Source organism: Quercus suber, unplaced genomic scaffold (genome assembly GCF_002906115.3).
Source record: "Quercus suber isolate HL8 unplaced genomic scaffold, Cork oak 2.0 scaffold_1056, whole genome shotgun sequence".
Taxonomy (NCBI): domain Eukaryota; kingdom Viridiplantae; phylum Streptophyta; class Magnoliopsida; order Fagales; family Fagaceae; genus Quercus; species Quercus suber.
In genome coordinates, this window is record NW_027070464.1 from 55,090 (window position 1) to 127,178 (window position 72,089).

General features: G+C 33.4%; 5 protein-coding genes and 1 long non-coding RNA gene across 6 annotated transcripts; 5 read left to right on the forward strand and 1 right to left on the reverse strand.

The window, feature by feature from the left end:
- Positions 1-8,305: 8,305 nt before the first annotated feature.
- LOC112041008 (probable serine/threonine-protein kinase PIX13) lies at positions 8,306-9,537 on the forward strand (the record flags this gene model as incomplete). The annotated part of the gene is given in 2 exon segments (XM_065769111.1): positions 8,306-9,142; positions 9,421-9,537. Coding segments are annotated over 2 exon segments (930 nt in total), but the record flags the coding sequence as incomplete, so codon positions are not given.
- A 133-nt stretch (positions 9,538-9,670) lies between these two features.
- Positions 9,671-10,150, forward strand: LOC136061032 (probable serine/threonine-protein kinase PIX13). The gene has a single exon (XM_065769112.1). It carries the CDS (start codon positions 9,671-9,673, stop codon positions 10,148-10,150), a length of 480 nt encoding a protein of 159 aa, XP_065625184.1.
- A 500-nt stretch (positions 10,151-10,650) lies between these two features.
- On the forward strand, positions 10,651-35,687 carry LOC112000232 (leucine-rich repeat receptor-like serine/threonine-protein kinase RGI4). Its single transcript, XM_065769113.1, has 2 exons — positions 10,651-10,910; positions 35,183-35,687. The coding sequence occupies exons 1-2, from the start codon at positions 10,651-10,653 to the stop codon at positions 35,685-35,687; spliced, it is 765 nt and encodes a 254-aa protein (XP_065625185.1).
- A 1,483-nt stretch (positions 35,688-37,170) lies between these two features.
- LOC136065628 (uncharacterized) lies at positions 37,171-37,877 on the forward strand. The gene is made up of 2 exons (XR_010627251.1): positions 37,171-37,349; positions 37,698-37,877. It is a non-coding gene; the product is annotated as an uncharacterized LOC136065628 (long non-coding RNA).
- Positions 37,878-54,172: 16,295 nt separating this feature from the next.
- Positions 54,173-57,987, forward strand: LOC136065627 (leucine-rich repeat receptor-like serine/threonine-protein kinase RGI4). The gene is made up of 2 exons (XM_065769114.1): positions 54,173-56,454; positions 57,266-57,987. The coding sequence occupies exons 1-2, from the start codon at positions 54,267-54,269 to the stop codon at positions 57,385-57,387; spliced, it is 2,310 nt and encodes a 769-aa protein (XP_065625186.1). The 5' UTR covers positions 54,173-54,266; the 3' UTR covers positions 57,388-57,987.
- Positions 57,988-60,950: 2,963 nt separating this feature from the next.
- LOC111991480 (cell division cycle protein 48 homolog) lies at positions 60,951-66,393 on the reverse strand. The gene is made up of 9 exons (XM_024023248.2): positions 66,224-66,393; positions 64,767-64,932; positions 64,446-64,674; positions 63,567-64,333; positions 63,247-63,468; positions 63,060-63,131; positions 62,655-62,936; positions 62,151-62,510; positions 60,951-61,411 (listed from the first exon to the last, which is right to left on the reverse strand). Exons 1-9 carry the CDS (start codon positions 66,283-66,285, stop codon positions 61,115-61,117), a joined length of 2,457 nt encoding a protein of 818 aa, XP_023879016.2. The 5' UTR covers positions 66,286-66,393; the 3' UTR covers positions 60,951-61,114.
- Between the last annotated feature and the right edge of the window lie 5,696 nt (positions 66,394-72,089).

The window sequence follows — 72,089 nt, forward strand, 5'->3', positions numbered from 1 at the left end:
ATTATTTATAAATAAAAAAAAAAAAAAAAAAAAAAAAACTATTTAAACTGAGAAGATAGCTGGGTTAATTTATTATAATGATGAGCCTCTAGTTTATATCCACTACTAACATGCTTTACTTCCATTACTAAAAGAAAATATAATATATATATTTTTTAAAGGAAGAGAAGAATATACTACCTTATGCCTCTGAAAATTTAAATAATAGAAGTGCAAAAACTTCCATCCCAAACAATGCTACCATATAGGCTGGTCCATCTATATGAAGATGATTAAGGTTACAGAGAAGATAATGTTAATACTGATTCTGATCCTCATGAAAACAACATGAAAAATATACCACATTAGTTCTCGCCCAAGGCCCAAAGCTCTGTCCGAATGTAGTTTAAATTCTTGATGTAAAAGAAAATTCAAGGAACAAGTGCTCTCTAGTTTCAATTGTGCACCTGTAGTAAACATAAAAAAGTCTTTTATTTGTCCAATTTAAAGTGAGATAATTGAAACATAAACTTTTAAGTTGAAAGGATTTTGGCTTTTGATTACTAAACTGCAATCTTTTCTATCTGGCTACAACTGTAGACAATTTGGCCAACCCAACATCCCTTCCATAACCTCATATGCTTTTAGGCTTTTGAACTTTTATGTTGGAAGCCAATAGTAAATCCAAGTATCGGATTCAAGTTAGGAGATTGGAATACAAGAAGTTAAAAATAAAATTTTAAATAAACATTCATTTAATTCAACAAACATACAAAGTGTCAAACAAACAAACACTATTATATATTTTGTACAAACCCTACTCTCTCTCTCTCTCTTTGAATTAGGTTTGTAATCGGCTAATCAATCAATCAATTAATACATATACATAAAAGCTTAGACCTCATGCGGGAAAGTATAAGATTCTACCATATGGCGGTCCTTTTAAAGAGTTTACTTCCTCCACATTTCTCTTCTTTCCATGCCTTTTAGCATACCCGAATAGCTTCCTTAGAGTAGTTCTCCTTTCCATTTGACCTTCCACCTCACCTATATTTTTAATAATTGCCATGTGGTCATTTCTTTCTCTCTCATTTAAAAGGGTGAATATCCTTATCTTAAAAGGAATTACAATGCTTTTCATTTACCCGGCCTTGGTACGTATTGGATTTAGGCTTTTCATCTCCACCCTCACATGTGACTTCTTCTATAAGTACTAGAACTAGAATACAAATGCAAAAGCATTAATGTGAAGAAGGCAAGGTTAAAAGTATATTGAACCTTGTGGGTTGTGCTCACATTGGGAACCACCATTTGTATTTCTATCCTCAATTTGCTAGATGACACTTCCTCTGGTACTCTCTCTCTAGATGTTGACAAGCAATACTACTACTCATTTTGACAAAAAAAAAAGTTGTTTTCCTTCTTTCTATGACACTAATGAATCTCAACAATCGAGGATTTGAAACTTGCATATTGAAGAAGAAAGTGAATGTCATGGATGGAATATCATATGGGTCATGGTGATATCATATGGTAATTTTTTCTATTTCGGGTTAATTGTGGAGTACATGAATTGGCAGCCTATAGTGTTATTTCTATATCCCTTGAAATTTTTGTTTGTGTTAAGATCAATTTACTACAATATGCTCATTGTACAATAAAAAACACATCAAGGATTAATATAAGATGGAGAATTGATATTAGCCAGATAAATCTAACATGACCTGTATTTGCAAATATTATTTAAGCAAAAATGATTTCATATCTACAAAGACAAATTGACCTTTGGTGCTTGGCTGCTTGGTAATGCCAATTTAAGGGAGAATATGGTGTTGGTTGTTGGTGGTGACCTAACACATGTACCTAATGGGACCCCATTTGGCCTTGCGTAAATTTAGATCTCTTTCAAAGATACAATATTGAGTCACCTGGCCTTAAATATATACAACTTTATTTAAATGGAATTATGGTTATAACCATATGGTTTTAGAAATTCATATGATTTTTTTTTTTTTTTTTTATTTGGAATTTGTGACAATTCACTCTTCGCCCTATGTATATCAAATGTGCAATATATTATAATTCATTTTGTTATCTTCTATAAAGTTCCATCTCACCATATTTGGTCATTTAGTGTTCTTCCATTGTTAAGCTACTTGTAATAATGATTCTATTGTAAAGGAAATGTGCAGCCATAAAAATAATTTCATATATATTATTTTGAAACATGAAGTCCTGTTATGTTACACTTTATTGGAGCAATTTTGCATTTTACCTTCAATCTCATCTTTGCAAAACTTTGAATAATTGGCCTTTAGCCCCTAAAGAACGTAACTTTGAGGTATCCAATTGAGAAAGAACTTGAAAATTATTACAACCAAAATTGAATTTTGTGTTGTTTTGTTTGCTTATGAAAATGCACCCCATACTCATTGAAGTGTATTTCCAAAATTAAGAGGCTTCATATCAATTTAGCACCAAAGAAAAAAAAGTAATGGATATGTTCGTGCAACTTAAAAGTCTTGCTTTTTATGACAAACTATTTGCTTCAACTAATTTCTAATTTTTATAACAATTATGCTATAGTCTAAATTCTTTATCACCTGAATTTTTACAATTTTAATTCAACCAAAACCTTTATGTTATTGCAACAATAATATGTGCTATTACTCTATTATATGTTCAACATTTTCCATAAGTTTCTTACGAAACTTACAACATTATCCGTGCATCGCACATGCAACTGCTAATTGATTATAATTTTAGTTAAGTGTGGGCTTAGGGCTGGGCTGGGTTTAGCTGGGCATGGCATATACATACTATTTTTTTTGGCGGGGGGGAATGGGGGGGGGGGGGTGTGGTCGGGGTCTGGGCCCCTTTAGGGCCTTCCCTAGCCCATTGTTCTTGTCGGATTTTTTGACAATGGGAGATGACGTTGTAGGAGTTATTTTCTTTTGTATTTTTATTTTTTTCATTAGTACGCTTGTAAGTTATAAGGCCATATTACTGGCCAAATACACCATATTACATAGGTTACACGGGTTCTCTGCCAACCAAAAAGAGAAAAATGGTCTTTCTCAAAACAAAAAGAAAAAAAAAAAGAGAAAAATGGTAGAAAGTCAAATGACTCAAGCACCAGACCAAATGGTAAGTGTTCAAGTATAATATTTTTGAACTAAGATGGAGCCCCCCATGAAAATTTTGTTGGTTCGGATTTCATTCAATAACCCATAGGCCTATGGATGAATCGTGAACACCATGTGTGAGTTTGGCATGACTTAATTTTGCCAGCTTATTTTACTATTTAGCTTATTTTTGCTACTATTTATAGGTCTCACTCCACTTTTTGGTATTATTCATGGGTCCCACTGTACTATTTCAGCTAACTTTTACCTTTATTTACAGTTCTTTCAGTAAAAAGTTTTTAGTTTCTGCAAAATAAATGCATTCCAAACAGACCCCATGAATTGAAGCTATTTGTCTAACTTAGTTTATATGTGAAACGGTAGGAATTATACTTAAAAAGTAATAATTTAAGAGAAACAAATATAATACATCTATCAATTAACAATTATATCATGTGCATATGTAATAAAAATTAACAATAAAATGTGAGAAATTTACATACTAAATTATATTATTCAAAGACCTCACAAGCAATTAGGATGCTCTCCCCAACTGGTCAGGATTAATAAGAGTTTTCTTTTCTCTTCTCACACCTTTGCAAGTGTGGCGCTTTGACAATATTTATAATATTCATTAACATATCATTACTTTTGTAACTCCATACTAACGAATTGATTCATCTATCATTCATATCCAAAATCACTATAATGACAACACCTCTTATAGGAGGCAAGTTACTGGTAATGACACAATAGATTTATTAAGGTCAATGCTCAACGTGCATGAATCTCATTATGGAAAGACTGCCAAGATTTTTATGCACTAACCATTGAAAGACCAGCCCTTACTGTCTTTCATAGTTTGAGCAATTTTAATTTACACCTCCTTTTCAATAATATACCTATAGGAATAGGCTACATCATGATGGATATGGTCAAGTCAAGGACTATAATGAAATGATTCATAATCCTAGTTGACAAAATCAAGTAGGCATATATCAATATACCAATATTTTACATAATAAAAATATGGAAAAATTTCACAAGACATTTTGAATAATAAATTATTGATAATAAAGACATCATAAAATATCATGTTGGACCACATTATTCTAACACAAAATACCCCCAAAATGCCAGAAATGACCCAAATACTACTAAACCTCAAAAATGAATAAGTTAAAAAGGTGAAATATTCACTCACACACACATCACCCTAGTGTCACACATTTCAAACACATACCACATATTTCACCAATAAAACTTCCAAGGGTTCGAGTAAGTGGGTCTCAAATGCCAAGGGTTTGGTAGAAACTCACAACCTGTAACAATAACCATAACAATAACATTTTTACTTTTTTTATGCTGGCATTAAAACCAAGGCGAAAATACATTTTTTGAAAATACATTTCAAAAAGCGTTCTAGTTTTGGTCCTTATCGTTATCTCACAAATGGAAATAATCTATGTGGTAGACAAAGTGCACCATTAACACACTAAATGCTGACGTGGCCATTAAAGTAATAATAAAAAAATTTATTCGGCATTTAAAAAATACCATGTCAAACCATAGTTAGTATTTTTGTTTTATCTTGAAGGAAATAAAATAAGAAAATTGTTTTAGATAAATAACATTCACAAATCAAAAACAATAATTGTAACAAAAAAACTGATGCTATTATATATAATAATTACTATGCAAATTCAATGCTATTATACTAGCAATGCTAAATGGTTCTAAAACCAGCTGCACTTTGAACTACAAAATGTGTCCAATGAAATCCCTAACGATTTCATTTTGTTCCAAATTAGACAAAGTGCACCATTAACACACTAAATGCTGACGTGGCCATTAAAGTAATAATAAAAAAATTTATTCGGCATTTAAAAAATACCATGTCAAACCATAGTTAGTATTTTTGTTTTATCTTGAAGGAAATAAAATAAGAAAATTGTTTTAGATAAATAACATTCACAAATCAAAAACAATAATTGTAACAAAAAAACTGATGCTATTATATATAATAATTACTATGCAAATTCAATGCTATTATACTAGCAATGCTAAATGGTTCTAAAACCAGCTGCACTTTGAACTACAAAATGTGTCCAATGAAATCCCTAACGATTTCATTTTGTTCCAAATGTTAAGAGGTCATTAAATTGGACAATTGAAAATTGGTGGACAAAATGTTTATATCCCCAAACCACAGTGGGTATTTTGTAATTTGCCTTATAAAGATGCAAGTGAAATGACATTGCTCACCCACTAAATAACATTGCTCATTCTCTAAAATGTCACTATCTAAAATGCTAAAAATGACCCAAATATTGCTGAAACCTCAAAAAATAGTAAGTAAAAAGAGTAAAAGACTCTCACACACACATCACCCTAGTGTCATTCATTTCAAATACATACCACATATTTCTCCAAGAAAGCTTCCAAGGTTTCTAGTAAGTGAGACCCAAACGCCAAAAGAACCGGTATCAAAACCGATAGAAACTCACAACTTGTAAAAATAACCATAACCATAACATTTTATATTTTATATATTTTTAGTGTTAACACTAAAGCCAAATCTCCGCCTAACAATGTATTGACGTGCTTTATACAACCCTTATAACATATCCAATGAATTTTTAGACATAGGCATATAGTTTTAACAGCATCTAAAGTTTGTAGTAAATATTTCTGGAAATCATAGTTGCTTCAAATACTCGTAAACTAGTTGATACACCTAAAGTAGGGACTACTTTGAGAGTTAAAAGTATTTCTAAGGTCTTAAAACTGTCATCAAGACCATAGCCACGGTCATCAGCGATCCCCACTGATGTTCAACCCATTGGCCTTCCAACTTCGAGAAAAGGAAGAAGGAATTTAGAAAGGAAAACAATTTGGTAGCTATTGATAAAATTTCCCCTTCTCTCACTCCTTTACTACCTAATTCTAGCTCTTGATTAGAAGGCCCCATCATGTTTCCTTCTCTAAAAATTAGTGAAGGGGAGGCCATTTGTTTATAATTCAGGTCAGGACAGGTCCACACAAAATTTGTGGGTGAAAATAAACAAGAGAAATTAGGGTATTTGAGAGGGAATATCGAACTAATTTTGTTTAATTTTGCGTAATCTTGCTTTCTTTAGGCTTGGGATAATATGGTTTGTTATTAGTTTCTTTTCCAGTTGGTTATTCAGTTGTAACACTAAGAGTCTGGCAGTTTTCAAGAGGTTATTGCCATGATTTGCTAGTGATCCAAAAGAAGATAGTGAAGTATGAGCAACATGTTGCAGTCCCTCCTTGTGGGTGTATAGTTTGTACGAAACTTAATAGAAACAAACTCATAATCAATTAACCAGTAGCAGCTGATAATATATAAAGAATTGTAAACTTGTAGTACTTAAACACTTCTTTCTCTCTTATGGTTATTTTTATTTTTATTGTTATTACTTTCCCAAATTAAATAGTTTGAAATTCATTCACTTCGTATTTGCATGTCATTAAAGTATTTTAATTCTTCTTTTTTCACATCCACTTTTGTTGTTGTCTTTTTGGAGTGCCAGACTAGTATGTGAGTTTTGTTCACCGACAGTACTTCCTAATTATCATGTTTTTAGGTTAAATCCACACCAATAATTTTTGCTCTGTTGTTCCCAAAAAATAAAAAGGGTCAACATCAATGCCATAGGTAGGTTCAACTCACACTAAAAAAAGCAATGAAAAATCCGAATCTATTTTATGAAGTTGTTAGTAGCAAATTTTCGGACAACAAATTCAGCCCAAAGCCCATCACTTCGACCCACTAACCGTGAGATAAAATACCAGAAATTGTTTTGTCCAGCCAACCAAATTTATCCCCAAGGCCCATTATTGTTGCTATTTAAAAGAATCCAATTTTGACCCATACATATTTGACCCAAGCTTATTACACCCACTTGTGAGTAATGGTTCAAGAAAACCAGCCCATGGAAAGGCACTAACATTGTCACGTGTTAGTTGAAGGCCACTAGAAAGTGAGAGGTAAAATTAAATCCCATGGACCTAGCTAGCAGAGCCTATGAATTTGGGCTGATTCAGTACATGGGAAAAGTCGAGGATAAGCCCCACGAAACCTGAGTGCCAAAGTCAATCCAAATGAGCATTAGGACCACAAGACCAATTGTTGAGATAGATTTGCTAAGACCCACAAAGAACTCAGAACAACCCAAATGATGTAAGGCCCTATTGTATAGCAATTAAGCCATAGCAAGATATGAATGCTCTCGGGAAGTAAATAAGTCGAAGACTCATAGTCACATTTTTTACTCACAAATAGAGTACCAAACGCACTTTGTTCGCTACTGAAAAACTGTTCAGCGCCGAAAGGAACATGAGAGTATCTTCGCTGAAACTTCCAAATTCTTATAAATTATGAACACCAACACAACACACCATTTTTTATAAGCAATTCTTTCGTTCTCAATATCCCAAAATTTTTCTGTCCAATATCAGTATGAGAGGAAGCATCAAGTTGATTTAGGTAAGTTTCAAAGAATTTTGAGTCAGACAAGAAAATTTTAGCGACTGAATACTACCATATAATTTCAACTTTAAACATTTCTATATTTCGTAATTTTTGGTTGCAGAATTTGTTGCCAACAACTCGGACCGTGGTAGTACAGTAATGACATGTTTGGATGTTAAAAAAAGGAGGGGGAGTAGAGTAGAGGGGGGGAGAGTAATGCAATTACCTTGTTTAGAAGTTTTTTAAAGAATGAGAGGGAGAGGTTTGGAGGAGTTTGGAGGGGTTTGGACTCCTTCTAACCCCCCAATTTTAATTCCCCCAAATTGGAGAGATTTGGAAGGGGAGTAGAGTACATAAACTATTGACCAAGTAAATTACCTAATTTACTCTTATTATACTAACAAAATTACACAAAGGGAATGGCTAATTACTCTCTTCCCCCTTACTAATTTTAAAAACATCCAAATAAGGTGGAGGTAAATCATTCTCCTCTACTCTCCTCTCCACTACTCCCCTTCCCTCTACTCCCCTCTACTCTCCTCTCTCTCTCTCTCTCTAAACTTCCAAACAAGCCATAAGGGAAGAAAGAAGTGAATCACTAGTAGAGTATTCTGTTTTCCCATCAGCCAACTCAGAGTCTGGCAGTTTTAGTTTGATAAGGAATGGAACAAATCCAGACTCCCCTATTTCCATTCCATAAATCTTCCCAGCCATTAACACAGATAGTGAAAATGATGGTAATTCAAAATCCAATAAAACATCTTCAAGATTCTCTCATAATTCCAATTCCATAGTGTCATTATTCCCACCAGCCAGGTTTGCTACAGACAGTCCTGAAAATTATGAGATAATAATTACAAATCCTTCCATTACCATAACAACAAGTTTTTCCATTCCATTAATATTCCCAACCACCATTTCTGAGACTAAGACCAACGATAGTTGTTCAGAGTCTAACCAATTACCTCGTGCACAATTCTCTTGTTCGTCACTATTCCCACCAGCCGAGTCTGAAACAGACAGTAGTAGCTCCAAAAATGATGAAATAGTACTTGGTCAGATCTTGCCCACTTCAAACTTGAGGATCTTCAGCCTTACAGAATTAAAGGTTGCAACCAAGAATTTTAGTCCTGATACAGTACTTGGTGCGGGAGGATTTGGGAAGATTTTTAAGGGTTGGCTCAAGGATAAGGGGCAATCCAAGAGTGGAAATAGGATGGTAATTGCTGTCAAAAAATTGAACTCCGAGAGCTTGCAGGGATTTCAGGAGTGGCAGGTAATTCTACCCAACTTGCTAGGGAAGAATATATAGTTGTGAAGTTCATGTGTTTTGAATTCTTTTTGTCCTTTCAGTTGTAAATATAAAAGTTCACCATACACATCTTTTATTTATGCAGGGGGGTCAGCTATTCAGCCACTTCCATGGGATATATGGCTTAAGATTGCAATTGGAGCAGCTCAGGGCCTGGCATTTTTGCACACATCTGATAAGCAAGTTGTTTATAGAGATTTTAAGGCCTCCAATATACTGCTGGATGGGGTAAATTTCTATTGAAAAATGAATAACTATCAAACTACAAGAGATACACTAAGGAATGATATATTGCTACTGTCCCTAGCCCATTGATTATTATATCATCTTTTCATCTTGTTCACATTTCCAACCTTTATGCACACCCATTTTTCCCTTTGTGAACCCACCTCTCACAATTGATCCACCACATCTTGGAATTAGAAAGTTTAAAAATTCCTTGGTCACAATAAAAAAATGCCTCATAAATAAAATTTGAACTTGTCTAACTTTTGGTTTTATTGCAGTCCTATACTGCCAAGATATCAGACTTTGGTTTGGTGAAGTTGGGTCCATCAGCTGGTCAATCACATGTGACAACACGAGTAATAGGCACGTAAAGTTATGCAGCTCCAGAGTATGTTGCCACAAGTATTCTTTCTGCCAAAACTTTTGGACTTTTGGTGCTCTTAAGGCCAAATAAGGGTGAGGCTTTAGCTTGACCTAAATTTTGTCAAACTTCAGCTACTTAACCCTGAATGTTTTAAAAGTTGTGCCATGACAATATGTTATGCTGATTATACAGGGCATCTGTACATCAAGAGTGATGTGTATGGTTTTGGTATTGTTTTAGTTGAGATACTAACAGGTTTACGGGCACTTGATACAAATCGTCCAAGTGGGAAACAATATTTGGTGGATTGGATCAAACCATATCTATCAGAAATAAGAAAGTTGAAACAAATCATGGACCCCCGATTGGAGGGAATATATCCATCCAAGGCCGCATTCCATATATCTCAGCTTGCTCAAAAGTGCCTTGCAGCTGAACCTAAGCTCCGACCATCAATGAAAGAAGTTTTAGAAAAATTGGAACGGTTTGAGGCTGCCAATGAAAGACCAAGGGAGCCTAGAAATCATGCTAGTCATCCTATGGTTCATCGACAAGGCCAGCAGCCTTTGCACCATCGTTCTCCACTTCATCCTAGACTGGATGGAAATCCAGCCTACCAAAATTCCTCCCGAGTGAGCCAGTAAGATGACTTTGATACATCTGCTACATGCAAGCATAATTCTTCACTTGTATGCTAATTGTTACTCATGAAAAACAACAATTCCCACTTTATTTTTTAATATTGATTAATGTGATCTTTTGTAAGTTACAATGAGTATTGTTATTTTACTAGTGACTTGTATGTAATGAATGAGTATATAGCAGCTGCTACTGAAATGAACTAATAAAATGATTCATAATCTTAGTCTACAATATCAAGTAGACATATTTTAATATTCCAATATTTTACATGATAAAAATATTGCAAAATTTCACAAAAAAATTTGAATAATTATGTAACCAATGCTTTTCATAATTGTCCCCAGCTACAACTCATCAAGTTTATGTTGGAGTCTGGCTCCAAATCCTTGATTTTTAAATATATTTTCCCCATAAAAACTCAATTGGTACATGCTGCTCTTCACAAAAACACTAACTAGCTAGAACTTGCCCCCTAACTCTCAACTCTCTGCTTCTTTCAGCTATGGCTTTTTATGAGCATATCTCCGCCTTCTCTTTGGTTTTAGCATTGTCATTGTCAAGCACCAATACAAGCCTAGCAGCTCGCCACCTTTTGGACACAGGTGCAGTCTCAAGTTCAACCCTAGCACTGATACAATCTACAATCCCACCTCTGATCCAACTGAAGTTTCCCAATGTTGGATTGCCTGTGTTTCAGACTCTACCAAAGCCCAAGATGCCAGCAACATTGCCAAGCACCCAAATACCCTCTCCACCAACACGGTCAGTAACGACAGTGTCACATATGCATACCACAGTACCACACCGTTCCCATCATTGTCAGTACACTTATCTTGTATACTACCTAAAGGACCACTCTTACCAAGCATCCATAATATTCCCATTTGAGCCAACATTGCCACGGTTGCCAAACACCCACCACATACCAAAACCACACAGCTTCCAATAACTCAACCCAAAGCTAGAAAAGCCACTCATACCAAGCATCCCATAAGTCCCATCTAAGCCAATAGGCCCAACAGTACTGCCAACCCAATAAACATTGCTTTCACTCTTAAGCAGCCGTGTTATGCTTATACATTTACTTCTACAATAAATAAATAAGCCTTAAATCGATATATGATAGAGTCTTACGACCTTAGGGGTGTTTTGATCCTATTTTGTTGCTAGTTGCTACTTACATATCTGTATGAGTTGTCTTTTGTTAGTCAGTCTATGTATTACTTGCTAGAGATTGTGAAGAGTTTGTTTCTGTCTTCCTCTCCTAGCTGAAATAAATAGCAAAATAAAAGAAGTCATTTTTCATGCGTTGTTCCTCTTCTTCTTCTTTTTTATTTTTTATTTCCCTCGCCATTTTTCCTTTTTCTTGCAAGTATATGTAGGGTGATTGTTCATTGCTTTCTCCCTCTAACCACCATTTTTCTTGGGAATTCTTTATACAACCAAACTCTAAAATATTATAATTTCATTGATTTGATTGCAGGTTGCATCGATGGCACCTTTAACTTTATGATTTAACTTTGTTTCTAAAAGGGTATGAGTTATTTGTGCCTCCATGGAGAGGACTGTAATTCTTTACAATTGATGGTAAGTACGTCAAGTTCTTTATGTTGATTATGGAGATAAAAATTAACCAAATAACAACTAAATCGATGAAAAGAATATTCTAATTATGCTATGATGCGAATAATAAAACAAGTTTATTTAAGTTACGAAATGATGAAATTTAAAACCAGCAATGCCATTGTCTGAACCAAAAAAAGGTAAAGATAGCAACTAAAGATCAAATTAAGAAACCAGAACTTACAAAGCTACTTACTTGCATTAACACCTTCATAAGACAACACAGAATTATACTTGTCCACTTTGTTTTCTCTCGATTTCTCACCATCGTAAATTGGCTTCTGTGAGATTAAGTCTTCGGCTTATTTACTTCTCGAGAGCATTCATATCTTGCTATGGCTTAATTGCTATACAATAGGGCCTTACATCATTTGGGTTGTTCTGAGTTCTTTGTGGGTCTTAGCCACTCTATCTCAACAATTGGTCTTGTGGTCCTAATGCTCATTTGGATTGACTTAGGCTCTTAGCTTTCGTGGGGCTTATCTTATCCTCGACTTTTCCCATGTACTGAATCAACCCAAGTTCATAGGCTCTGCTAGCTAGGTCCATGAGATTTAATTTTACCTCTCACTTTCTAGTAGCCTTCAACTAACACGTGACAATGTTAGTGCCTTTCCATGGGCTGGTTTTCTTGAACCATTTTACTCACAAGTGGGTGTAATAAGCTTGGGTCAAATATGTATGGGTCAAAATTGGATTCTTTTAAATAGAAAAATTAATGGGCCTTGGGGATAAATTTGGTGGGCTGGACAAAACAATTGCAGGTATTTTATCTCACAGTTAGTGGGCCGGAGTGATGGGCTTTGGGCTGAATTTGTTGTCTGAAAATTTGCTACTAAAAACTTCATAAAACATATTGGGATTTTCCATTGCTTTTTTTAGAGTGTGAGTTGAACCTACCTATGGCATTGATGTTGACCCTTTTTATTTTTTGGGAACAACAAAGCAAAAATTATTGGTGTGGATTTAACATAAAAACATGATAATTAGGAAGCACTGTCGGTGAACAAAACTCACGTACTAGACTACGTAGAATTTGTTTTATTGGCACTCAAAAAAGACAACAACAAAATTGGATGTGAAAAAAGAAGAATTAAGATACTTTAATGACGTGCAAATACGAAGTGAATGAATTTCAAACTATTTAATTTGGGAAAGTAATAACAACAAAAATAACAATGACAATAACAATAACAATAACAATAACCATAAGAGAGAAAGAAGTGTTTAAGTACTACAAGTTTACAATTATTTATATACTATCAGCTGCTACTGGTTAATTGATTATGAGTTTGTTTCTATTAAGTTTCGTACAAACTATACGCCCACAAGGAGGGACTACAACATGTTGCTCATACTTCACCATCTTCTTTTGGATCACTTGCAAATCATGCCCATAACCACTTGAAAACTGCCAGACTCTTAGTGTTACAAGTGAATAACCAACTGGAAAAGAAACTAATAACAAACCATATTATCCCAAGCCTAAAGAAAGCAAGATTATGCAAAATTAAACAAATTATTTTGATATTCCCTCTCAAATACCCTAATTTCTCTCGTTTATTTTCACCCACGAATTTTGTGTGGACCTGTCCTGACCTGAATTATAAAAGATGGCCTCCCTTCACTAATTTTTAGAGAAGGAAACATGATGGGGCCTTTTGATCAAGAGCTAGAATTAGATAGTGAAGGCGTGCGAGAAAGGGAAACTTTATCAATAGCTACCAAATTGTTTTCCCTTCTAAATTCCTTCTTCCTTTTCTTGAAGTTGGAAGGCCAATAGATTGAACATCAGCGGGGATCGTTGATGACCATGGCGACAATCGTGATGACAGTTTCGGGACCTTAGGAACACTATTAACTCTCAAAGTAGTCCCTACTTTGGGCGTATCAACTAGTTTACAAGTATTTCAAGCAATTATGATTTCCAAAAATATTTACTACAAACTTTAGATGCTGTTAAAACTATACGCCTATGTCTAAAAATTCATTGGATATGTTATAAGGGTTGTATAAAGCACGTCAATACATTGTTAGGCGGAGATTTGGCTTTAGTGTTAACATTAAAAAATATATAAAATATAAAATGTTATGGTTATGGTTATTTTTACAAGTTGTGAGTTTCTATCAGTTTTGTGGATACCAGTTCTTTTGGCATTTGGGTCTCACTTAATAGAAACCTTGGAAGCTTTCTTGGAGAAATATGTGGTATGTATTTGAAATGAATGACACTAGGGTGATGTGTGTTACTTACTCTTTTTTGAAGCTTCAGCAGTATTTGGGTCATTTTTAGCATTTTAGATAGTGACATTTTAGAGAATGAGCAACGTTATTTAGAGGGTGAGCAATGTCATTTCACTTGCATCTTTATAAGGCAAATTACAAAATACCCAATGTGGTTTGGGGATATAAACATTTTGTCCACCAATTTTCAATTGTCCAATTTAATGACCTCTTAACATTTGGAACAAAATGAAATTGTTAGGGATTTCATTGGACACATTTTGTAATTCAAAGTGCAGATGGTTGTAGAACCCCTTAGCATTGCTAGTATAAAAGAACTCAAGCTTCCGCATATTGCGGGAGCAATATTATATGGCATCTTCAAAAAATATGAAAAGGTATTAACCATTTTTCCTTTATATTTTTATAAGTTTTAGAATAGTATGTAGTAGCATTGAATTTGCATAGTAATTATTATATATAATAGCATCAGTTTTTTTTGTTACAATTATTGTTTTTGATTTGTGAATGTTATTTATCTAAAACAATTTTCTTATTTTATTTCGTTCAAGATAAAACAAAAATACTAATTATGGTCTGACATGGTATTTTTTAAATGCCAAATAAATTTTTTTATTATTACTTTAATGGCCACGTTAGCATTTAGTGTGTTAATGGTGCACTTTGTCTGCCACATAGATTATTTCCTTTTGTGAGATAACGGTAAGGACCAAAACTAGAATGCTTTTTGAAATGTATTTTCAAAAAATGTATTTTCGCCTTGGTTTTAATGTTAGCATAAAAAAAGTAAAAATGTTATTGTTATGTTTATTGTTACAGGTTGTGAGTTTCTACCAAACCCTTGGCATTTGAGACCCACTTACTCGAACCCTTGGAAGTTTTATTGGCGAAATATGTGGTATGTTTTTGAAATGTGTGACACTAGGGTGATGTGTGTGTGTGAGTGAATATTTCACCTTTTTAACTTATTCATTTTTGAGGTTTTAGTAGCATTTGGGTCATTTCCAGCATTTTGGGGGTATTTTGTGTTAGAATAATGTGGTCCAACATGATATTTTATGATGTCTCTATTATCAATAAGGGATAATTACAGTAAACCCACCTATGGTATGGTCCATTTTCACTTTACCTATCCGTGGTTCAATCATTTACACTTTGCCCACCTGAGGTTAGTTCCATTAGCCTCCGTAACCCACCTCTCTGTTTGCCTTTAGAAAAACACATTTTTAGGCAAAAACAAATATAACAAGAATAAAAAAGCTAGGGTTTTTCATTGCTCATGAACTTCAATGAGAACAAAGTGGAGGAACAACACGCCAATCAAATGGCTCAATGAAATTATTTTTAATCTATAACAATATCAACAATTTCACAACAACTCAAAATTTTGAACCAAATTTTACAAGAAGACCAACATCTCAAAACAACCAACAACGTTATCAACAAAGAGATAGTGAGATAGAGATAAGCCAACAACTGAAGTGTGAGGTATAGAAAAATCCAACCGTGGATTTGGATCATGGTAGATTAGCCATGGGTTTGGTGTCGTGGTGGTGGCTTCTAGGTGCTAGATCAAAATGTAAGACAGGGAGAAAAATCCAATAAACCCTCTAGACCAACCTTTCAATCAAACCCCTTTATCAAACCAAAACTTAATTCACAATCCAACACAAAGAAAACCCTCTGGAAAATTCACCCAAACCTACCATTAACAAACCCCCAAAACCTAGGTTAGGCAAAGACGCAAAGAGTAAAGGAACCACCGTGGAGTGGTGGTGGTTGATGATTGGAGATGGGTGACCTTGGAAGTTCGAGGGAGGCTCGACCTGAGAGGGTTTCAGAAATTAGAGAGAGAGATAATTGACGACCAAGAAAATAATAATGTATAAGTCATGACCAAGTGAAGAACATTTGAGATGTTATATAGCATTACTGCAATCAAGGGAGAGAAAGAGACCCTTTAGACAAAATAGTTTCTACTTTAATGGCCTGTTTGGACGGAGGGGTGAAGGAGAGGGAGTGTAGGGGAGTAGAGTAGTATTGGCTAAAAATAAGCTAATTTTGTGCTAAATCTACTCTACTATACTCTACTCCCCCTTTCTCCTCCTCAATCCAAATGGATCATAAGAAGAAAAAGTCCATGAAAAAATGAAGTTCTCATTTCTCAGAAAGTAGATATGTAGGTAAGCAATACCTGCTAATGCAAGAAAAATGCTTTGAAAAGTAGCTAGAACAACTCATACCAGAATATCATTCTCAACTTATAAGTAATAAAATTTATTCAAAATGAAATCAGCAAGTACACAAGAAGTATACTGTTTGAAGGTAAGAGATTCATGTGTCATGTAGGATATCCTACAATCAAATTCAAGTAAATAAATTCCACTTTCTCCTGTGGTAGATAATATAAAAGGTATATTCACCATTATAATGATCACCAATTGTTGGCTTTAAATTCACATCTCTAAATAACTTGAGAAAAGTAGATTTTCATATGTAAGAATCATGTGCCTATTAGTGTATCAGTGTTTTTTATTCTCAAATTCAGAAAATGGATACAAAAAATGGAAATGAAAAAAAGAGTTTTTTTTTTTTTTTGAAGGAATTAAATAGTTTTCGTGGTTTTCATTTACATTTTTGGTGCACTTGGCACGTCCAAAAATATCGAAGTGCTTTTTCAAATTGAGTCAATGCCTTACTATCACGAAAATGCACTGAGCAATCATCTATGAACGTGTCCTATAAATTGCGTTTTGTAATTGGCATTTCAATATCCATTTAATTATTCATTAATTTTTGTCGGGATTCAGTAACCCTTGTTAATTCTGAAGCTACCTTAGTTATATTAACTTTGTAACACAATAGGAGCATATTATGGTTTTATTGTGTTATTTATTTATTTATTTTTGATGAATGTTTTATGGTGTTATATAATTCAAAAGAAAACGAGGAGAAAAATATACATTAATCGTCCATATACAACATAAGGAAATGGATCTTGTAACTTAAATTCCCATGTCATTGAAATACCAATACTAGCACACGACTAGGCCACATCTGTATTATAGAACTTCAAAAGCCCATCACTATGCATTACAAATTATAACCCATGTTGAAGGGGAGTCATGGATCATAGAACCACTTGAATAATCTTGAATCAATTTGTTGCTTTGGGCCATTGTATCACGACTCACGAGGGAAGGAAGAGTTCTACTTTCAAGTAATTCTACTCTACTCTACTCCCCCTCTTTCTCCACTCCATCCAAACGGGCCCTAAGGATCTACATTCACTCCACTGGATCTAAAAGGACATGACTCTTGGGTCTATTTGTGGTTTAAAGCCAATGAACTTTTAAAGACTACAAGAGAAACAGGGGACAACATTAGTTGCATTTGATTTACGATTAGCCTATTAAATCCACTAAAGTCATACCATATGTGCTCTTCAAAACAAAGAATCGATATGATTCTATTCTCAAAAAGTTGTATTATTTGTATTCTTCTCTTACTAAAAACTTTTTATTTATATGTGTCAAAATTGTCAGTATAACCCAACTCAGTATTTACTCATTAGGTTGTGTTTGGGAAGCAAGTTTAAAGTCAGCTTATTTTATTATTTAATTTATTTTTACTAATAATGGGTCTCACCAATTAATGTATGTTGAGACCTATTATTATGTGAGAAAAACAGAGCATGTACTATTTTGTTTTGGGAACAATGAATAATTTCACGAAGGATGGAGGTGGGGTGTTATTGAATGTGAGTCTTTGTTTGTATTTGTTTTAAATTTAAATTATATTTATTTAAATTAGTTATAATGTCAACATTTTCCATTCCATTAACTAAATTGGTAGGTGGGATTCAGGCCCTAATATTAGTGGTCTTTTACTTTTTACTGCGAGTATGAATAACAACCTACTATTTATATTAAGAAAATGTATAATTTTAAATTGGCCAAAGTTGGAAATTAACACCGTTTGTCAAACAATATAATTAGTAGGCACAATTTTCAAACTATATTTTTTACTAACATCTCGAGTTTAAAAGACTCGATTTAGAACCTATAAATCGAGTCTCAAATACTTGATTTCCATGATCTGATCACGTTTGATGTGGCATTTTTTCCATGTGATGACCACCTGGAAATCGAGTCTTTGAGACTCGATTTATAAGCCTACCCTATATGTTCAGCCTCCTTACCCCACCCCACCCCACCCCACCCCACCCCACTAGGTGAGGTGAGCTCTCTCTCCTTGGATTCTTTCTCTCTCTGATCTGATGGGTTTTGGAGTTTTTATTTTTTTCATTTGGATTTTAGGTGGTTGTTAGGGGTGGATTTGGTTGAATTTTTGCTAAGTTGTTGGATTAATGCTCTGATTTGTGGGTTGTATTTGATAGTGGTTTGTCTGTGCTTATATTTGATGGTGGCTGATTTGTGTTTGTGTTTTGTACTCCAACACTTGCAAAAATTTCATCTTTTCAGTTTGAACGTTTTATAGAACAAATCGAGTATTTAAGCATCGATATATAAATCGAGTTTCTAAAACTCGATTTCCAAGTGGACGAAGTGCCAACTCAAACCTGATCAGAACATGAAAACCGACCCTCAAAGACTCGATTTATACTTTTAAAACCGTGCCTACTAACTATATAGTTGGGAAAATGGGTTTATTCCCAATTTTGGCACTTTTAAATTGTAAGCCATTATCCAAAAAAAAAAAAAATTAATTAATTATAAGCCCCACAACAACTCACCTATGAGTTGAAGCTACGCTTAGTTTGAGTGTGGGTGGTGCAACGCAATGTAATGTCTCTGCCCATTCTTTTCGGCACGTGTCAATTTGTCAAACCTTATAGAAATCTATTAATTTTTAATGGTACAGAAACGGATTGTATTGTATTTTTGTTGCATTGGCTGTGTTCACCTATTTAGCTTGTTTTCTATGGTTTATTTTAATATACCCATTTAATTTTTTTAAAAGAATTTATGTTAATAATCTTTAATATAAAAAATACATTTTTTTATAAAAAAAATTCATAATTTAAACAAATCACAACTCGTCAAATATGACTTCTCACTATCAAAATAATTATTTCATCAATGATTAAAACGCACATAATTTCTATATTTGTCTTTGATTTGAAAAGTGATACAACATTAAAATATATTATTATTATTATCATTCAAATCCGTGTTGCCAAGATAGAGCTAGAGACTTTGAGTTGGTACATGTGTCAAGCCTCAAGGCAAACTCAAATCACATATATACTTTAACTAAATCTTATTTCTTTAAAGTGCTTATAAAAAATTCTTATATAATAATGTAAGTTATACCATAGAATGTGGTGTATAAAATTCTCAAGGCGAAAAGCACATTTTAGTCCCTACATTTTTAGGCGATTTCCATTTTAGTTCATAAATTTTATTTTTACTGCTTTTAGTCCCTATCCTGAAAAACGCTTCCGTTTTGGTCCCTGCCGTTATATCAGAGACGGAAAATGCACACGTGGCAAACGGTAGAATTAAAAAATATTTAAAATATTTTATTTTATTTTAAAATAAAATAAAATTTTAATTATCAATGATTTTAAAATAAAAATTTTAAAAATTTTAATTAAAAATATTTGTTCTTCATATTCATGTTCTTCCTCAGAAACATGATTGCCCAGAAATTCAAGATTTTCTTCTCTTTCATTTCATTTTCTTAGCATCCAAATAAGCAAAAGCATATTAAAAACCATCATCAAACCCAAATACTCTAAGACCATCATCAAACCATCATCAAACCCAAATCATCAAACCCAAATACTCTAACAAAACCCAAAACACTTAAGCAGTCCCACCTATTACTATCGATCCAGAGTTAGCGAAACGAGGACATCGGTGAAGACGTTGAGACAGACATCGGTGAAGATAGGTGAGGTGAGCTCTCTCTCCTTGGATTCTTTCTCTCTCTGATCTGATGGGTTTTGGAGTTTTTATTTTTTTCATTTGGATTTTAGGTGGTTGTTAGGGGTGGATTTGGTTGAATTTTTGCTAAGTTGTTGGATTAATGCTCTGATTTGTGGGTTGTATTTGATAGTGGTTTGTCTGTGCTTATATTTGATGGTGGCTGATTTGTGTTTGTGTTTTGTACTCCAACACTTGCAAAAATTTCATCTTTTCAGTTTGAACGTTTTATAGAACAAATCGAGTATTTAAGCGTCGATATATAAATCGAGTTTCTAAAACTCGATTTCCAAGTGGACGAAGTGCCAACTCAGACCTGATCAGAACATGAAAACCGACCCTCAAAGACTCGATTTATAGTCCAAAATCGAGCCTTTTAGACTCGAGATGTTAGTAAAATATATACTTTTAAAACCGTGCCGGGAAAATGGGTTTATTCCCAATTTTGGCACTTTTAAATTGTAAGCCATTATCCAAAAAAAAAAAATTAATTAATTAATTAATTATAAGCCCCACAACAACTCACCTATGAGTTGAAGCTACGCTTAGTTTGAGTGTGGGTGGTGCAACGCAATGTAATGTCTTTGCCCATTCTTTTCGGCACGTGTCAATTTGTCAAACCTTATAGAAATCTATTAATTTTTAATGGTACAGAAACGGATTGTATTGTATTTTTGTTGCATTGGCTGTGTTCACCTATTTAGCTTGTTTTCTATGGTTTATTTTAATATACCCATTTAATTTTTTTTAAAGAATTTATGTTAATAATCTTTAATATAAAAAATACATTTTTTTATAAAAAAAATTCATAATTTAAACAAATCACAACTCGTCAAATATGACTTCTCACTATCAAAATAATTATTTCATCAATGATTAAAACGCACATAATTTCTATATTTGTCTTTGATTTGAAAAGTGATACAACATTAAAATATATTATTATTATTATCATTAAAATCCGTGTTGCCAAGATAGAGCTAGAGACTTTGAGTTGGTACATGTGTCAAGCCTCAAGGCAAACTCAAATCACATATATACTTTAACTAAATCTTATTTCTTTAAAGTGCTTATAAAAAATTCTTATATAATAATGTAAGTTATACCATAGAATGTGGTGTATAAAATTCTCAACGTTGATATGTATAAAATTCTTTTAAGAGAACATTGTAATTTGTATCTAGGAAGCATGAACTTCCCTAGAGTGTCAAACTTGTGTTGGATATGGTCTTTATTTTTTTGAAAAATTAGGGACACTGGAGGGCTATTTCTTATAGGACACGTTTGGTACACTGTAATAATTACTACATGGGAATATGAATAAGTATTACAAGGAATACATTAAGTTGGAATGTAAAAAATATTACTATTCATTAGTTGGGTGACCATTTAGGAATAAAATTCTGAATATGTATCCACAATTTAGTAGAGTATAAAAAGAAGGTGTAATTAAATCATTTTTAAGTCAAATTTCCTAAAATACACTTATTTTAGAATGTTCAAAATAGAGCTAATAATTAATAAAAAGGAAAATTTATTTTCTTTCCTTTTGAAGATGTGGCAACTAATGGCTTTTTAGGAAATTTTTTTTAAAAAATTTATTACATAAGGTGAAAAAATAGATATTCAGTACTTTTGATAAGGAATAGTTATTCCTCATTTTGAAGAATAGCTATATTCATTAAGAATAATTATGCATTGTAATAAAAATATAACCAAACAACCGAATAATTATGTCATAGGAATGTCTATTACATTACAGTGTCTATTACAGTTTACCAAACGTGCCATTAGTTTCAATCTTAAACACTTATCTAATTATCTTTTATTTACTTGTTTGATTTAAATCTTATTCTCAATTTGTATTCAAATTTCTAATCCTCATTTGTTAGTCATGAATTCACTTTCTCATTCATTATTACTCTAAAATTAATATGTCTAATATTATATTAAATAAAATTAGTGCTTAATAATTTATATTTTGGTTTGTGGACCTGTTTGAGCCCACAAATTCGTGCATGCCATACTAGCTAGTCTCGTATTGAATGATTATTTGGATTTTGCTTTTCAAATGCATTCTATTTGGATTCTTTGTTAATTGTTTTTTTAATCTTTGTAGCTTTATTTTTTATATATATACTTTTTGTTAACAAAAACAAAATTAAATTTTGGGAAAAAAAAATCTCAAAGGATTCTAAATTTCTCAAATCATAAGTGCCCAGGCCCAAATCATAATTTCCCAGGTTCGTGCCCATGCCTAGCCCTAAATTTCTCTCAGCCTAAACCCAAAAAGTTTCTCTACTCTGTTTTTTTGCTCCCCAAAATTTTTCTCTATTCGATCATTTCATTCTCTGAAAACTCTCTCCTACGGTGTCCTCTAGGCTCCTGTTGCACAAGAAACTGTCAATGGCATTAACTCGATCATACTGTGGTCAAGCCTCAGAACCACCAAAGTAGCAGTCCCTCAAAGAGAAAGGTAAGGTTGTGGGTTTTGAATATTACTAGTCCTTGATGAAAAAATGTGATGGGTTTGGTATGGTTAACTGGGTAAGTTCCTTGTTTTTGTCTATAATAACTTAGGGATGCCTTTTATTAAGGTATTACTAATAGCTTGTAGTTGTTGGGACTTTGGGAGGGCATTTTGTGTGATGGGCTGCTTCTAGTGTTGAAAAGTTTGGGGGTAATTAACTAATTACAGTGTAGTTTGTTGTTGACATGGTAAAGTTTATGATATAATTTTGTTTATCTAATGTGGGAAGTGTGAAGAAAAGTTTCTGCAATGGTTGTCAATGAGTGAGTGTTATGTAGGTTGCTTTAGTTTTGTGAATAGGTTCAATCTTGTTGTTTGGGTGGTATTTTTGGTGAATCTTGCTTATTAATCTGTTCTGCTAGACTTTTTTTTTTTTTTAATAAAGCAGGGAAGAGGATGAATGTGAAAACTGTGGGGAGGGAAAACAGAGNATATATATATATATATATATATATATATATATATAATGTTGGGTGATTGAGTCCCTTGGAACAATAACATTAATTTCATCATAATTTGTTACAAGTAGATAATTTCCCGATGTGTGGATACTTTGCAAATTAATTTGAAACAATTGTTATGTTATTTAAGACCTATTTATATATAATACAGTATTCATTTTGCTTTATAATATTTATGTTTTACTAACATATTGCTAAATTCTTTGAAACTCAATTTTCTTAATTCATATTTTACATATAATTTTTTTTTTTGTCATAGAATTGGTTTCCAAATATTGAGGTTGGAATAGTCAATGTTTTTTACATTTGTAGGAAAGTAACATATTTATATTATTTGTAAGCTTTATTTTTTAAATTGATTAAATGATTTTGAAATTTATAAATTTAAATTCAAAGCATAAAATACTTTCATATCCTAAAATTTCAAAAATTCAAGTAACCTCCCAAATCTTCCTCAACGACTCCATTTTCACAACCAATACCAAGCCCCGTATCTCAAACACTCATTTCATTATCTCAACAAAAGAGAATCATTTGTAAATACTGCCATATAGAGAATGTGATAAAATAAAGAAAAAAAATGGTTTAAAAACATTTTCATTTATCAAGATTTAATTGTATTTAGCAAGACCATACATTAAGGAATAAAAAAAAAAAAAATCACGAAAATGATTTATTGTAAGTACAACCAATAAGCTTAATGGAAGACACTTCATTCTAGGGGGCAGCCGCAGTCTTTGTGGAAATGATTTTGGTAACCACTTACATGCTCAGTGCATAATGAATTGGAATGTACTCATTGAAAGCCAATATCAGGTCTCACTTTTTGAATGGTGGAGCTTCTAGATTGCCCAAAATGATGATTTGTACTTTTGGGCGGCCAAACTGCCATAGCCAATCCTTGGATTAGAATTTAAAGCAAAATAGAGAAATTAAAAATATTGTGCAATTGGAAAATAGAGAATGAAATATAACATACTTAGCAGCAACAACAACAGTGGCGAGCTAATATTTGAAGAGACAAAGTAGTAACAATTACTAAAAAAACTTGTAGCCCACATGACATGATTTAATTCCTCTCATTGTATCTCCTTAGCCTCAACTCAACCAACGTTTTTAGTTCAAACACAACGATCCCCTCTTCCTTTGTGTACTTTCCTCCCACTCATTACACTTTGTAGCATAGCTGTAATGCCTCTAAATCCATGGAACACCCTCTTCTCCTTCTTAACAATCATCCTTCCCCTCCTGAATCCTTCCCCTAAAAAAAAAAGATTTATTTTGTCAATAAATGCCGACATTGGTTGTCTGTTGGAGGTTGAGGCGGAGGGTTTGGGGAGGAGATGAATCTAAAGTTTAGATTTTTTTTTTTTTTTTAGTTGCTTTTTAGAAACCATTATTTTGGTGGTTTTGTTAGTAAATCAATGACATGACATAATCTGAATTCATTATAAAAGAAATGTTAAAATTAATGTGACTTTGAACGGTAGAGTTTTTCTAAGAACTATAGAAGATCTTGATTTATATAAGACCACCTCATCATCATTGTTTGCACACTTTAATTTGCACAAAACAATAATACTACAAAAATATTACTTCAAAAAAGGAAAAATAAATAAATTAAATAAACAATATTGAATTTTTAATACATGAGACAACATTGAAAGCTAGAGGAAAGTCTCAAATGACCAAACACCCTCCCCAGTTCTTTGTCAAAAGACAAGAGGAAACTTGAGGTCAAAAGAAAGAGAAAACAGTGCACTATTCTTTGTCAAGGGATGAGAGGAGACAGGTCAATAAAAATAAAAACAGTGCACTGTTCTTCGTCAAGGGACGAGAGAAGACTGAGGTCAATAAAAGGAGAAAACAGTAAAAATTAATTAAATATTTAAAAGTCAAGCATTATATTCTTTTGAGGTTTAGTACCAAGAAGCAAAGATTGGCTGCCAAAAATTAATCTAGAATCAATTAATTTGCATAAAACAATTCTATAGCCTCCAATTTTATGCTGGCAAGTAGAGGAGACCCATGAGAGCAAAATTTTGGCATCCGATTTTTCAGTTTCAAGTTGCCTGGATTCAAAATTCTGCATCAAAAATTTTTACTCGAAACTACACTACTGGTATTGAAGTTTACCGTGTGAGTGCAATTAATTATTCAAGTTTTAAGTAATTACTGTTGGTCCCTTAAATTTAACAAATAAGGGCTATTTATTTCCTTTTGTTAATTGCTATTATTGCTATTGTCTATGTGGCTAATGAAACAATAACGTGTTATTTTTTTACTACTAAGGCTACGTTTGGTACATTAAATGTGGATTACAACATGAATGCTAATTTTTATTACTGGGAATAAAATGTGTTGTAATGAAATAACTAAATCTATTCATTAGTTTGGTTGTGAGTTGTAACATTCGAATAAAACTTGTGATCTATTTTGGAAAATATCTCATTCATACAATTATATTTCCTAGAAAAATAATATATTTTAAATTTTAGAAAGATGAGTTTTTTTTTTAATGATTTTTATTCCATAATTGTTAGGTGGATATAAAAAGTTAATTAATTTGGAAATATATTAATGTTAGAAATTATTACATTTACTAAGAAATAGTTATTACAACATTTTTATTTATTTATTTTGATACAAGATAGAAATTCTATTCTAGCCTGATCTAAGTGTATATGTGTGTGAAAGCTCCCTCTTGGAGACTTGAATCTCGGCCCTTACCCCCCACACTTCACAAGCACTTATACTTGTGGAGTGACCATCACACCAAAGGTGTGCAGTGTTGCTATTACAACCCTTTTAGAGAAGAATAGTTATTCCTCATTTTAAAGAATAGCTATTCATAAGAAATAACTATTCCTTGTAATAAAAATATAACCAAACTATTGAATAGCTAAACTGTAAGAATAACTGTTACATTACAGTGCCTATTATAATCTACTAAACGTGCCCTAAGTGTTTTACAAAGCTGACTTGGCATGATGCTACATCAACTTTAAAAAAAGATTTAAAATAAAAACTTAAAACACCAAAACATCAAAATTCCCAAATGTAAACCCATTGTTCATCTCCATTCTGCCTTCTTCGCCTCAACACGAATCATCCATTCTGCCAAGAGTTCCATTTGCTTTATTTGAGATTTTATTAATTATGTTTTTTTTTTTTTTTTTTGGCTTTGGTTTTTGTTTTTGAGATTGAAGAGGGCAAGAGTGGGTTTATTGATAAAGTTGATTTTTTTTTTGGGTTTTTATTGCGTTGGACACCAAGCAAGACTGGGTCTTTGTTTATCTTTTTGGGTGCTTTTGAAATTTCATATAATGAATATGGGTTGTATTTGCACTTTCAAACACCATATTCGCTTTTAGTCTTTAACTATCATTGAATCGTCTCTCTATTTTTCTTTTTCTGTTTTAATCTTTAACTATCATTGAATCATCTCTCTATTTTTCTTTTTCTTTTTTTCTTTTTTTTTTATTGAAGCAATTGTATCTAAAACAATTGTGGTCCTTTAGTACAAATAGGATCTGAATTGAATGTATATGCCTATATAGAGCTCTTGCTCATTCGTGGGTTCCAGTTAGCTCAACTGATAAAGTCTCTGATGGTTGTATAAGAAATCTGAGGTTTAATTCCCGCATACACCAAAAATTGATTGGTGTCTTGGTATGATGATAAAAAGCTATCATTAGGAGCGGACGCCATAAGTTGAAACTCTCTCTCTCAAAAAAAAAAAAAAAAAAAAAAGAGCTCTTGCTCATTCTTTTTTCCATATGGCTTCATCATGCCTTGTGAACACTTAGATTTGGATATGAGAAGAAAATTAAATTCTTTTGTCCATATGGCTTCATCATGCCTTGTGAACACTTAGATTTGGATATGAGAAGAAAATTAAGGTTAAATTTATATTATAATCCCAGTGAAAGTGAAATTAAAGGGGAGACTTAGATTAGATTTAGATTTGACAAGATATTTTGAAATTGAAACAATTGTATTCACTATTGACTCAAAAGGGACTTTGGTATTGTGAAGATAAACCAGCCAGATTAAAGTTTGATTTTGGGTATTGCCAACATATGGCAGAGAAAGAATTGCGAGAGAGATAAAGGGAGACTTATCGAGTTTTTAATAGAATGATGAATTAATTAATTAAAAATGTGTACATGTAAATCTGTTTTAAAGTTAGTAAAATCTATTTTTCTTCTTTTTGATACAAAGAAATGTTACATCGATAATATATATATATATATATATATATATATATGTGCTACATCATTGTTCCATTACTTCCGTTAGCCATATAGGCAATAATAGTAACAACAGTTAACAAAAAGACTAATAATGCTCATTTTTTAAATTTGAGGGACCAATAATGCTCACATAAAACTTGAGAAACGAATTGTACTCGTAGAGTAAACTTTACGGACCGATAGTGCAATTTTGCTAAAATTTTACAACTTCCGATTTACATTGGTTAATTTGGTTAGTGGAATGACCCATAAGGTCATAATTTTCACAAGTCTTCTGCAATTCACGCTCACTAATAGAGAGACCCACAAGACCTATAATTTTCCGAGTCTTTGGCCAATGACTTGAAGAAACATCTATAGGTTGAAGACTTCTAATCACTTTGCACCATATAAATATCTATTTATGCCATCTTAATTCTCATCTCTTTCTATTTTTTAAATTAATGTTTTAGGTATCATGCAATTAAAAGTTCAACGATTAAAGAATGCTAATGAGATATCAAAGTTCAAACAATTAATTCTTTAGAAAAGGAGGAAGAAAACCTAAACCACTGATGCTCATTCTAAAAGGAAAAAGTCATCATAAAAAAATAAAAAAAAAACAATACATAGGATATTTGACTGGTAAAAATCTTGAACAAATAATTATATGCTTACATTCATGGAACATTAACCATAATACTTAGTGGGTTAATCCCACATTGGAAAATGAGTGTAAGTAAAACAGGTTTAAAGCTTGTGCTGTGTATCCAAGAGTAGTTAGACCCTTTTAGATATACAACACTGTAAGTTTTTTTTTTTTTTTTAAATTCTCCCCTCTCCCCGTGTGTGTGTTAAAAATATTTAGTATTCTTAAAAAAAAAAAAAAAAAAAAAAAAAAAAAAAAAAAAAAAAAAAAACATGATAAGAAATATTTAATAGCATTAGAGCACCTTCGTGGATACTCATATTATTCAAGGACTCGTTTTTAAATTGTCATGCTTTCTAATCCGCTTTTTGGAATACATCTAGGACATAAATGGAAGGTACTGGTCTAGCTATAATGATGGAATAAATCTTGTGATTCATATGTTAATGCGCATCTTCTTCTTCTTATGGGACAAGCATTTTCAAGGACATTGCATTGACTATTTGATTTTGCGTTTACTGAATCCACCACAGTATACAGTCTACAGTCTACACCCAACTCACAAGTAAAAACAAGGGGAAAATCATGGACAAAATGGGCTTTTGCCCTTTTCGGGCAAATTAATTAGCATTTTACCCCATTTTCTAAATTAAGTAGGAAAATGCCCATTTTTTAAAACTCGATTTATGATAAATCGAGTTAGGAAAAAAAAAATTGAAGCCCTATAGTGGCGCTTTAATGAGTCTATAGTAACGTTTTTAAGACCTATAGTGATGTTTTTTTAACTCGATTTCAATGAAATCAAGTTATAGGCAATTTTTTTTCCTATAACTTAATTTCATCGAGGTCGAGTTAAAAAAGTTACTATAGGTCTTAAAAAGCGTCACTATAGGCTCCTTGAAACGCTACTATAGGGCCTAACTAGATTTATCATAAATCGAGTTTTAAAAGATGAGCATTTCCCTACTTAGTTTGGGAAAGGTGGTATAAAACTAATTAATTTGCCCGAAAAGGGCAAAAGCCCATTTGTCTGGAAAATCATAGAAACAATTAATGTTGACAAGGATTATGATGAAAAGCAGTGCTGCATGGTACTCAAGCACCAAACATTAAATAACAAAAAACAATAAATAAATAAATAAACTAATTTATGACGTCTCTCACAAAACACATGAATCTCACATGTGTAGGTTTCACATACTATGAGAGGATGATTTATGAGATCGATACCCTCCCACCATATATAGTAGGAAAATAGATTGGATGATTAAATGAAAATGCAAAACCTAAGGTATTTTCTTAAGCTTATGTGTGTTGATAAGATTAGATGATTAAATGAAAATGCAAAACCAAAGGTATACCCAACGTTGTTTTAACAATCATATATATATATATATATATGGTTGACACTCTCCCTCCTTTATTTTTTTTTTTTTATTTTTAATATTCTCCTTTTGTTTTGTCCCTTATAGCATGTGAGGCTTTGTAAGTACATTAAAATAATTAACATAATATTTTTCTAAATAAACCTAAATATTCTAAATAAACCTCTAACGTCAAAGTTTCAAGAATTTTTAAAATATAATTCCAATTTAAATTATGTTACCAAAAGTGCCAAAAAAACAAAATTTGTATTATTTATTTAGATTATTTTAATAATCCATTATACTTTTTAGGATGTGATAAAACTCGGTCTTACATAATTTCATTTCTCTATGTAACATAAAGTAAATTTTCATTTTTACCATGTATTTTATCGTTCATTTTCAATTATATTGTTGATTTTGTTTTATATTTTACGTACAATATTTTATTAATCTACACATTATACAAGAATAATACTAATTTGTAATCATTGTGATAAAAAATAGTTTTCCGTCGTGCTGGATAATACTTAACTTGTGTTCAAAATAAAATTAAATAAACAATATTAAATTTTTAATACTTGAGACAACAACACTGAAAGCTAGAGGAAAGTCTCAAATGACCAAACACCCTCCCCCTGTTCTTTGTTAAAAGACAAGAGGAAACCTGAGGTCAATAAAAAGAGAAAACAATGCACTGTTCTTTGTCAAGGGATGAGAGAAGACTGAGGTCAATAAAAGGGGAGGACAGTAAAAATAAATTAAATAATTAACAGCCAAGCATTATATCCTTTTGAGGTTTAGCACCAAGAAGCAAAGATTGGTTGCCAAGAATTAATCGAGAATCAATTAATCCACATAAAACTATTCTATAGCCTCCAATTTTACGCTGGTAAGTAGAGGAGACCTATGAGAGCAAAATTTTCACGTCTTTGGCACCTGATTTTCTCAGTTTCAAGCTGGGTTGAATCAATAATTGTGCATTAAAAAATTTTAGGCGAAACTACACTATTGGTGCCTGAAGTTTACTTGTGAGTGTAATTAATCTTTTATGTTTCAAATAAGCACTATTGATGCCTCAATTTTAAAAATGAGGGTTGTTAGTCATTTTGTTAACTACCGTTAGTGTTATTACTTATGTGACTAATAGAATAATGATGTGTCATATTTTTACTACAAGTATTTTAAAAAATTGATGTGGCATGATGGAAAAAAAAAAAAAACATATAGGTCAGATTTTATTACAAATAGAATCTGAATTTGGATGTATATGCCTATATGGAGCTTTTGCTCCTTTTTCCCATAAGGTTTTATCATGCTTGTGAACACTTAAATTTGGATTTGAGAAAGAAGATTAAGGCTAGATTTAGATTAGAAACCTAGTGAAAATGAAATTAATGGGGAGACTTAGGTTAGATTCAGATTTGAAAAGAAGATATTTGAAATTGAAACAATTGTATTCACTATTGACTCAAAAGGGACTCCTTATTGCGCAAATAAACCAATCGGATTAAAGTTTGGTTTGGGTATTGCCAACAGATGGTAGAGGAAGAAGGCGAGAGAGATAAGGGCAGACTTATCGAGTTTTTATTTTTAAGTTTTTAACAGAGTGATGAATCAATGAATGAATTAATTAAAACATGTGTATGTGTAAATATATTTTAAAGTTAATTATGTGGCATAATACATGTAAAATCTATTTTTTCTTCTTTATAAAAAAGAAATGTCACATTGGTAAAAATAAATGTCATATCATTGTTCCGTTAGCCACATAAGTAATAACAATAACAACAGTTAACAAAATGACATACAATGCTTATTTTTTAAATTTGAGAGACCAATAGTTCTCACTTGAAACTTGAGGGACTAATTACTCTCGTAGGGTAAACTTTAGGGACCAATAATGTAGTTTTACCAAAATTTTATAGGCCCCCAGTTTACACTGGTTTGGTTAGTTGAAGGATCCATATGGTCATAATTTTCATAAGTCTTCTGCAATTCACGCTTGTGAATGGCAACAAACGAAGGTATCAACTACCTCTTGCTAGTGTTACTAGTGAAGGTAGTGGTCGACTAGTTGTGGACCGGTGGGGTCATGGGGTTTGGTGGGTTTTTATTTATTTATTTTGGGTATTCTAATTATAAAAGGAATAAAATTAGAATTGAATTAATTAGGTTACACATGACATGTTTTTATTTGTGAAGTATAGAGTAAAGCAGAAAAAATGAGATAGAAGATTTGGATTTAGAAGAAAGACCCATTAAGGTCATAATTTTCATAAGTCTTCATGCTCACTAATAGAGAGACCCACAAGGCCATAATTTTCCGAGTCTTTGGCCAATGACTTGATGAAACATCTCCAGGTTGAAGGCTTCTAATCACTTTGCAGCATATAAATATCTATCTGTGCCATCTTAATTCTCATCTCTTTCTATTGTTTAAATGTTTTATGCATCATGCAATTAAAAGTTTAATGATTAAAGAATGCTAATGAGATATCAAAGTTCAAACAATTAATTCTTTAGAAAAGGAGAAAGAAAATCAAAACAATTAATGTTCATTCTAAAAGGAAAAACTCATCATACAAAAACAATACAAAGGATATTTGACTGGTAAAGATCTTGAACAAATAATTATATCCTTACATTCATGGACCATTAACCATGATAATAGCATTAGGCCACCTTCGCGGAAACTCATATCGTTCAAGGACTCGTATTTTAAATTGTCGTGCTTTCTAATCTGCTTTTTGGAATGCATCTAAGACATAATTAAGTGGAATCTTTGTGGAAATCAAAAATCTTATCTATGGATCATGATATTGTAATTCATAATCTGGTACTGGTCTAGCTATTATGAGGGAATTAATCTAGTAAACCATATGTTAATCCGTATCTTCTTTTTGGTCATTTTTTAGATACATATAAAATACAGGTATATTGCGTGGTTCTTTTAAAAAAAATCATAACAAAAATATTGAAATATATACCACATATTTTTTTGAAATAAATAAAATAAATTTTGTGTTATGACCTTTTAACTCTAGTCAAGTCTAATTTAATTTTTAAAATATCATAACTTAAAATTTTTATGAGTGATTTTAGGTATATTAGAAATTTGACTACGTACATAGATCTTCCACACTAATGTGTCATTAAAAGTAAGAAAAATGCTAAAAGTACTAAAAACAATTTATAACAAATTTTAGGTAATAGGTTGTTATTTGCTGTTATGAGTTGGCAAACATTTATATGTGTTGACACGATATTGTTATACTGGAACAACAAATTTTTTCACAATGTTTATTTTTACAATTATTGAAGTGTCAATTTCTCATAAGACAAAATAAAATAAAAATTTACGAGATTGGTGCTAACCACAACTGAAAATAAATTTACTGTGAAAATATTGTAAAATCTTGTTGTTGTTACAATATTTTCACAATTGCTGAGTCTTAGTTCCTTATAGAAAAAAAAAATGTGAAGTCCACAACATTTTCACATTCATTTCATAACAAATCCTAGGTGCCAAGCTACTATTGATGGATAAAAAAGTGATATCAATGGTATGCCCAATTTTAAAATTAGTAATAACTTGTCATCTATAATTTTTTTTTTGTGTGAAAATATTGTGAATATAGTATTTCTTTAAAATAAATAATAAAATATCATATCGGGACCGACCACGATTGAAAATAAAATTATTGAGAAAATGTTGTATCATTTTGTTGTATTCCAATTTTTTTTTTGGTTTAGTCAAATTGGGTAAGCCGAAATTCATTGTTCCACTCACAATCTTCTTGGGCTAGTTTTTTGTTTTTTTAAATGCAAAATTTTAAGTGGTGATCATAGTTTAAAACTAGTAACAATTTGCCACCTATGATTTGTTATAAAAATATTATAGATATAAATAATAAAATATTAGACCAGGACCAACCGTAATTGGAAATAAAAGGTATTGTGAAAATATTGTGACATTTTGTTGTGTTCTTAGACTTCTTTTTTTGTTTAGTCAAAATTTGGTGAGTCAAAATTCACTGTTTCAAGCACAATTTTCTTCAGTTGGAATTTTGTTACTAGTTTTTTAAAACATAGTTTAAAGTGGTTGGCCCAATTTAATGCATAGTTTAAAATGAATAACAATTTGTTACGTAGGATTTGTTGTGAAAACGTTATGAATATAGTATTACTCTCTAAAATAAAATAATAAAATATCATACTAGGGCCCAACATAGCTAAAAATAAACGTAACATGAAAATATTATGACGTTTTGTTGTGTTCTTAGACTTCTTTTTTGGTAATGTCTTAATTTGTTAAGCCAAAATTCACTTTTTTAAGCACAATTTTATTGGGCTGATTTTTTTTTTTTTATCACATTGTTTAAAGTAAAAAATAATAAATAAAAACACACACACACACACAGAGTTTTACACACCCAAAAAGAAAAAAATGATGTAAAAAGCACTTTCTCCCTTTATGTCTAGGGTAATTTCATTCCCCCCTAAGCTTTAAAGCTAAATGATTTTATCCTTTATATTTTGTAAACGAGCATATACCAATGTTGTTACTGTTTTAGTTAAATCTTAATGAAATCTTATGACTCCTAGAAAATTTCATTGTGCAATGTCTTAAATGTCCCAAAATTTTTATTCGTGTATTTTGAGTTTTATGTGATGGTCATACTTGGAAATTAAGTAAGAATTGTGATGTATGGTCTCTATTTGCTACCTAGAGAACACCATTTACTAGAGGTTAAAATCTTCTAAATTTATAAGTTTATCTATTGAAAACTTCAATGACATGTTTCTTTTTTTTCTTGCTTAAAAGGGTGTTCATTACAAATTAAATAAGCTAAATATCGTAATTATACTCATAAAATAAGATGACAAAGAAGGAAATATGAATAACAAAATATTCATTGTAGATGATTGTAGGTATTTAATTTGATGAAAAGTTTCAATTATAGCATATATCACAATTCATTGTAAAATTGTAAATATTGTGATAATGTCTTATCAAAACTTAGTTATTTATTATTGGAAGATGATGACATTCGTTACCATTCGTAGTATAATTTTTCGTGAATAGATATCACCTTTAGTAAAATAGGATCTAAGAAATTATTATATTAAACAGATATTCATATGTAAATAACTATACTAAATTTAAGTACATGATTTCATATTTCTTTAAAAAAGAAAAAATTATCTTAATTTTTTTTCTTAAGGGACAACACGTGTCTTGCATGCGCAACTCAATCTAGGATTACCAAAAGTGCAAAAAAAAAATTGAAAGTTTTATTACTTATTTAGATTGTTTTAATAATCCATTATACTTTTTGGGTTGTGATAAACTCGGTCTTACATAATTTCATTTCTCAATGTAACATAAAGTAATTTTTAATTTTTACAATGTATTTTATCTTTCATTTTCAATTATATTGTTGATTTTTTTATTATATTTTACGTACAATATTTTATTAATCTGCACATTATACAAGAATAATACTAATTTGTAATCATCATGATGAAAAATAGTGTTCCATGGGACCGTGGAGCATCCATCTAGCAAGGAGAAATAATGCTAGATGATTAAATCAAAATGAAAACCCAATGGATTTATTTAAACTTGTTCGAAAAAGGTTCACGGTGAATATTTTATAGAGAATGGAGGGGATTTTTTTTTTCTTTTGTATTCTGTGCATCATTACATGCATGATAAAACATTTTTACGCGAAAAGGTAAAGTCTTGGTTTTTGTTTTGGGGGGCCAAACCGCAATACCCGGTCCTTGGATTAGAATTTAAATCGAAATAGAGAAATTAAAATATTTTTACTAAAAGCTTGTAGCCCACAATATATGATTTGGTTCCTCTCATTGTCTCTCCCTCGCCTCAACTTAACCAACATTTTTAGTTCAAACACAACCAACCCCTCTTCCTCTGTATACTTTCCTCCCTCTCATTCCACTTTTGTAGCATAGCTGTAATGCCTCTAAATCCATGGAACACCCTCTTCTCCTTCCTAACAATCATCCTTCCCCTCCTGAATCCTTTTGTAGCCTTCGCTGTTAATCCACAAGGCGAAACTCTTCTTTCATGGAAGCAAAGCCTGAATGGACCCGCTGAGGCCTTGTCTAATTGGAACCCAACAGATGAAGCTCCATGTGTGTGGCTTGGAATCACTTGCAACATCAACAAGGAGGTCGTGGAATTGGAATTAAGGCACTTGAGTTTATATGGTACAGTTCCAACTAATCTCTCTTCCTTGGTTTCATTAACCAAGGTTGTACTTTCTAGTACAAACCTCACGGGTTCAGTCCCAAGAGAGATCGCTATACTACATGAACTGAATTACTTGGACTTGAGTGACAATGCGTTAACCGGTGCAATCCCATCTGAGATTTGCAACTTGCTTAAGCTCCAAGAAATCCACCTCCCCAAGGAAATATTCCCCAAGGAATCTTTCAGTTCAAGAAACTGAAAATAATCGATCTTTCCTCCAACAATTTATCGGGTGAAATACCGGAAAATATCGGAAACTGTTCGTCTCTAATTTGGTTCGAAGTTGGAGATAACAAGCTTACAGGGCCAATACCGAGAGAGATTGGGAACTTGGAAAATCTACATATCTTGGGTCTCGATTTGAATCGAATTTCGGGAAATGTTCCTGCCGAGATATTTGGCTGCCGAAACTTGGAGTATCTCAATTTGCATTCTAATTTGATCACCGGAAACTTTCCTGGTAAGTTAAGCCGCCTTGTTTTGTTGCAGTTTGTTGATTTTTCCAATAATTTTATTGAAGGTACTTGGCCACTTCATGTACTTCCACAGCACATTGTTTTCTTTTCAATCTCAAGAAACAATTTAAGTGGAGAGATCCCTTCCTCGATTTGCAATCTCAATTTTGTTAACTACCTTGATTTCTCTCATAATCATTTTAGCATGATTCCTCCATGTTTGGGAAATATGAGTGATCTCATAAATTTGGAACTGCAAAATAACAATCTTCATGGCACCATCCCAAAATTTGTAAAGTGCAGTAAATTGAGAAGTCTTAAACTGGCCAACAATCAATTAGAAGGGTCATTGCCTTGTTCATTGGTCAATTGCAAGAAATTAGAACTTTTAGATGTTGCTAACAACAGGCTTAACGACACATTCCCTCATTGGTTGGTAAATCTTCCAGAGTTGCGGGTTCTCTTATTGCGATCAAACAACTTTCATGGTTCCATAGGCAATCACAAGACTAAATTCTCATTCCCTAATTTGAGAATTATAGACCTCTCTCACAATATGTTTCATGGTCATTTGCCATCAAACCTTTTCAAGTATTTATCAACCATGATGAATGGGAACATGAATGATGATGGATTGCATTATATGGGTGATAATTATTATTATTATTTCGGAAGAGATATGGATAATTATAATTATTATTATAACGATTCTGTTACCATTGATGTTACAATTGATATTAAAGGGAATTATATTGTCATGGTGAAAATACTAACTCTATTGAAAACTATTGATTTTTCCAACAATAGTTTCAAAGGAGAAATTCCAAAGGTAATTGGAGAGCTTGGATCACTAAAAGGGCTAAATTTTTCACACAATAATCTTATGGGTCATATACCTATATTATTTGGAAATTTAACTAATCTTGAATGGTTAGATCTCTCCTCAAACAAGCTCACAGGCAACATCCCTATACAATTGACAAATCTTACATCGTTGGCAATTTTAAACCTCTCAAAAAACCATCTTGTGGGATTGATACCTCAAGGTAAACAATTCAATACGTTTACAAATGCTTCTTACAGTGGAAACTTGGGTTTATGTGGATTTCCATTAACAAAAACGTGTGGCAATGATGAGGGACAACAACCACCACCATCACCAACCATCCAAGAAGATGATTTTGGGTTTGCAAATGGATTTCATTGGAAAGTTGTATTGTTGGGATACGGATGTGGTTTCATGTTCGGATTAGGTATGGGATATCTTGTGTTCTCAAGTGAAAAATCAAAATATCTCTTGACTATTATTTATGGAGAACAGCGCAACAAAGTGCGAAGATCCAAGAAGAATGTTCATGGAAGAATTAATTGAAGCAGAATTTTGTAGATACAAATAATGATTTCAGGTATTTATTTATGCACTATTATGTTAGAAAATACATTTTTTTTTATTGAGTCGTATTAGAAAATACTTTATTTCATAATTTTGGTTCTTAAAAAAATGTCCTTTTAAATTTTGAAGATGATTTTTCATTTTTAATTTATTTTCTACCAGCAAAAATACATGTTTTTGCGTCAAAGTTGAGGCTATTACCATATATATATATTTTTTTTTTGTTATTATTATTATTTTAAGGGGCAACTCCTCTACCTTGCTAGTTGAAGTGCCAAATAATCGGGGACATATTCTAACACTAAACTTTAAAAAAAAAAATTATTATTACATCCTTGTGATTATTACCTACATTTTGCAGAACAAAGAAGATGTTGTTGGTTGGATCGCTTGAAGAGTGGAGTTAATTTTACTAGTACAAAGTAAGATGTTTTAATTATGCACGTTTTAATTCAATTATGTTTCTCCTATAGTTTTTTTTTTTTTCCCCACCAATGTGTTGAAATAAAACTTTATTTTGATATAACCAAGTTGTTATGCATTTTGTTTCTGCTTTTATTTTTTCTCTTTGTCTGGTCGGTAGATTATTTGTTGTTATCTTGAATTATTTGTTTGACCCTCATGCGTTACTTGGGTGATGAGCTCATTGATCTAGGGTATGCAATAAATTTGGAGGTCCTACTCTTAATCTATCACATTATCTATTCATGGGGTTTTTGGGGTATTTCATAAAAAAAAAAAAAAAATAGTGGAATAATCTGGTCAAATATTAAGACAACACTTCTTTATATCAAACAAACAAACAAATATTTTTAGTTGGACTGTTGTAGCATCATTTAGTTTTGTACTTTAATTCCTACTTAAAATGATCATCAACTAAAGAATTAAAAAGAATAATAATTTTATTTGCACTAGCAAATTTCGCTAGAAATATTCAATGCAGACGAGTGGAACTTATTTAAGTCCTTATGATAGTTGTTGAGTTTTCTCTTCTTTGTATACCACCTAATTCTTCAAACGGAATAGTTTGTTATGATTAAATACATTTTTATATATTTAAAAGTATATATATCTTTGGGACCTAGTGTAAAGCGCACTTTCCAAGGGAGAAACAATAATATAGAAAACGCACCAAGTGCTTTAAGGAATAAGGACACTTATATGGTTAAAACACACTTTGTTTAATCTGTCATTCGTAGGGAAATTAGAGCAATTGTATTATTAAGGTCTATCAAATGTGTACAAGTTGCTTATTTCTTGACTGAGGTAAATTATTATGTGGATTTTCAAGGGCAACTCATACAACCTAGCAAGATTCAATTTGGCCTTTTTTTTCCCTACTTTTTTTAAGGGGTGTTCTCTATTGATATTAATCTATGAAAGGATTACAAAGTAAGCAACACACTTCAACAAAACACAAATAAATAATTTACCCCAAGATATGATGAAACTGCAAAGACCAGTAGTCTCACATATTTCTTTAAGAAATCCACCAAAACTTTTAAATATATTTTTCTTTTTAATTCAACATCTTTTTTTTTTCTTTGGGTACTAATTCACGATCAAACTGTCTAAAGACAAACACTTTGCGACAATTTGTACACATGTCAAGTTGTAATTAGATTAATTTGAGTGCTTTAAATGATGGACCCATAATTGATACTAAACAAGCTATGGTAAAGTGTGTGCCAAAATACATCCCTTAAAAAAACTCGGATTAACTGACACAACATCGCCCAAGCATTTGTCAACCAATGGCTTACAACAAAATTAGGAGGATTAGTACATAACAAAAGCCTCCCTGCTATTAATTATTGTTTTAGTTAGAATATTAGCATATATATATATATATATAATAGTTTCTTTTCCGATGAGCATGTTGGGGATGGACTTCCTAGAAATGTTGGATTAGTAGAAGCTTGTAGTAAAAAGTCTAAGTGCTGCAAGGATGACAATTAAAACGCCAATTAGCTCCTCTTCCTAGCTTTTCTGCAAAAACTAATTTGAAGTATACATGTGAATGACCAAATGATTTGCCATAAAATAGGTTAGACAATTTGGAAGAAAATTGTTTGGTTTCATCTATAGCCTATACAATGAGAAGCAATTCTCTTAGTTTTCTTTCTATATGTGGGAAACTAGAATGCATTCCATATTCTTATGCAAAAATTAATTGATTTTGTGAAGGACGACAAACTTTTCCTCCAATTCGAAGGAATTTCTCTCAAAACAACTACATGAAATTCACAAATCCATATCACATGATCTCATTTTTAATGATACGGCTATTAAATTGGTCATATTAACTATCAGTTAGTGATTGAAAGTCATGAATCATGTGATTGAAAGTCATGAATCATGTGATTGATAAGATAGTTTTGTAAATTAATAAATAACAATTTAGAGGAAATTCAAACTCTAGAGTGGTTCTACACTTTTACTACTACATACTATTCCATAACTTTTTGCCACAATTCTATCGTAGCAAACTATGAATAGTTATATATTATCTACACATGGATTCACTATATTTTTTTTTTCATTATTCACAATCTACCGTATTACAATTGTGACAAAAAAAAAGTAGTGTAAATGCTGGATTTTTTCATCAAACCTGTTCTAAGAAACTCTTGGACCTGCAGCAAAAGCTGCAAAACCAAGCTGAGTGGCCTAAGTTGGGCAATGAGCTGCCTGGGCAAGACTTAAAAGAACGACAAGCATTGTGAGCAGATTTTGAGATGAGTCCAACTGAGCTAAGCATTTGCTTAGCTTTGATGCTTCTGACCTGTACTTTTATATAGGCTTTCTGCCTCTAGTACTATGCCTGTTTCGGCAAGCTAGTTTCTTAATTCCATGTCCTTTTAACCAGAAATAAGAGATGAGCCCAATTAGTTCAATGATTTGGTGAGCGCGTTACTCAGAACAAGCATTAAAGGAGTGGGCAGTGGGCCTATTGGGTTGCTCGTTGAAGATACTTGTGTGGATCCACACTTCTTGTTTTTTACCCTTTTCTTATTGGGTTAGATCACGTTAATCCACACTTCTTACACCGCACGGGTTTTGACGAAATCAGATTCTACTGGTAAAAGAACATTAAAAAAAAAAAAAAAAAAAAAAACTAGCCTTGTCACACACTCTTCACGCGAACTGGGTATTTCTCCATTGAGCTGGTTGTCATAGAGAGTCAGCCATTTCAAGCTTGCGAGGTTGCGATTTGAACCGGAATTGAGCCTTCTAGCTGGTTTGAGTTGAGGTGGATTTCTTGGAGCTTAAGCAAGTTGCAAATCTCAGATGGGATTTCGCCGGTTAACGCATTGTCACTCAAGTCCAAGTAATTCAGTTCATGTAGTGTAGCAATCTGTTTGGGATTGAACCCGTGAGGTTTGTACTAGAAAGTACAACTTGGTTAATGAAGCCAATGAAGAGAGATTAGTTGGAACTGTACCATAAAATCCAAGTACCTTAACTCCAATTCCACAACCTCCTTTTTGATGTTGCAAGTGATTCCAGACCACCCACATGGAGTTTCATCTTGGGGTCCAATTAGACAAGGCCACAGGGTCCATTAGGCTTTGCTTCCATGAAAGAAGAGCTTCGACTTGTGGATTAACGGCGAAAGCTACAAAAGGGTTCAAGAGGGAAATGGTAATAATTGTTAGGAAAGAGAAGCGGGTGTTCCATGGATTTACAGGCATTACAGCTATGCTACAAAGTGTAATGAGAGAGGAAGAAAGTACACAAAGGAAGAGGGTTTGGTTGGTTGAGTTGAGGATAGGGAGAGAGAAAATGGGAGGAACCAAATCATGTCTTGTGGGCTACAAGTTTTCTAAGTGGTATATGTATAAATAAATTGAAAGACCCAGAATCCCCGGATCCAAGAACAGCTAGGCCATGATGTTTTTATGCAGAGAGAAATGGAATTTTAGATGGTTGTTTTTTAGCATTTGTTTATTGTTGATGATGGAGAAGAGGTGGGGGGGAAGGGAGGGATAACTGTTTTTTTAATTCAAATGGAAAGTGGGAGAGCTTGGTGAGAGTCACTTTTGTCTCTGATTTTCTGGTGTGAACTTTATATCCTTTTTATATGTGGGTTTGTACAAAATAATCTTAATTTTTTTGTTTTTTTAGTTTAAAGAAAAGAATTGAGAACTAAAAAAAAAAAATATCAGTAAGTGAAAAGGTTTTGTCACTTGCTGCATAATTTGGCCAATTAGCACTGAGGGGTCTGAGTCAGCCTTGTCTAGAGTATAGTTGGATGAGTCTACTACTACTAGGATTGAGACCACTTCACAAATTTTAGTTCTGGATCCAAAAACATTTAATTTTCACTAGAAAGGAACTTATAATTTTACTGATGATAATGATATTTAAACTTGTATTAGTGGGTGAGGGTTCATTTTCCAATTTTGTTTCGTTTGGAGCCTACAAAATTGCTGTATTGGAAGAACAGAAATCACTTCAGATTGATTTTGAATCTATGTCCAAAAATATCCCTTCAAAGGTTTTCAAAAGCTGCAAAAAGATTTGTTGGAACAAATACAATGCTGCATTGTTCTCTGCTCTTACCGTAACCTGTAAGTCCATTTTTATCTAAATTTTGGAGGGGACTTAGATCTTGATCATTCATATGGGATACAGACCTTAATCCTGTTGTTGAAATTTTAACAATTTCAGATTTAGATCTATATTAGAAAGATTTGGACTTAGATCCAGATGCTTGTAAACCTGCCTCTTCGAATCTCAAATAAATTCAAGATGAGATCTATGACATGGTCCATTTGTCCTATGAAATTCATATGCTAATTAACAATGCGCTTATTATTTAAAAATAACACTCTCAAAGGAAATTTTTTGTAACCATTGTCTATGTCGTGTACAAATTCAACATTTTAAGGTCATCCATGACAAGAGCTAAGGTGCTGATTCTGCAGAATTTGTATTAAAAAAATGGGGCTTTGTTTTCAACATAATTAAACCCCCATTGAGGTTTCTAATTAAAGTAACAAAGAGGTCACGTGATTTACAGGCCATACTGAGAATATGAATCATTTTGTTGTGGGATTTTCTTCACGATTTAGAGTCACACATATTGGCTACCTCGTGACTATGCTCTGAGGTTGATATTATTATATTCGAATTACCTTACAAATGTGTCCAATTAGGAATCTAAGCACGAGATGGGGAGGGCTGCACATGAGAGAAAGAGAGAGAGGAAGTAGATCGTTGCTTAAAGAACCCAAAACTGCCATGGTATAGGACAGCTTTTGGTTTATGAAAAGTGTCTTTGTTTTGTCGATGGCAAAGAGGAAGAGACAAGCAAACCCCATCAAAGTAGAATAAGTTCCTATTACATCTCCTTTCTCTCTTCCATCACTATTTTTTACTATAACCATTCATGAAAAATCATTACAAATCAAAAAATAAAAAAGGAAAGAAAGGAAGACATAACTTCAATTTGCAAGATTCAAGTGAATGCTTGGCTGATAAATGGTTGAAACTATGTTGTCATGATCCGTAGAAGCTTTAGTCATATTTGCATTATATTTCAAAAGAACTAGTCAAGTGACTATTAGAACTCTTTGTGATTGTTGATACAATTTAGTAGGACCGAATAAACACTCGATGTAGGATTCAATGCATAACATGCATTTATCCAATCTAAAACCCATAATTGGGGGTGTCACAATGTACTAAACTAAGTTCCAACTAAATAGGCATTTTGGAACCAAATCATGGATATAATTGCATGATTGATGACTTGTGCAAGCAACTGGGCAAGCATTCCTACTACAAGTTATCTTCTTTTGTTTTGGGTTGGAAAGTTTGCATGTAATGAACCTGAGAATGGTTGGTCATTTTTCAATGATTCACAAGCACATCATGTGCTTATCCGTGTCATGTGTTTTTTTAATAATATGATGGGATTTAAGAATAAAATGTAAACTGAGTTAATAATAGAAATTCATATATTCCAAAAGACTCAAAAGTTTGATATCAATAATTCAAGAAACGATCAATTTAGTTTTATTATGTTATAGTTTCCTTATCTGCAACTGCAAAGCAGTAACTTTAATTGTACCCTTGAACTTTTTGGAACAATCTTTCGCCAATTCCCATTGTCTCTTATCTAGTAGCTATGTTTTTGGGTGTAATTTTATTTTATTATATTTTTTTGGTTAATTGTAATCATCCCACCCTAAACTATAGGAGTATTTATAATATGACCACAAATTCAATAATTTTATAATCAACACCCTCACTTGATGTTAATTTACATTATCCATCTCTCAACGTATAAATTATTGTACAATTTAATAGTTTAATCTATCCACCATCATCTACGAGAGTTTAGAATTGTGCATTCTAAAACTTTGAGAACATTTGCAATGTACACCAATAAATTGTAAGAGCATTTACAATCTACACCGTATGTTATATAGAGGGAGACATTGGGTGGATACAAGGCCAAAAATGGCCTCTTGTTTGTCCAATATCCTGTCTAGTGCACAAAAGCATTAAATGGAAGCTATAATTTTTCTTAATAATTCTTAAACCTTTTCTATGTCTTTTCTTGCGAAGTAGCAAGGAAGTGACATCGCCTTCCAAACTTTCCACAAATTTAAATTTAGCCCTATGTTTGAGTTATATTTTACAACAAATATATGTGTCTCCAAATTTTCATATCTCCTATATGAATATCTTAAGTGTGTATTTTCTTAATAATTGTTATTACTCCAAACCAAAATAAAAAAGATGGATTTCCTATAGGACTCTATATTTAGTGTGTTTAATTTTATTTTTTTATAGAATATTGTTAATTATTTTATCTCTTAAAATTCTACCTCTGTGCCACTGTTTAAGTATGTTATATTTATCTTCTGCATTTTCCAATTGCACAATATTTTAATTTCTCTATTTCGCTTCAAATTCTAATCTAGGGATTCACTATAGCAGTTTGGCCCCTCCAAAACAAAAAATCAAGACTTCACATTTCCACGTATAAATGATTGAGAGATCTTTTCGTACTGATTTTATATATCTATTATCTACTAGTCTCTTCACACATGCGGATTTATATTTATAACAAACTAGATAGATAATTGAGCGGTACAAAACATCATTTTTTGGGCCATCTAGAAGAAGCTCCACCATTAAAAAAAGTGATAACGTTTTCATATCAGATATCTATCAGTCATCTGACATGACCTGATAATGGCTTTCAGCGAGCACACAAGTGGGAGATTATGTACATTCCAATTCATTAAGCACTAAGCAGTTCTAAGTGGTTACCCAAAGAAAATCATTTTCACACATATACTGCGGCTGCCCCTTGGAATTACAATGGAAGTGTTTTATGCAGAGAATATTTTGGAATCCATGATGAAATCATTTTCCCACAATTAGGATAATTTTTTCTGTGGATTCTAGTTAACCCAACTAGTAAAGTTTTTGATAGTTGAATAAGAGATCTAGAGTTCAATTCCTGTTTACACCTAAAATTTATTGATGTCTTGATTTAATAATAAAAAGTTATCATTAGAAGCAAATATTATAAATCGAAAATTTCTTTAAAAAAAAAAAAAGATAATTTTTTCTTTCTTACACTTTTTAAGAGTTGGGGGTTTTCCATTAAGCTTGATGATTGTAATGGGCATTATCTTTTATTTAATGCTGTGTGAGTATATATGGAAATAAAGCAGCACATAAGTATGTGAGCATAAGAGAGCTATGAGAGGCTGTGGAGAACCATTCAAATGGTCGGTGCTAAATAAAAGTTTAGCTAGTTCTGGAGTTATATAGAGGGCTAAGAGAATAAGATCTCGTGTCTGATAGCCAGGTTCAGGTGAGAGAGGTCCCTCTCTTCATGAAACTGACATGTGTAAAGCTCACATCCTCATAGAAAAGAATGATCAATGGTGATGATGTTTGATCATAATTCATAGCAAGTACACTATTGGACATACTTGGTTCATTTGTCTGCTCCCTACTTTATTGCTTAGCATGCATGTAATAATGATGTGCAGATCAACACAAAAGAAAATGATCCTATCTCCATGATAGTTTCATTTCATAGTTCTTGTAAAATTACATACTATTCTCTGCAATGTTAGATAAGAAAAAGAAAAATTTAACTGTAAAAGAAACTTTCTTCATTTCCAATAAAATCAAAATGATCATTTCCCGTACAAAAGCTTGAATAAATCTATTGGGTTTGTGTTTTATTCTTCTTTGCTTCGTGGACTCATCACAATGATTAGAACATTCACATCAAATATGTGAAAAATGTTAAAATGCAATTTTATAGCTTAAAAAACTAAAATATGCTCTACATCAAAGATGCTAAAACTAAAAAGTAGTAGCACTTTACTGTAGCAAGTTGCTATTAGAGCATCCTCATCAAAGATTTCAAAAAATTTAGTATTTCACATCTCAAAAACCTACTTTATTAATTTTAACATCTCACTTTACAATACACCCAACATCAAAGATTTTATATTTTTTTACCACTTCATTAAATTATTAATTTTTTTATTATTTTTTATTCTCATTCTCATCTCTTTCACTACCACCCACACACATGAAAACAAACCATCAGATTCTAATTCCTTAGTCCTCCCATGGAAGACCCAATCCGACAGCACCGTTAACCGCCGATCTGGTTCCACCTCTTCGTTCCCACGGACATAAACACCATTTTCCTCCCCGTCATTATCATCTTCCACAGCAGCGGCTTGACTTTCCTTTCCCTTTCATCCTTCACACTGTAAAACCAAAACACAATCCCAAAACCAAATCAAGACCCAAAATCAAATCAAACTCACCTCGATCTGAACCCACCACAAAACTAACCCACCACAACCTCTTCGATGACCACCACCCCGACGGCCTAGCCTCTTCGGTCTCAACCCCAGCCAAGAACACTGACCATGCCAACTCAAGAATGATGCCTCAAGAACTCCGACTCAACTCGGCCACACCCAAGACCCACGAACTTGAGATGTAGAGAGAAAGGGAAACAAAAAGGCGAAGAGAGTGAAAGAGAGAGGGGATGGAGAGCATGAGGGAGAGAGTGAAAAGGAAAGAAAGAAAATAATAAAAAATAGTAGCAGCTTGCTATAGTGAGGTGTTAGTAATAAAACCTCATTGTAGCAAGCTGCTAAAATTTTTAAGATTTGACACCCTTGATAAAGATGGGTTTTTATGATTTGAGGTGTTAAAAATGCTAAAAAATAGCATTTAGCATTTTTAACACCATTGATGAGAATGCTCTTATTGTTATTATTTTTCTTTTTTATCACTTTCTCTCTCTTTTTCCGTGCCTCTTATCTTCTCTATTTCTTCTCTCTTTCTCTTTCACTCTGCCTCTTTGTCTCTCTCCGTGTCACCTCCCTCTTTCTTTCTAACTCTCACTCTCTTTCTTTGACTGTTGATCTTTCTCCTCTCTCCGTAGGACGAGTTGATTTTGTGGGTGGTGGTGGATCATCCTTGTTCGTGATTTCATGGGTCTGGGTTGATTTCATGGTTTGGTGGTTCAACAAGTGTAGGTTGAGGTATGATTTGATTTTGGTGGGTTTTGTGGTTTGATTTCGACGAGGTGATTTGATTTTGTGATTTGGTGGGTTCGTGGGTCTCTGTTGTGAATTGATTTTGGTGGGTTTTGTTGTTTGATTTCGATGAGGTGATTTGATTTTGTGATTTGGTGGGTTCAATATCTTTGTTGTGAATTGATATTGTGATTTTGTGGCTGGTGGATGTGGCTGGCAGTGCTTAGAATAGTTGGGTTGAGAAAGAGAGAGACACAGAGGGAGAGAGAGGAAGAATACAAAAATAATAAAGAAATAATATTTAAATAAAGTGGTAAATTTTTTTTTTTTTTTTTAATATTAGGTGTATTGTAAAGTGATGTGTTAAATGTTATAAAATTGGTTTTTTAGATGTTAAATGCTAAAAAAATTTAAAACTCTTGATGGAAATGCTCTTAGAAATTAATATTGTGCTTATGCAATGATATACAGATTAATAATTGTATGTATGTTAAAACAAGTGTTTCAACAATATAATTGAAAATGAACAATAAAATACATGGCAAAAATGAAAAAAAAAAAATACTTTACGTTACATAGAGAAATGGAATTATGTAAAACTGAATTTTATCAAAACTTAAATTATAAAAAATTATTAAAATAATCTAAAATAAATAATATAACTTTTTATTTATATTTTTTAAAATTTTTGGCAATATAATTTAATTGGAATAATATTGTTAAAACTCTTGAAACTTTGATGCTAGGGGTTTACTTAGAAAAAATATTATGTTAATTTTAATGTAGTTATGTGCCATGTCATCATGTGGTATAAGGAGAAAAAACAAAATGAAAATACTAAACAAAAAGAAAAGAAAAGAGAGAGTGTCCACTTATTGCAACCATAACATATAGAATGGAAAATTTCTTTTATATATATATATATATATGTATGTATGTATGTATGTATGTATGTATGTATATGTAGAGTCATGATTTGTAGCCCAAGCCCAAAAGATGTGGGATGTGAGCCCAATGAGCTCAATGCAATGAATTTATAGAGAGTAGGTGAAAAAGCTGGGCTATTTGTGAATTAAACAACGGCTAATAAGGATTTAAAAGATGAATAAGCACAAAAACACACTTAAAATTTGATTAAATTGGTGTTCGAGGAGATGAACTACAAACTGAACTACTGTTCCAGAAAGCTAATACAATTCTTAGTGCTACAGTAAATCTTTTTCTCTCTTCCTTTTCTATTTCTTCCAATCCCCCTCTTATAAGAGGTCTTTTACATTATATAGTTTCCCTTCAAACCATATTAATCGTACACTTGTTAATCATCTAAACTTTCACTTGAGTACATATCCTATTGAACATCTTCTTTGGTTCTCTATGAGTGGTGGTAGCTGGGACTGCACTGTTCAGGGGTCTTCTCTACATAAATACGGCCAGAAAAGGTGCCACAATGCATTTAATGCGGTGGTGGCAGCTTTTGCTTGTAAATATTTCTGTAATCTTATCACATTTGTATGTGCCTGAAGTTCATCCTTATCATTGGAACTTCTTGGAAGGTCACCTAAATTGCTCAAGTACCTGCTTAACCGATATTCATCGTATCCGAGAAGGATACACTCCTCAGACTATATTCCCCTATCCTTTCCTTACGTGATTCTCCACTCTGAAGCATCTCCCAATCATTCACTCCTCCTCGAACATACTCACATCCTTAAATAGGGCCCAAGGCCTAATACACGAACTTAGGCTTTTATCCCCACAATATATATATATATATATAAAAGAAGATTCTTGGCTTTGTATTTTGATAATTAAAATCATTTAACCTATTTTCCTTTTATGATGAGAATATATCTCATGAAACGGTCTCATGAAACCATCCTCTCATGGTATGAGTCCTACACATGTGGGACTCATAAATGTTGTGAGAGAGATTTTATTAGATCATCTCATAAAATATCTTTTTTTAAATAAAAAAAATTATGTTGGATGATTTGAGTTCCCTTGAATTCTTTTATATCATAACTAGTGTATAAACTTGTGGATATGCACAGGTAGGGATGGCAATGGGGCGGGGCGGGTCTGAAAGATAAGGTCTTTGCCCCCGCCCCGCATGATGGGGAAAATTTCGTGCCCCATCCCTACCCTTGGGGCCCCGCGAAGCCCCACCCCGTAAAACTTGACTTCTTGTTAATTTGCCCACAACTATTACAATTGTTTTTAATAAAACCTATTTCGTTAGTAAAAATATATTTGTAATTAACTCTACTTCTTGTTAATTTGCCCACAACTATTACAATTGTTTTTAATAAAACCTATTTCGTTAGTAAAAATATATTTGAAATTACAAATAAATTTATCTTATCAAATCAAACTAATTTTTAGCAAAAATTGAATAATATTATTAAAGTGTTTATATCACAACAAAAACAAAAATCTCATAATACAAAATTAATGATTCAATAGTATATAAATTTGTTTATAATAAAAACAAAAGAAAATGTTAAAATTGGTACCTTATTTCCAACTTTGCTAGAGAAAAAAGAGAAGCTAAAAGCCTTATTAAGTAGAATAAAATAAGTTGATATTTTTGTTTAAATAATAGGGTTTTAGGGTATAAAATTTTTACAATTTAACCTTTATCAATGCGAGGTAGGGTGGGTTGGGTTAGGTCTAAAAAGTCTAAACCCATTCCTACCCTGTCCCATGGTGCGGGGCTAAAATCTCACCCCATCCCTGTCCCACTACCTTTGCGGGGAGAGGGCGTGAGGCAAAGCGGGGAGGGGCGGGTCAAGTGAGACGAGGCAAAATTGCCATTCATATGCACAAGTATATTTAAAAATAATCACACACACACACACACACACACACACACACACATAAGTTCAAATTATATATGGTGTAGAGTTTCAACCTACACATTTTTTAAGCCATAAATTTCTAAAATATGTAATAATTTCTCACTTTATATATATATATATATATATATATATAAATGATTTAAAATCTAATTGGATTTGAACTCTTTGATTTTTGCATCCAATAATTTACTTGCTACAATAATTAAAAAAATTAGATAGGATATGTGGCATAAAATCGAATTCTAATTGAAATCCAATTAAGAATCTAATTGGATATAGAATCTTTAATTTTTGCACCTAATAATTCATTTAACACAAAAATTTAAAAATAGATAAGACACGTGGCACAAAATTAAATTTCAATTTAAAATATAATTAGACTTTCTCTAATCTTTTGACTTTAACTCTCTATATATAGATTTTTTGAGATTTCCTAAAAGTTCGATCTTGGGTAAATGGACCCATATTAATTGTTGCAATCCTTGTCAACATTAATTGTTTCTATCATTTTCCCCTTGTTTTGACTTGTGAGTGGAGTGTTAAAATCCAATTTAGAATCTAATTGGATATAAATTTTTTAATTTTTACACCTAATAATTTACTTAACACAAAAATTTAAAAATAGATAAACCACGTTACATAAAATTAAATTTCAATTTAAAATATAGTGACTTTCTCTAATCGTTTGACTTTAACTCTATATATATATATATAGATTATTTGAGATTTCCTAAAAATTCGATCTTGGGTAAAAGGACCCATATTAATTGTTGCAATCCTTGTCAACAATAATTGTTTCTATCATTTTCCCCTTGTTTTGACTTGTGAGTGGGGTGTAGACTGTGGTGGAGTCAGTAAACGCAAAATCGAATAGTAAATTAATGCAATGCGCTTGCGAGTTGCAAGGTCCAATAAGCAAATGGAGAAAATGCTTGTACCATATGTCCATATCTTCTCAACAAATATTTAAGAGAATGCCAGTCCATTTGAAGAAGAAGAAGATACGCATTAACATGTGATTTAATAGATCTATTCTCTCATAATAGCTAGACCAGTACCAGATTATGAATTACAATATCATGGTCCATGGATTAGATTTTTGACTTCCACAAAGATTCCACTTCTGTCTTAAATGCATTCCAAAAAGCTGATTAGAAAGCATGACAATTTAAAATACGAGTCCTTGAAAGCTATGAGTATGTATCCAAGAAGGTGCTCTTATGCTATTAAAGATTTCTTATCATGGTTAATGGTCCATGAATGTGAGGATATAATTATTTGTTCAAGATCTTTACCAGTCAAATATCCTTTGTATTGTTTTTTGTATGATGACTTTTTTCCTTTTAGAATTAGCATTAATTGTTTAGGTTTTCTTCTTCCTTTTCTAAAGAATTAATTGTTTGAAATCTCATTAGCATTCTTTAATCAATGAACTTTTAATTGCTTGAAGACAAAAATGAATACATAAAACATTTACTTAATTGAATCAACCATGTTAAGTTAATCATATTACAAGTATTCTAGCTAGTTGGAATATAGACCAGATCATAAATTCAAGCATAAGAGGGAGAGTCGTCTTTTTTTTTTTTAAATGAGTTAGTGTAGGTGGGATTCGATCACATGTCTCTTATTCAATGAGTAAAAGACTTCACTAATTTTTTTATTTTATTTCATTTTATGGGAAGACTTGACTAGTTGAACAGACTGAAATTCGTTTTAAATAAACTTCTAATGAGATCATTTGCTGAGAAAAAGTGTTACAAGGGAAGTAAGAATCTGAGGTGCTAATAAGTTGAATATTTTTTATGGGTTTGCCTGGGATTAAAGATAGAAAAGTTTTAAAGAGAAATATATGGCCAAAAATGATTTTACTATTAAGGTGGAAGTTTGGGTGGCAGCTGCAAACTTTGACTTTCTAGTGCTCTGGTTTTTTTAATGGCCTATCCGGGTTTTAAGCTGCATCAATCAACTCCATATAGTTGCTGATGCAAATCTCTCTCTTTCTACATCATACACATTTTATCTCTGTTTTATTAGACAATCACATATGATTGACAAGTTTTTTAAATGGGCAAAGGGGGAGTGTTAGATTGCTTACTTGCTTTGATTGTTTTTGAGCAATAATTGAGCAAGTATGAGAGACAATCCCAATGAAAAAAAAGGTTCTCTAAATCAACGGCTAGTCAAATATTAGATCATTTTGACTGTGAATTATATTTCCAGGCATTGCATGCCCATTTGGCTCCACAACACGTGTGGGTAACCTCACAAGTCACAACTATTACATAAGCCAATTATACAATTGAAGTACATCATCTATTTGTTTAGTGTATTTCATATAATATTTAATCTCACACATATAATCACTTTGTGAAAGCTATTCTTTCCTTCTTGGTTGGCCATCTCTTTTGTGTTTTCTATTTGTTCTTTTCCTTTGTGGGTGGTACTCTTCCTTCTTTCAAGGGTAATGGCCTAACTAGCTTTTCTTCTTTCGGCTCCAAAGTATGTTATTTACAAATTTTAATGAGGCTAAACTCTAAGACACACATAATATTGTTAATTCTTGCTTTTCTTCTTTAAGACTAAACGTGCAAGATTCAAAATCATTTGCTCACATAAAGGGGGCAATAATGTCACCTTGAGAGTAGGCTCTTTGAGAAACTTCTCAAGAACATTTGAAGAGAGATGCAAACTCTTATAATTAACAATGTGATGTTAGCCATGAATGAGAGGTGACTAACTTTTTAATCATTTACTTCACAACATTAACCGAGATGCTTATAAATAAAAATTTTGAACTGAAAACACTTTTTGCTGCTTGCTAACCATTAAAGTAGCTTTGTAATGATTTTTTTAGCACGTATATTTTTCCTTTCTGTTTTAGGCTTGTAACTTGTATTTTAAGCTAACCCTGATTTTTGTTATAATTTAAACACTAATTGAGCAAAGAGTCTTGTCTTTCAGCTACGTTAAGTTAAGAATCTTGGATTTAAGTTAAACCCCCCCCTCCCCCCCCAACTCTTTCACTTTGTTGTAAGATAATGAATTGAGCATTCTCTCTTGTTTTTGTAATAATCTCTGATTTAGCCTAGATTATGAAGAGTGCAGATCATAGCACAACCTTTAGATTGGGAAATCTCCAATCCAGCCCAACCAATAATAGTTCTAAAAACCTGTTACGTCGTCATGTAGGAGCCATTTTGTCGCTTAAGGAAAAAGCTTCTATTCAACTACTATTTAGACCCATTTATTTATTTTAATTTACACAATTGGGCATAATATTCAATCTCTTTTAAAACTAATTAAAATAAATAAAGCTAACAATATTATGAAAGTCTTAAAATCCAACATAAATCTAACTAACAAATATAATACATATACTATACATAATGTGGGTTAGTTCGGGATGATCATATTGAAAAGTTTGTCAACCTAAGTTCCCCCCCCCCCCCCCCCCAAAAAAGGAAAAAAAAGAAAAAATATATATCCAACCTAAAATAAAACCCATCAACCCATGAAAAAACCAACATGAAGTGTCGGGTTGGTTTGATGAATGAACACTCTTACTCGGATCTACAATGATATAAATACTAGCCAATTGAATATTCAGTCATATAATCTCAAAACCATCCTTATAAAATAGAAAGGGATAATAGCGATTCAATTGAAGCTCTTGGAGTGCTAAAATTCCTCAAAATTGCTCATGGGGCTGGAGTCAAATTTCGAAGCTTATTAGGGAAATAGCTCGTCTTTGGATCAAACATTCCATTTGTAATAGTGGTAAGACATTTGTTAGGCATGATAATTGGCACCCTGAAGGTACATTATTGCGTAGATTTGGTCACTAGATAGTTCTTGAAGCTGAAAGTAATGTAAATGCCAAATTTTCTAGTATTCTAAAACAAGGTTACTATTTCTGACCTCCAACTAGATCTGAGGTAGTGGTGAATTTTTAGGTTGGTTATCACAACTTGACAAAGCAAATTTTGTACAATGGTTGCTCTCAAAATTTGGGAGATTTATCAGATCCTCAGCTTGGAATGAAATTAGGCTAACAACTAGAGATTGGTTGGTTAAATGGGGTTATGGTGGGTTCATCCTGTGTTTTCTATAGAAATAAATTGGGATCTTAAATTTTCTTTAATACGTAAAATAGTATTTCACACTTATAGACGTATTAGAAATTTTACCCGTTAAGTTAAATAAGAGATTATTTATTTATACTACTATTTAAGAGACTTTTTCTGTTTGAATTTCTCATTTTTTAGTTCAAAAATACTTTTATACTCTCATGTTTAAGTAAAGACAAAACTAAAGGATAATTTGGAAAAAACACATATAAACTAAATTCTCAAAATAAAAATTACACATATAAATAAAAACACAGTTATTTTTTTGCTAAAAAAAAAAAAAAAATCTCATCACACAATAGGCAACTTGAAGAACCTCCAGGTGATAAGAGCCGGTGGAAACAAGAATCTCGGAGGCCTTATACCCCGAGAAATCGGGAATTGTACCGAGTTGACCATGTTAGGCCTAGCCGAAACAAGCGTCTCGGGTTTCCTTCCTCCTAGTCTCGGCCTCCTCAAGAAGCTCGAAACCATAGCCATCTACACAACTCTCCTCTCTGGCCAAATCCCACCTGAACTCGGCGACTGCACCGCCCTCCAAAACATCTACCTCTACGAAAACTCACTCACCGGTTCAATACCGAAAAGTCTCGGAAACCTGAAAAGCCTCCGAAATCTTCTGGTATGGAAGAACAGCTTGGTGGGTGCTATTCCATCAGAGCTTGGGAATTGCAAGAACTTAACGGTTTTCGACGTTTCGATGAACTTGCTAACCGGAAACATTCCGGAAAGTTTCGGAAACTTATCGGCTTTGCAGGAACTTCAGCTGAGCGTGAATCAGATATCGGGCGAAATCCCAGCACAACTAGGAAACTGTACGGAGCTCACTCACATCGAGTTAGACAACAACCGTATCGCCGGTACAATACCACCCGAAATCGGAAACCTTCCGAAACTTCAGCTGCTTTTCTTGTGGCAAAACCAGCTGGTGGGTCCCATTCCATCTTCAATCTCCAAATGTCGAAATCTCGAAGCCGTTGATTTGTCTCAAAACGTTTTAACCGAAAACATTCCTCAAGGAATCTTCGAGCTCAAGAAGCTGAACAAGCTGTTGCTTCTCTCCAACGATTTATCGGGCGAGATACCGGAAAGTATCGGAAACTGTTCGTCTCTGATTCGGCTCCGAGCTAATGGAAACAAGCTTACGGGGCCGATACCGAGACAGATTGGGGCATTGGAGAACCTGGATTTCTTGGATCTCGGATCGAATCGGCTATCGGGTGTCGTGCCGGCCGAGATTTCGGGTTGCCGAAACTTGACGTTTCTCGATTTGCATTCGAATTTGATCGCCGGAGAGGTTCCCGGTGAGTTAAGCCACCTTGTTTCGTTGCAGTATATTGACTTTTCGGATAATTTGATTGAAGGTGTTCTGAGTCCGAGTCTTGGATCGCTGAGTTCACTCACCAAACTCGTTCTCGGGAAGAACAAGCTTTCTGGAACGATTCCGAGTCAACTCGGCTCGCTCTCGAAGTTACAGTTGTTAGATCTGAGTAGTAACGAACTGTCGGAGAATATTCCGGCGAGTCTGGGGAAGATTCCGGCGCTGGAGATTGCATTGAATCTGAGTTGGAACCAACTTGCCGGCGAGATTCCCGTGGAGTTCGCTGGGTTAGACAAGCTCGGAATTTTAGATATCTCTCACAACCATCTCTCCGGCGATCTCCAATATCTCGCGGACCTTCAAAATCTCGTGGTCCTCAACGTCTCCTTCAATAACTTCTCAGGGCGCGTGCCGAACACTTCGTTCTTCGCCAGCCTCCCACTCAGCGTCCTCGCCGGAAACCCCTCTCTCTGCTTCGCCGCCAACGATTGCAACTCAGAAAATCCCAAATTATCTCCAAAATCTCGTACACGTGCCGAGACAGCGCGTGTGGCAATGATAGTTCTATTGTGCGCTGCTTGTGCTTTGCTCATCTCGGCGCTCTATATCGTGGTGAACTCAAAGAAGAAAAACCTTGGTGGGGCCCAAGATGATCCCAATGCTGATGTGGAAATGGGCCCACCTTGGGAAGTGACACTTTACCAGAAATTAGACCTGTCAATTTCCGATGTGGCAAAATCATTGACACCTGGCAACATATTGGGCCGAGGTCGATCCGGGGTTGTTTACAAAGCCACAATATTCCCGTCTAACTTAATGATTGCCGTTAAAAGATTTCGGTCATCTGAAAAGTTATCTGCATCGGCCTTTTCGTCCGAGATTGCCACGCTGGCACGAATTCGACACCGAAATATCGTGCGGTTGTTAGGTTGGGGAGCTAACAGAAAAACAAAGCTGCTTTTTTATGATTACTTGGCTAACGGTAATTTGGACACATTGTTACATGAGGGATGTGCAGGATTAGTGGAGTGGGAGATTCGGCTCAAGATAGCATTAGGTGTGGCTGAAGGGCTTGCTTACTTGCATCATGATTGTGTGCCTGCTATCTTGCACCGGGATGTGAAGGCCCACAATATTTTGTTAGGGGATAGGTATGAGGCTTGTTTGGCTGATTTTGGATTTGCAAGGTTTGTAGAAGATGATAATAATAATTCATTCTCAGCTATTCCACAATTTGCTGGATCTTATGGCTATATTGCTCCCGGTATGTATCAAACTTTACCCTTTTTCTTATGGATATAATTTGTTGTTATTATTATTAGGCTACTAATTTAATTATCTAGTTTAGGAGATGATTATGTTGATTAGACAAATGTGACTTATGAGTTGTTAGATACTAAAAGCTTGATTAGTAATGTGATTAATGAGTTAATCATTGGTTAGTGACGTAAGGCCTTTGCTAACATAGGATGAGATGGGATAAAACTACTTTTTTGGACACTTCCATTTCTATGATAGTTGCTTGTTGTCGCTTTGTTTGTTCCTTATATATTTGGCTGCAAAGCACATGCATATTAGTATTTGATAGGTGAAGTGAACTATTCCATGGGGTATATCATATATGTGTGCTGAGCTCATTAATTTGCGGTGTGATATAAACTCTGAAGTCTTAAGTTTAATTTACCATACTATTAGTCCAAGAGCTTTTGAGAGCATTTCATGAACAATAAGTGAAATAATCTAGTTAAAAGACTAGAACACCACTCCATTGTATAAAAAGAAGAAAAAAAGGGTGAATTGGTTCTGGACAAGAAATTTGGTATAGCATATGACATAACATGTACCATGCATGGCAAGAGTCCAAAACACCACACTTTATGTGGCCAGACAATTGCCCTACTTAGCTGTGATATACTTGATCTCTTTTGGATTTTATATTTTCATTATTTACACAACTTGTACCTTGTACCTGTGCCTCTAATAATTGGTGACACAAATTGATCATTTCATATCTGTGAAAATTGAACTGAGTTAATTTTAACATTTTATTTTTCCTTCATAGGTTTATATTGCAGAATATGGTTGTATGCTAAAGATTACAGAAAAGAGTGATGTATATAGCTTTGGGGTCGTTTTACTAGAGATCATAACCGGGAAAAGACCGGTGGATCCATCATTTCCGATGGGCAACATGTGATTCAATGGGTACGTGACCACCTGAAGAGCAAGAATGACCCAGTTGAGATCCTAGATCCCAAACTTCAAGGCCATCCAGACACCCAAATTCAAGAAATGTTACAGGCCTTAGGAATCTCCCTCCTATGTACAAGCAACCGCGCTGAAGATCGACCGACAATGAAAGATGTGGCAGCATTATTAAGAGAAATTCAACATGAGCCCAACATAGGAAATGAGGGCCACAAGCTGAATAGCAATTCATTGAAAAAGATGGAAAAGCCATCGTATTCAATTTCATCATCGTCCGTGACACCAGCTCAACTGCTACTCCTCCAAGGCTCTTCTCATTGCTCATTTGCTTATTCATCTTCCTCAGCTGGTTATATATCAGAACATCAATAGCTATATAGATTTTTATGTGTCATTATGTAGTGAGGGAAATATATATATTCCAATATTGATTTGTAGTTGTAGGGGTTATAATATCTAAAGAAACTGTAAAGAGTTAGCAAGGGTCAATAGTTTGGATAATTTGAAAACAAGTTGAGCAAAATGAGTGTATAGAGCAACGTGAAATTGTTGTCTCTAGTAAATGAGAGATCATTTGATATTTCCCAAATTCAAACTTGTTTTCACATCTAAAAAGACTGCATTTTTTTAATTTTTTAATTCTTGTGTTAAGCGCATTTTTGCATTGAACACTGTAAAATTCTGACACATCTTCATCCTTTTTTTTAAATATATATACATATATAATATGAGTCCGGTTAATGTATACTTATACATACATTAACAAATCCATTTTTGGAAAAAATTTATTGGGAGTTGAAAAAAATTTCAAAACTTTTTCAATTCCCATTAAAACTTTTTCCAAAAATAGTATACTATTGTGTGCCCTTAGGCACACATTAGTAAAATCTATATAATATTACCAAATGAAACAATGTGTGTGTGAGAGAGAAAGGAACACAAATTGTTGCTTCATTGCAAAGTCATTTTCCATCACTTCTCCAAAAAGGAGCAAGGGGATGTGTTGATGGATGTATGTAACTGTGTTATTTATGTTACCAAGGATGAAAAAGAATTTTAGAAAGTGATCTCTCTCTCTCTCTCTGATGTGTGGTTGTGGGAAAATGTTTGCAATGATTGGCACTGTGATCCCCTTATCTCTCTTGATAATTGTTGAGTTAAGGATAAGAAAGAAGCTTCTTTGATTTCATGCATCCATCTAGGTCCCCACACCACGTGAAATAGAACCATACAACATTCAATAGGGCACTTAAAAAACTTAATTACGAAAAAATGATAACTCGATGTGCAAATACAACTAGAAACAAGCCAAAAGTCTTTTCCAAATATTAACTGATGTATACAGATGTACATACATGTATACATCAATACTTGTGTACAATAAATTTTAACTTGCCACCACTTATTCTTGGATAAAGATAGAGACTAGAAATGATGACTGACAAAGAAAGTCCTTCAATTACTTACCAAAAGGACAAAAAAAAACAAGAAATTCTTCATATTTTCTTCTTCCTTTGATAAATTTTAACTATTTTGCACAATTAAAATGGATTAGATTGTTTAAGAATGTTGTGTGCTGTGTGAATGTGTGTCAAGTTCCGTATTTTTACCAGGTGCATCTTGAGTTTATAAGTAATAATTACGAAATGTGGCTAGCTATTTTCTTCGTACAAAAACTTTTGGCTCTGTATCTAACTAGTTACCATAAAGAAGAGCTACTGATATTTCACAAAGATACTGCAGCGGGAAGCACCACACAACATAGGTGCAAGACTTGAAGACCACTTTACATATTTGTTGGAAGCTTTGCTTTGTTGGTAGCTCACTTGAGCAATAAGTCTTAGTCGTGGCAATGCTAGGCTGTGCTTGCAGTATCTTCTTTTTCTTCTTATACTAATATTATATGCAGTAAAGTTCTAAGCTAACTCTTGTAGATCTCTGTTTGCTCTCACGTGATGCACTTGCAAGTTTAGCCACAAAGTGATAAAGATTCTAGCAACTTAATGGACCAACATGTGAGCTCTGAGATACACTGCTGGCATCAAAAATATATTTCAGAGAAACCAGGAAATTTTGGGCCTTGATAGAAAGTATATATCTAAGATTCCCAACGTAGATCATAAGTACTTAAATTAATATGGTGTATATTTTGTGTGGTCAGAGGGTCCACCACATGTACGCATGATACATGGGATCCCACATGAATTTACATTAAGATGGTGACTGCCATGTGGCTCACTATCAGCACAGCTTTAACGAAGGACTAGTAGTTGAATTTGGCAATCAAAGTGACCAAAACTTTGGTATCCCTTGGATAGTGTAGGCAAATAGGTGGGTTGGTGTTGATTTTGGCAGATCTAAGTGAGGTCGGCTTCACAGCTAACTTGGATCTAGCTAGGATCCCATCAAATTATAAGATAAATTTTTGGCTGGTGCTCAGTTAAAATTTTAAAGGAAGTGACACTTTATACTGAAACACATTGAGGTACAACAAACATGTTACCATGGAGAATTCTTTCCAGGTGAAATGGATGAAACTAGACTTATGATATGATAGAAAATGGATGGTTGAAAACTGAGGCATAACATTAAAAAGATTACGAAAAAAGATGTGGTAAACAGTAGTAAATCCTTTGTGACAGTTTGCCACAAGAACTAGTGGCCAAGCTGGAATTGCATAATTAGAGCTAAGAGATGACTGATAATTAGAAGATAAAAGAACCCAGAATTGAATCAGATTTTCTCTGTGTAACATCATTTCAACAGGAAAAATTATGTGTTAAGCATGATGGCAAGGCTTATTATTGGTATGTTATTAATTAGATGATATAATAAACCAACAATATTTTCCTATCCACAAAAAAAAATAACCCTATTTGCGGAATCGTTTTTGGTCACAAAACCTGTCGAAGTTAGTTTGGCTCTAAGAGGAGGGGGGAACAGAATCTCCATGTGAAAATCATATATGACAGTAATATTTGTGTTCACTAACAACCAGTATATTACACTGTTCTTCTGTATATATCCTTGGTTGGGGCCACATCTTCATCATTTTCTATTTGGTTGGAGATGCATCTTCATCTCCATGATAGAAATACCTTATTGTGTTGTCATATAGGTCCATTATTACACTCGGACAAGACCTAATGTCCCGACCCAAATGCTTCACATCTCTTGTTAGATAATTATGTTTTCATTGATTTTAACACAAGGATGTGTCTATCAAAACGTCTCATCACCTTTTGATTGTCACTCCAGTTTGTTGGGGGAAGGGTCAGGGGGAACAGGTGAGCAGTGTCCCATATTTTTCGTTATGCCTTTAGGCTTTCAAGTATGCAATTTCTCTGAAGTTGAGAGAAGATGTTCAGCCATATATTTATGGGTTTGACTTGCATCTAGGGCTCCAATAAACTAAACAAAATACAGACACAACACATATCTAACAATGGCCATGTGTTGATCTCATATCTCATCCAGTTTACTGAAATACTGGGTTGAAGTCTTGCCCTATTTTCACATGGTTGAAAGATCCAACCCACAAAGCAAACCATATAAATTAAAAGAAGTTTTTTCATAGCAAAAAAAATAACTAACAGTGAGATAGAAACTTAAAAGCTAAAGGCTACAATTGTTCCTAAGCAGAATAAAACATGAAATTCATGGCAGTGGATGTAACATATCAGCTGCAGCACTTAAAACAGGTACTGGTTTCAACTTTAGCTGTACAGATCATCATCATCTCCAGCAGCAGTGGCAGAGGAAAATGGGTCTGAAGCTCCTGCTGCAGCACTCTCAGTTCGATCTGGAAACCGGAACTCAGATCCAAAACCACGCGATTGTTGTAAAGTCTGAGCAAAGAGCTGGTATTTCCTGATGTCTGCATCACTGACACTTCGGCGGGCATATTTCATTGACTCTTCAAAGTGTGCTGCCTTTATCTCAGGAACCTCATCAATGTCATCCTCCTCCATAGCTTCAGGGTTCTCTCTCTTCCTTCTCTCCCTCTCAATATCCTGTCAGATGGGTTGAATAAAGAGGATATAAGGAATCTGAAGTCCTTCCTTTTTAAGAAGAGAAGAAGAAGATATAGGAAGGGGTGGGAGAAGGGGTGGGAGAAGGGGTGGGAGAACAACGATGTGCATGCAGGATGTGCATATTATCAACCCAAGGTCATCCACCCATAATAACAATAATAATAAACCAAAGCCAACCAACATTACAGGAGCAAATGCAGAATTCTACAAATTGTAAAACCATCAAACCTGAATAATATTTTACTTTCATATGCACAGCCAACAAAAAAAAGAATTAAAGCATTTATATAAGCTATGAGAGGAGGAACAATGGAACAATAAATAATTTTTAATAGCCTAGTTGGCATTTAACATTTTAATATTAGCAAATTCAAATTTTCTGAAGAACTACAATCATGTTTTATATATATAAAATGAATAAATAAAACTATGAAGCATGATAACATGAACAGAGTGTACAGAACAAAAAAATTATTCATAAAAGCCATTTACACCATCAAAAATGGTGCCATATGTCTATCAAGTCAAGGAAAAATTACACCTTATATAAACACACTAATCAAAGAATTCTCACACCGAGTGAGCAGCTTTACTAGACCAGCAACAATTAGTTTTAGTAACTTGCTGTCTTCCACACAACCAAGGTGGTCTAAGAACAATATGCTTATGAAACTAATGCTTTGCTAAATGCAACTTCAAATTTGGGAAAAGCACTTACCTTCTCAATATTTTCCCTAATAGCATATTTGCAGGCACGCTGACAAATTTCAGTGATATCTGCACCACTAAACCCTTGAGTATACCGCGCAAGAGCTGCAAGGTCAATCTCCTTAGAGATCGGCGATTTCCGCAAACATGCTTTAAATATCTGATGACGGGAAGCCTCATCTGGAAGTGGGATATAAATCAACTGGTCCAGACGTCCAGGCCTAAGCAAAGCTGAATCAATAATGTCTGGTCTGTTTGTTGCCCCAATAATGAACACTGTTTTCTTGGCTGTCATACCATCCATTTCTGTCAGAAGTTGGTTTAGTACTCTGTCTGCAGCACCACCAGCATCACCAACAGAGCCACCACGCTGAAAGTAGGGACCATCAAATAATCAAAATAAACAGTTAGTCTTAGTACAACACTTTGCAATTAACAGCAATAAGTTGTTTTTGTGTTTGTGCTTGTTTAGAGGTGAATGGATATGTGAAAGTACAGCCTAAATGGTCAGTACCTGAGTTGCAATAGAGTCTAGTTCGTCAAAGAAAAGGACACATGGAGCTGACTGCCTAGCCTTGTCAAATATCTCACGCACATTTGCCTCACTTTCTCCAAACCACATTGTCAGCAACTCAGGTCCTTTGACACTAATGAAATTTGCCTGGCATTCATTGGCAATTGCTTTTGCAAGTAGTGTTTTACCACAGCCAGGAGGCCCATAAAAGAGAACACCTTTAGAAGGTGACATGCCAAATTTCTCAAACTTCTCAGGATGCTCCACTGGGTATTGGACAGTCTGCAAGGTGCCAAAAAATTGATATGAAATTTAGTGTACATAACTGAAATCTAACAGAGACAGGAGAATGCTCTAAAACGCATTTTTCAGAAGGGAAAAATCAAGATGGAACAAAGTACAAACCTCCTGAAGCTCTCTTTTAACGTTGTCCAAACCTCCCACATCTTCCCAGGAAACATTAGGAACCTCCACAACCTACCAAACAAGAAATCATGATTATTATCTCCTGTAAATGCATATGGCATCTAAAATAGGCCAAGGAGAAACAATTTCCATATGAAGTAAAACAAGACTTCTTTTCAAAACTCACTGTTTCACGTAGCGCTGACGGATTTGAAGTTCCCAATGCAGATTGGAAGTGTTCATTAGTCACAGCCATCGAATTTAACACCTCAGCATCAATAGTTTCATCCTCTAAGTCAATGACATCCATTTTCTCCCGAATACACTGAAGAGCAGCCTCTGTGCAAAGAGCAGCAAGATCTGCGCCAACATAACCATGGGTATCTTTCGAAACTCTTTCAAGATCAACCTGAAACATAATACCAATTAAAACATAAGATAATGTTATCACCATAAAGAAAATGATGTTTTAAATAAAATTTGAGAAAACAGTAGAAAGAATCTCACATCATCTGCAAGTTTCATATTCTTTGTGTGGATTCTAAGAACTTCCAATCTTCCAACCTCATCTGGTACACCAATGTCAATTTCACGATCAAATCTCCCAAATCTCCTCAGTGCAGGATCAATACTATTAGGCCTATTGGTAGCTCCCATGACAATCACATGTACTCGGGACTTGAGGCCATCCATTAATGTCAGGAGTTGGGAAACAATACGCCTCTCCACCTCACCATTCGTCTTTTCCCTCTTTGGAGCAATTGAATCTATCTCATCAATAAATATAATAGACGGGGCATTCTTTTCGGCTTCCTCAAATGCCTTTCTCAAGTTGCTTTCAGACTCACCAGCTAGCTTTGACATTATCTCAGGTCCATTAATCAAAAAGAAGAATGCACCTGTCTCATTAGCTACAGCTCTTGCAATCAGAGTTTTTCCAGACCCAGGTGGCCCATAAAGCAAGATACCTTTTGGGGGTTTCACACCAATTGATTTGAAGAGCTGTGGGTGTCTTAGAGGAAGTTCTACTAGCTCACGGATCTGAGCCATTTGCTTCCTAACACCACCAACATCATCATATCCCACTTCATTCAATCTCTCCTCATCCTCACGTTTGATAGGGTCTCCCTCACAGAAGATTTCAGTATCTGGTGCGACAACACAATACTCACCAGGGTCTGTCTCAATAACCTTGAATTCAACACTTCTCATTCCACCCCTGACTAGAAAAAGGTCACCCTTCCTCACAGGTCGGTAAGATTCCAAGAAATATGCTGTTGAACCAGGAAAAAGAATCAGACAAAATCACAAAACTATATAACTACTTAATTACTAATTAAAATAAGCAATAAATGAGCCAAGATGAAGTTAAAATAGCAAACTCACGCTTCAAATATACATCAAACAAGTTGCCACTGACACCCTCAATTGTATCATCAAATGGAAGGATGTGAACTCGTTTCCCATACTTCACATCAGGGCACTGATGGACGGATATAACGTCTCCAAGACGAACTCTAAGATTTGATCGAACAACTTTGTTCATTCTGATTTTTGGTTCTTCACATTGTTCATCAGCGAGAACAATACAGACTGTGTCTCTTCGCTTCTTTCCCTGTACACCACCAAGAAAGGAAAAAAAGGAAATGAATCACATTCTCAAAATCAAATTCACCTCTTAAGTAGCTATATAGAATGTAAAATCACCTTAAGTAAAACAGTGTCCCCACGGAAAAACTGTAGCTTTTCCATTGTATTAGGGTGCATGGAAACCACAGAGTTATCATCAGTTACAGCTTCATCAACAACAAGACGATTAGGAGACTTCTTGCGTTCCAGAATTGCAGTGGAATAATCCTTCTTATTACTTTTCCTGTTTTGAACATACAAATCAATTATACTGGCAGAAAGGCTAAAGGAGTAAGAACTAATTAATAAAGAATTCCAGTAACTTTGGGGAAAGTGATGGACAGGAGAGATAGAGAACATTGAATAGTTATAAGATACATGAAATATACACAATGAACAGAAGAAAAAAAGACATATTAAAATAGCGTGTGATAATTTTTTATCCAATAAACTGAATGATGTAAACTAGTTTTGTGCCCAACATAAACCTCTCAAGGTCAAGCCTCATTGGAACTTAAAATTTCTACTGTATTTCAAACTAATTTCAATTTATCGCATATTACAATGTGATGCAGGAATCAACTATTTTTAACAGTTAAAAAACAAACAAACGTATTAAAAAAACAAAACAAAACAAAAAAAAATCAAAATTTCAGCTGTTATCAGTAGTCTAGATCTTCTGTATATCTACATTTTAATATTGGTGGAAAAAGCAATGTTAACATCCAACATAAAAAATTGCAATGTCCTTTATCAATTGGATGACAATGCAGATTACCAAACTTTCTCAATGAATTCATCATTAAATCGACCCTTGTAAATTGAAACTATAGGTTTGAAAAGTAAATATTCGACAATTATTAAAAACCAAGACTGACATTGAAATTCACCAACATGTATAAAAGAATATTTAAAATATCTCTAACTAATTTTCTCATTCAAAATTAAAAATACACAGTAAAAACATCCCAGAAGCTTAACTCTCACAATAAGCATCACACCACCATATATAATTTTATTTCAAATACATGTTACACTTAAAACCACATGCTCTACAATCCACTTAATTTTTGTAACTCTGTTTTATTATCCCAGTAAATATATTCCCAAAGAGTCATCAATCACACTTAATCCTAGTTCACCATTCACATTAAAACAATACCATGAACACAATATAAAAAAACTACAACTTCAACTTCAACAAAAACCCAACACAGACAAAAATCCCTGCAAAGCTTAACCCATTAATCAATGTGCAAAACAAACCGATCACATTTCAGCACAGCACAAACAGACACAAAATTCTACAGAAAGATTCTATCTTTAAACATTGTAATAATTTTCCAAACGAAACAATCTTCATCATCCTAAAAGAAAACAAAAAAAAAAATCCCATGAAACTATCTTCCGGGTAAACAATAAAAACTCCCAAAGAAGCTATCTTTCGATGGAAACAAAAAATTAAAACATAAAAAGTTCCCAGGAAACCGTCTTCATGGGAAACAAACAGAAATTAGAAGTAGTGAAAAACGTACTGGTCCGCAGAGGAAGAAGAGGGCTGCCCATGATCTGGGGCAGAAGAGCTTGGATCTGCCATGGTTTTTCTCTCTCTCTTTCTCTGAGCTTTTCGCTTTCGTGTACTACAAGGTTTTTGGAAGAGTTTAACACCAACACTTAAAAGCTTGGAAAAGTTAAGAAAAAAAAAACGTGAAAGCCTTTTGTGTATTGTTTCGATATTTATAGGAAGAGAGAAAGAGTTCTAGTCCGAGTGCAACTTTTTTTTTTTTTTTAAAAAAAATCCCATGAAACTATCTTCCGGGTAAACAATAAAAACTCCCAAAGAAGCTATCTTTCGATGGAAACAAAAAATTAAAACATAAAAAGTTCCCAGGAAACCGTCTTCATGGGAAACAAACAGAAATTAGAAGTAGTGAAAAACGTACTGGTCCGCAGAGGAAGAAGAGGGCTGCCCATGATCTGGGGCAGAAGAGCTTGGATCTGCCATGGTTTTTCTCTCTCTCTTTCTCTGAGCTTTTCGCTTTCGTGTACTACAAGGTTTTTGGAAGAGTTTAACACCAACACTTAAAAGCTTGGAAAAGTTAAGAAAAAAAAAACGTGAAAGCCTTTTGTGTATTGTTTCGATATTTATAGGAAGAGAGAAAGAGTTCTAGTCCGAGTGCAACTTTTTTTTTTTTTTTTGATAATGTCCGAGTACAACTTTAACCAGGACTTGTTGGAGATACGGCTCTTAGCCAATAATCTTGTTCCACGTGTCAATGAACGAATAATATCTTGCCACGTAAACGCCAATTAACAATACAACCTAGTAATAACATGTACTATATTTTAAAAATAAAAATTTTATATAATAACAAATATATAACATATTATATTAAATTAAATGATTGATATTATAATTGTTTATTGTGCCAAGGTATTTTATATTAACCATCGACATTTTTCATCATTTTTTATTAAGATTTTGAACTTGTAATTTATAATCCATTAAGATTTTTCTATAAATTTGATGATCAAACTTAATAACATTATAATATGAATGAATGAATGTTTGTTTGTATGTAATTTTTTCAGTAAGCAAAAATAAATTATTAAAATTATAATAACACGAGACAATAAATAATTTATTTTCTTGAAAACAAGATCAAAAATATAAATTTAAGGACTGACCAAGGATTTCAAGTTAAGGGGGGCAAAATATAAGCAGGAAAAAAAAAATGTCTTATGAGTTAGCAATGTGGGCAATGTGGGATTTACCAATTTTCAATTATAAATTTATCCTGTAGGGTTAAGGGCCTAGATTGTATATTAGGCCTTGGGTCTTGGCCGAGAGTGTAGTAATCTAACAACAAGTGAATGGTGTTGAATGGCTCAAACTTATAATCTAATGAATGAGATACAAATGGGAGGGTGATCCGAGGAGGAAGGTCTCCTTAGATAGGTTAAGCATAGCTCAAACGTGTATCCTAAGATTCAAGGTAACCTTCTAAGAAGCTCCAGTGATAGGGACGTGCATCTCAAGTGTATCAGAGGGTTAGAAGCTCATAAATATTTAAAGGAAAGCTGCTACCATTACATTAAATGCTCTACAGCTAACTTTCTGACTGCATTAATGTGAAGAAGACTCCTGAACAGTGCTGCCTTGGCTATCCCAACTTACAGAAAGTCAGAGGGGATGTTCGATGGGACAAACACTCAAGTAGTAGTTTAGATGACCCACAAGTGTAGGACCAAGATCATTCAAAGGAGACTATATAACATGGGAGACACTCCATGAAGAAAGGGGGAGAAATTCATGCGAAAAAACACTATAACAATTGGAATTATATCTGTAACCTTTTTCAATCAATATAGACTGGAATAGACCTCCTCAGATTGGTCTGAGGATAAATTTACTTAGAAAATTTATGTCAATCTTTGTTTGATTATCTTTTAAATCCATTCTAGTCGTTGTCCAACTCATTAGGATCTAGTTTTTTAACCTACTTTTTACAAATTTATTATTCTAGGCTCATTGGCCTAAGATCCCTTCATATTTTGGGTTTGGGCTCTAAAACGTATTCCTACATATCTAATTTAAAAATATTAGTTATATTGCATTATGAGAAATGTTATAAATATGGTTTCGGACCTTATTTTGGTTTGTCTATTGGAACAAAATATTTAGGTATTAGCCTATTTCGGAGTTTCCACTATTTTGTGTGTGCGAGATATTGATTAAAACCCATATAAATTATTAAAAAATTTAAAATTCTAAGTCTATATCTCAATTAGTATGTCAATCTTTAAGCCTAAAATATACATTTAATACATATATTATCAAATTAACAATTAATTTTTCAGAATATAATATAATATGATTATCATGTATCTATATAATGACAGAAGAAAAAGTCATAAGCTAATTTCTTTAAAAAAAAATACTAGGTGATTACGTGTAGTGGAGGAGGGCGTATAACCGTAGAAGGCTTAAAAATCAACATAAAAATCTAAGCTTCACTTGAATACTAGTCAGGCTAGTCACGTGAAGCTCACAAAACTTAAAAAGTAAAAGAAAAATAATAATAATAATAATAATGGTCCTTTTGAATTGAGAGAGAACAGAATAGAATAAAATTGGCCCAAAATTAGTCTATTTTCAACTAAGTTTACTCTACTTCCCTCTACTCCCTCCTCAATTCAAACAGGCTTAATAAACAAAGTTGAAGTGTTGAAGGTTTGTAACTGTGGGGCCTAGGTTAAAAACTTAAAATGGCTAATAGGTTTTAATTTTTTTGGGTTAGGTTAGGTGGGGATGGCAATTTCGCCTCGCCCCTCATTACTTCGCCTCATGCTGGTTTTCCCCGCCCCAAAAAGGTGGTGGGACAGGGATGAGGCGAGATTTTAGCCCCGTACCAAAAGGTGGGGCAGGGCGGGGATAGGTTTAGACTTTTTAGACCCAACCCGCCCTATCCCGCCTCACATTGATAAAAGTTAAATTGTAAATTTTTCGTACTTTAAAACCCTAAATAAACATATTATCAGCTTATTTTATTCTACCTAATAAGGCTTTTTACCTCTCTTTTTTCTCTAGCAAGGTTGGAAATAAGGTACTAATTTTAACAATTTCTTTTATCTTTATTATAAACAAATTTATGTACTATTGAATCATTTATTTTGTAATATGAGATTTTTGTTTTTGTTGTGATATTGTCTTGTTAAACACTCTAATAATATTATTCAATTTTTTCTAAAAATTAGTTTGATTTGATGGGATAAATTTATTTGTAATTTCAAGTATATTTTTATTAACAAAACATGTTTTATTAAAAACAATTGTAATAATTATGGGCAAATGAACAAGAAATAGAGTTTCATGGGATATAGTAGGGCTTCACGTGGCCCCAGGGGGCGAGGATGAGGCAAAAAAAAATTTCCCGCAATGTAGGGTGGGGCACGGATAGAGGTAAGACAAAACTATGCGGGGCGGGAGTGAAGACCCCGTTTTTCGAACCCACCTCGTCTCATTACCATTCCTACTTAGACTGTCTAGGCTGATAATCATAGGGGAGGAGGACTAAGGCTTTAAAAGAGAGGAGGCCCAATTATAACAAACTCAAATTATACCTAATTGAAAAAAATAAAAATTTTGGGCCAGAGGGGCCAAGGCCCCCTTGGCCCTACCCCCTCTTAGATACGTCCCTGTATACATTACACTTAATTAGTTGGTATTTGCAAATAATTTATGAAATTATACTAAATGATTGGGATGTCAAATATTTAATATTTAATCTCAAAATTTTCATTTCAATACTAGCATTATGCCCTTGCGATACACGAGTTAATCAAAATTCATATATAAATAATTATTTTATTAATTTACTTAAAATAAATTATAAAAATAAATGAATATTTTACTTTTAAGTTACATAATGAATGCATGTTCTGTGAGACTAAGATATCATAAAATGCATATATATATATATATATAATTGAATGGAAGATGGTAGAGGTACCTAAAATATATATATATATATATATATATATAATGATTTTCAATAATACATTGAACTTTAAGGCTCAATTATCACATATATTTAAATGGAAAACCCTTGAATTTAATAGTTTGTGGGGCTCGAGGGTTTGTCAACCCCAGCCCACTTTATGTCAGGCCCGAAGGCCCATGCCGAGGAGGTAGAAATGTCTGAGGACGAGAGTAGGAAGCCTGGGTTCCCAAGAAACTTAGCTGAGGACGATCCTGTCCTTGGCCAGCCGAGATCATAGAAGGGAAGAGCAGCACGCTACCAAAGGCGACTTCCCGAAGCGTCCCAAGAAAGAGACAGGTACAATGGGTCAGCCATGGAAGCATGGAGGAGGAGCAATTCCAGGAGGAATTGTCACCTCCACATTAAATGCCCACAATTAACATTCTTGCCACATTAATGAGGAAATGACCCCTGGACAGTGCTGCCTAGGTCGTCGTAACTCATAGAAAGTTAAGGAAGGTAGCTGATGGGACAAGCACTCAAGTAGCAGCCTGCACGATCAACAGATGTATGGGCCTTGGGCCTGCTACCCGATGGGCCGAGGCTATCAGGCCCACGGGCCCCACAAAAATATATTTGAAAAAAAAAATAGTAGATAACAAATCCTTCCAATGTGTATATCCTCCCAATGAAATTGGTTTTTCTTTTTCTTTTTTAATTCATGGGATTAGCTATACTTCTACGTCACAACTACACATTTTCATAATTTATGCTTTAGATTTTTTTCTTTCTTTCTATCCTATTATTTTAGACTTTGTTGATAATATTTAGATAGACACACTTGTAGTTGGATTGTAATCAAATTAAGATTTTTATCAACTTAGAAATTATAGGAAAAGAAAAAATTATATGCATTTAAAAAAAATCTAAAATCTAAAAAAAAAATCTGCAATTTGGTAAAACCACTTAGCGCAACTACAGCTTCTAAGCCCAAATTTTATCCAAAAAAAAAAAAAAAAAAAATTGTAGGGGCAGGAAGCCCAAGAATACACGTCCACATATGTGGTGGGCTTGAGGCCCAGGCCAAGAATAAGGAATCATCCAAGGATGGGAAAGTACTGTCGAAGGGGCCCATGGTAATAGGTGAAGAGAACAATGTTGGTCATAGTAGTCCAGAAAGCTTTGCCAAGGACGAGTTCCTTCTCGGCTACCCAACACCGAGGTCTGAAGATGTGATTTACCGACAAGGGCAACCTTCTAGACCATTATGTGGAGAAAGATAAGTACTAAAGATAAACAGAGAAGAGTATGGCCAAGAAATATTTCCAGGAAAAGCTGCTACCTTCACATTAAATGCCCTACAACTAACACTCTGGCTGCATTAATGAGAAAGTTATGTCTGAACAGTGGTTTTCAGCCTTATATCTATTACTTAAGAACTTTGGGAAAAGGTTGATAGAAAAAAGATCAATACTAGCAAATTTGACCTACACGTGGATGGTGAAGATGAAAGGGAAACGTAGTATATAAGGTAGGAGGGACTCTAGAAAGGGGGGAGGAAAAAAAGGAAAAAGGGAAGAGAGAACACTGGAATAATTTGAACTACTTCGATAACCATTATCATTCAATATATATATGAGTAGAGCTCTTCGGACTATGCCGAGGACAAATTTTCTTATTCAAACATACTCTTATTTTGTTTGATTGTCTTATAAACTAAGTCTAGCTGTTGTTTCATTCATTAGAGCCCAATTCTTCGACTCACTTTTTACAAATTTATTGTTTTGGGCTTATTGGGCTTGAATCCAATTACCTTTTGGGCCAGGGATTCAAATCCAGTCCTTACAAAAATATTTGAAAAAAAAAAAATAGTAGATAACAAATCCTTCCAGTGAGTATATCCTCCCAATGAAATTGG

Coding starts and splice junctions, on each gene's coding strand:
- LOC136061032 (XM_065769112.1), top strand. CDS start 9,671: ATGACAATATGTTATGCTGATTATACAGGGCATCTGTACATCAAGAGT.
- LOC112000232 (XM_065769113.1), top strand. CDS start 10,651: ATGGCTTTTTATGAGCATATCTCCGCCTTCTCTTTGGTTTTAGCATTG. Junction 10,911..35,182: donor ATACCCTCTCCACCAACACG/GTCAGTAACGAC, acceptor CCACTTTTGTAG/CATAGCTGTAATGCCTCTAA.
- LOC136065627 (XM_065769114.1), top strand. CDS start 54,267: ATGTTAGGCCTAGCCGAAACAAGCGTCTCGGGTTTCCTTCCTCCTAGT. Junction 56,455..57,265: donor TTATGGCTATATTGCTCCCG/GTATGTATCAAA, acceptor TTTATATTGCAG/AATATGGTTGTATGCTAAAG.
- LOC111991480 (XM_024023248.2), bottom strand. CDS start 66,285: ATGGCAGATCCAAGCTCTTCTGCCCCAGATCATGGGCAGCCCTCTTCT. Junction 64,675..64,766: donor GGGACACTGTTTTACTTAAG/GTGATTTTACAT, acceptor GGTGGTGTACAG/GGAAAGAAGCGAAGAGACAC. Junction 63,132..63,246: donor CGTCAGCGCTACGTGAAACA/GTGAGTTTTGAA, acceptor CTTGTTTGGTAG/GTTGTGGAGGTTCCTAATGT.